At 37.1% G+C, this 66,971-nt stretch overlaps 2 long non-coding RNA genes across 2 annotated transcripts; one reads left to right on the top strand and one right to left on the bottom strand.

Annotated features, from left to right (window-relative positions):
• Positions 1-15,596: 15,596 nt before the first annotated feature.
• LOC140614081 (uncharacterized) lies at positions 15,597-32,449 on the bottom strand. Its single transcript, XR_012014973.1, has 4 exons — positions 32,130-32,449; positions 26,341-26,513; positions 24,100-24,184; positions 15,597-16,255 (listed from the first exon to the last, which is right to left on the bottom strand). It is a non-coding gene; the product is annotated as an uncharacterized lncRNA (long non-coding RNA).
• LOC140614082 (uncharacterized) lies at positions 17,181-53,700 on the top strand. Its single transcript, XR_012014974.1, has 4 exons — positions 17,181-17,293; positions 35,684-35,911; positions 40,109-40,190; positions 51,638-53,700. It is a non-coding gene; the product is annotated as an uncharacterized lncRNA (long non-coding RNA).
• Positions 53,701-66,971: the final 13,271 nt, after the last annotated feature.

Below are 66,971 nucleotides of genomic sequence, written 5' to 3'. Positions count from 1 at the left end.
AATACAGAAAGAGTTACAGCGAGTTTGTGAAAACAGCTTTACATGAGGGAATGATTATATTTTTAATCATCAACAAAGAACTAAACAAAGACTTGAGTTGTAGGAAAGCCACCACACATCACTAATTTGGTATCTATTTGCCAATCAATTATTTCCTAAAATGGAGAGGGGTCTTTAAGTTTTGTCATCTCCTTGACACTTCCTTCAACATGGGGAACTGTCTATCTTTATACTTATTCAAAATATACCACAAAGTTAATCATAGTCAAAGAATTCTGTGCCCAGCAATCAGATTTTGGAGACCCAGAGCACTCATAAAGTTTCTGTCCTTTGGATATGTAATAATATTAAGTTGGAACTACTTTTAGCTAAGGTCCCAAAACAATAGAAATAGCATTCTAAGCCAAAGTGTGAGACCTCCATGTAAGAGCCATACAAAGGAAGTGTTTGATGCCCAATTTTGCAATTCTTAGCTGACCACCCACCTTTATCCCATGAGAAAGGTGGAGAAGATAAGGAAAAAAAGAATCGATGAAAAAACAATATTTTGGAAAGAGTTTTTGGTGTGCTATGAATCCCACTCTGTGCTCAAGATGAAAACCATGAGGGTCAGGGGATGGATTTTGGGGGAAACCACTTGAAGAACTCAAGATGTGTCTTTTGAGCCTGGATGTCACAGTGACTTCATGTCTTCCTCACTCCTAAAATATCTAATATATGAAAGGCTGGTTAGTGGTAGAACGAAAAAACTTGGATATGGTGAAATCAGCCTGCATATACAGGTTTTGTGACTTACAACTGGCAAGTTTTCTATGAAAAGACAGAGAGCTGAAGTAGGGGTCATGTTAGATACCAACCAAGACGATTCTGCCAAAGGGACAAAAAAGATTTTAGCAGAAAGAGTTTGAAAGTGTACCATGGGAAGCCAAGAAGCCTAAGAGGTAGTCAGGGATCAGCTGGGAGGATGCATTTACTTGTGCTAAGGGGAACTGTGGCAGGGAGCTCCCTAGCGATGGGCTGTTTTTGTACGGGTTACCCCAAGTCACAGAGCCGGAGGCTGACTGGTAGCTTAGTTAAGAAAGCAAATGAAAACAGTGGGGAATGAGTGAGAAAGAACAACAAAGAGGGAAAGCCTATACAAGTATATTCTTGAGCTTAGCTGTGAGCAACTGGGATGCAAGACTGCCATGACCTCCTTGGGTACAATGCACATCAGAATTGTCTACAGGAAAAAGAGCATTTATCCATGGGACATAAATTCCTTCAGACTTACATGTGAGTTTCAGGTGGGTTCCCAGAAGTATTCTACATAGCAGCAGCAAAAAATCTTCAGCACAGAAAGAAAGAAATGCATGGTCTACCAGAGGTGAGATGGTACCAGGTCACCCCTTCACTTCGTGCTTGCCATAGCAATGACTGAAACACAAGGCACTTGAGTTAAGGTGTGAGGTAAGGAATGAGAAATGTCTGATACATAGGGTGTCTCCAAAGATTCTGAAAAAACATTAGTTGAAGAAGAGTTCAGTTTTAAATTTGACAAACTCAAAGACTATGGAAACTATTTTATCACAACAGTATTTATCAAGGTAGAAACTATCTGCTGCTTACCTCCCTACAATTCTGGTTTTTAATATTAGTCTTATTATTATACTAGACTGGAGATATTAATTACAAACCTGAGTCTGTATTTTGTAACTTGGAGAGACTGGGGGACATTTGATTATCTAAGATGACTAGAAGAATCCTAGGGCTTGCCCTAGATTTCACATAAGGGCAAGGCAAGAGCTTGGCCCTACAGAACACATTTAAAGGAACAGTAGATAAAGAGTAAAGTACCTTTAATGATTGAATATGCCTCTGTGGAATCTTTGCCCTTTTTGTGGAGGGTAAATGAGAGGAGGAACAAGAATCTTTCTTGTATTTCATGCAGTTGTTTCAGCATAGTGAACGTGGGATTTTCAACTGTATGGCTTCATATGTCTATGGACACCACCATTCCACTGCATAAAACCTTCCCATACAGCCTCCTGTAGCTCCAAGAGGTACAATTCCAGAGGCTCCTGTTCAACAGAGCAAAATATGAGGGGTGAAAATGTGAGGAACATTTGCCAGCAAGCCTCAAAGCTTTATCCCAACTGTGTCTTATATCACAGTTACTGCATTGACCATCAAATTCTGAGCCTTCATCCATCCATTTTCATACAGCTTCTCCTCCTTGTGTGGGGGAAAGAAAGTCTTAATCTGGCCCCATCTCACATACTTTTATCTTCCTTTCGAGTTCTTCCCATTGGTGCCATCTGAAACTCCAGAGGGGTCTAGGTAATGTTAAGCATTCTCCTTTCCTGACCATTCTTGAATTCCCCCTTTCTTTCACATCAAATTCACTGCTTTCTGTTATCTGTCAGCCACTTCCCTTAATTCATGGAGCACAGACAAGCCTCAACATACCCCATAACATCCATCATTTTTGGTGATTTCAATATGTAGGTAAATGAGCCTAGCTTCTCAGTTCCTTGACCTGAAGGAGGGAGGGAGAAGCCAATTCAGCAGAATGGCACTTAATGTTCAAGTAAGCAGGGAGAGAAAAAAAAAATATTCTTTGGATTTGGCAATGTAGAGCTTGTTGGTGATGTCTCAATATCAGTTTTTGGTGGAACTGAGGTGAAACGAAGCCACTTTGGAATGGATTCAAGAGCATCTAGGACAGAAAGAAGTATGGACAGTGTATTTAGAAAGCTTTTTGAGAACTTTTTCTATGAAGGAGTCTGAGAATTGGGATTGTGAAGGGGAATGTGGGGTCAAGAAAAAGTTTATTAAAGATGAGAGGTACTAGAGCTGATTGAAGTGATCCAGTAGAAACGAAAAGGTAGGTGATGCAGGAGGAATCAAAAGAGAGGAGAAGAGAGAGGATGGAGTCTGGAGAGATCAGTCTGTGGGGAAATAGAGGTCACTCTTCTACTATGGATCATGGGTGCAGTAATAGATGAGAACATTTTCCTCTCTGCTGACTTCTGTTTTGCAATGAAATATGAAGAATGCTCATCAATAATGGCAGCAGTTGAGCATCTGCCTTCGGCTCAGGGTGTGAACCCAGAGTCCCGGGATTGAGTCCCACATTGGGCTTCCCGCATGGAGCCTGCTTCTCCCTCTGCCTGTGTCTCTGCCTCTCTCTCTCTCTCTCTCTCTCTGTGTGTGTGTGTGTGTGTCTCATGAACAAATAAATAAAATCTTTTAAAGAATAATAATAATGGCAGAGGGATATGGGAAGTGTTGAGGAGAGAATATTTTTATCAGTTAAAGTTCAATTAAAGAAGCAGAACTATATGGGTTTACAAAATAAGGGATTCATTACCATGATTAGACTGTACACAATTGTGGGAGCTGGTGAAGTCCATGGAAGGCTGTAGTTCTGTATGTAGCATCAGACCTGGTATCATATTTTCTACTTGGGAAAGAAATTTAGAAACTAGACATGAAGTGGAAGACAGCAAGGACAAACTAGAATGCATGAACACAGGCCAGAACCCATAAGGACAAACTGGAATCCATGAAGAGAAATTGAAAAATTCATTTGTCCTCACCACCTCCAACCATCATGCTAAAGTGAGTTTAATAAGGAAACATAGCAGTATTGTTGTAAATGTCTATTTGATTTTGAGATCATTGATTTAAGTGAAATCAGTCAGTTTCCTAGACTTTTCTAGGAATATTTGTGAGTACAATGAAGATTAATTTTAATGCTGGACCATGGATTCTGAACAAAAAGGTAAGTGAAGATAAGGAAGAGAGGATTAACCAGAACTGGTGGGGTCAATCCATTGGAAGACTTAATGTGGCTAAAGAATTGCAGGAGATCACTTAGCCTAGGAACTAGCCTAGGTGAGTAGGAAAGATACAAGCCTAAGAACAGAGTAGTTCAGGTTCAGAGTTGGAGAAATTTTTAGTGATAAGAAGATACTATATGTGATGATGGCTGTGGTGGTGGAGAAAGTGTTGGATGAGGAGGAAGTTAAGGAACTGAGAAGCTAGGCTCATTTACCTACATATTGAAATCACCAAAAATGATGGATGTTATAGGGTATGTTGAGGCTTGTGTGTACTCCATGAATTAAGGGAAGTGGCTGAGACAGATAACAGAAAGCAGTGAATTTGATGTGAAAGAAAGGGGGAATTCAAGAATGGTCAGGAAAGGAGAATGCTTAACATTACCTAGACCCCTCTGGAGTTTCAGATGACACCAGTGGGAGGAACTTGAAAGGAAGAAAAAAGTATGTGAGATGGGGCCAGATTAAGACTTGCTTGCCCCCACACAGAAAATTTTTCTGTGACATCACACATGTTCTTGATTTTTCTCCCACCTCATGGACTGTTCCTTCTCTGTTTCATTTCTGGCTTCACACCTCTATTTTATCATCAACTGTTGGAATTCTATCGAGTTCACTCCTGGGCTCTCCTGTTGATTTGCACTCCATCCCTAGATGTCTCAACCACTGTCATGTTAATATGCTATCAACTCCCTGTTTTCCTCTTCTTATCAAAATTTTCTCTGCACTGAAGATCACATAGCCTAACTATTTGACAGTTTCCTTGGCTGTCTCATCAGAATCCTTGATCTTTCCCAAGTCATTCCTATCTCAATAATGATGTTAAAAGCCCATCTAATTACTAAAGCCAGAAATCTGGAAGCCATTATGAAATGTTATATACACTTTAAAATGTAAAGCAGATTATGTCATCCCCTTGCTAATACTGTTCGGTTGCTTCCCATTGATCCTAGAATAAAATCTAAGCTCTCATTGTGGCTAACAACATGTCACATGATTTGGCCTCTGCCTATATCCCCAGCTTCATCTTGGGTTCTCCTCCCAACAACATAGCTCTTCTGTTAGGTAGGAGAACGTACCTCCAGCTTAAGTATCACCTACTTAGAGAGAGTGTCCCTGATCATCTGTCCTCAATAAGTCCTGAATTTTCTTTATCATACTACCCTGCTAATTTCCTTCCTAGACTTATAAAGAATCTGTACTTATTTCATGTAAGTTTATTTTAAATTAATTTATTAACTTGTTTATTCTCAGTTTCATCCATTCGAATGTAAGCTTTATGAATACAGGGATTGTGCTGTAGCTATGCACTTTGTGTAGTGTTGGGCATCTAGTCCACACCCACTATAAATACTAAATTAAAGAATGGATGATGCCAGATGTCCTTCTTTGAGGGAGGCAATTGTGGAGAATAGTGGAGAATACTGAGATTTTTTCCCTCTACCTGCATTTTTCCCCCTAAAAGTTGGAAGACCTCTTACTATCACAGTCCACACGCTACCACAGATACTGGGGCACCTGTTGAGAGATAAGCTTACTCTTTTGAAATACATCATCTTCATGAAATTTTGTGTTTGTTTGTTTTAAATTTGGTAATTAACCTCATTTTTAATTTACCAAACAGAGTCAAAGTGCCTAATCATAGCTCTCCAGTTTGAGTCCTTGCAATCATTTTTTTTCAGCCAGCCAATGGTGCAGTCAATCCTATGCCTCAACTACTACATTTCAATCATTTCTCATCTTTAAAAACTGAAGGGAAAAAAATTAAAAAGAAAACTGAAGGAATAGTTTGTATGGCCTTAAATAGTTACAATAGATACAAAGTTTGGGTTATATTAATTATAGAGTTTAAATATCATCACCCATTCATGGGTTTCATCCAATTTGTCCCTTTTAAAAGATCAACAGATAATTTGTGATGCCTTTAGCAGACAAAATAAATATCATCAAATTTTATTTAATATATCATTAAAATATTGTCACTATCTCCTTCTCTAATAACTAAGAAATTCAGTTTGAGTTACCTTATTTTAGAAATAAATATTACCTCCTTTTAGCAAAGGAAACCTTCAGTCTGAAGAGTTTGTATACCTAAACTGATAATGCCTAACATGAATTGGTCATACAAAGAGGGGGCATTATGAGATATATATAGATCATATATATATATATATATATATATAGAGAGAGAGAGAGAGAGAGAGAGAGAGAGAGAGATTTATAGATATGTTTTTTTAGAAATCTAACTAAAAACACCTATTACTACTTGTATTATCATTCTAAAGGGAGACGGAGAACATACTAATGGAAAAGGAGAGAGTGGGAAAAATTGGGGACAAATCAGAGAAGAGAAATAGGAAAAGTCAAATAGGAAATTTTAAATTTGGGGAGAAAATGTTTTAACTCTTTGGCTTTAAAAATGCTAGAATTTTTCAGTTCAGTGATACTTGCAGCATTTGTGCCACATTAACATTGCTTTTTGAGTATATAAATTTATGTTAATTGCCAATATTTTTTAAAGTTTATTTATTTTTTTTTAGAGAGAGAGAGAGAGAGAGAGAGAGAGAGAGAGAATCCCAAGCAGGTTCCACACCCCATGCCCCATGCAGAACCTTGATACTGGACTCAATCCCAAGATCCTAGATCATGACCTGAGCTGAAATCAAGAGTCAGATGCTCAACCAACTGAGCCACCCAAATGGCCCTGTTAATTGCCAATTTTTAGAGTGGGATTTCAACTTCACCTTTTGGACTAGAGTTGACCTAATTAATACATTTTTCAGTAAATGTTAACCAAGAAAATGTTTACTTGAAATCCACTTGTGACAATAAATACATTCAAAATCACTTTTCATTTTAGTAGACTAACCCACTAAAATTAAATTAGTGGATAGTATAATAACATTCAGAAGTATACCAAATTTTACCAGGAGGCAGAAATCCTCTGAAAAATAACATTGTATTATCATTGTGAAGTGTCAAGTCAAATCAGATTTAGCTTTTTCCAGTTTTAAAAAAGAAGAGGAAGAATTATTAGTGGCAGCAGTAGTAATAAACCCGAATAGACAAAAAAAAAAATTGAAGAAACTGACCCCAAAATTATCTACATGAAAGTTTTCAGGTCTAATAATACAGGCAATTATGTCCAAGATTGTGTAAATGTTCCAGAACATGAGAAAAGTGGAACGTTTCCAAAATCACTTTAGAACACAGCAAAATTCTGTCACTAAAACTCAGATCTCTAACACCAAGATAATCAGCTCAACTTCACCAATAAAAATACTACAACCATGTCCCAAATAATAATAAAAAAAACACCTAAAACATACACAGCATTATCCCTCTAGTGAAAGGAATAATATTCCACAGACATAGTTTATTTCAGAAGTACAAAGATAATTCAATAAGAGGAATTTTATTAATGTGATACATAATGACAATAGACCAAAGAGAAAAAGATATTTCTCAACTTCCAAAAAACATTTGATCAAATTTATAGGTTCCTGGCAAAAGATGCACCGTAACCATAGAGAAAAAGATCTGTCAAAAAAATAGAGGTTTCACTGTACTTAAGTCTATACAACTAGACATTAAAAAGAAACAAAGGTAAGCTAAATTTGAATGTAGATAAAATCTAAAGCAAAGCCTAATTATATTCTGATGATATGAGATACATATAAAAAGAAATAAAACAGAAAGGTTGAAAATAAAGGGATACCCTATTAGTTGGGTTTTAAATTGACCACGTGTGGAGAAAATTTCATATTAAAAGGCTTTAAGCACATGGGTTTTATTTTCTCAGAAGGTTGGTACAAGGCTGCTCTAGCAGTTCCGTTGGTTTATCAAGGACACAGTTTCCTTCCATCTTGTTCTTGTCAATATGATTGGAGATGGCTGTTGGAACCCAGTCATTATGTTCACATTCCGGAAGCAGGAAGAACAAATATAGGAAATGGCAAGTCTCCACTCTTTAAAAACGAATTTGGGGAAACCACACATATTTCTCACACTTATATTACTTATATGCCATTAGCCATAACTTAGTCACTTGCCACAATTAGCTTCTTTCACTAAGAAGTGAAACCTGTCCCCTCCTTTAACTCAAGGCTGACCTTGTGGCTTGTTTTGGCCAATAGAATGCAGCTGATATATCATTATGTGATTTCTGAGACACTGTCTTAACATACCTTATAACTTGCATTTATGCCCTCCTGGAACCTTGTGACTGTTGTGCACTGAAGAAGCTTGATCTATTCTCACTGGAGGATAAGAGACCATGTAGGGTACTGAGGCCCTCCAGCTGACAACCAGCACAATTGCCAGACATGTGAGCTAGGCCATCTTGGATTTGCCAACTCTCCAGCTGATGCAGCCCAATGAATAAACCCAGACAAAGCTAGCGGTGGAACTAGTAAGCCAATCCACAGAATGAGAAATAACAAATCACAATTTTTTAAGACACTTGGTTTGGAGTGAATGGTTGCACAGCAATAGGTAACTGAAGCAAAAATCTATTTTCTAACATCATTTCTCTCCAGAAAAACCAGATGGATAAGGAAGTAAAGGTAAGATAGGGTTTTACTTCTCACTTCTCACTTTTGTATCATTTGTATGTATTACCTTTTTTTAAAATATATTTTATTTTGTTATTTTTGTTAATTGTTTTATCCTATGGGGATTTTTTAAATGAGATATAATTGACATAAAATATTCTATTAGTTTCAGGTGTACAGTATAGTGATTTGACATTTACATACATTGTGAAATGATCACCACAGTAAGTCTAGTTACCATCTGTCACTATACAAAGTCAACACAATATTATTAACTATATTTCCCATGCTGTACATTACATCAATAACCTTTATTTTAATAAAAAAATAATAAATTTTAATTTTGTAAAGCAACAAAAAGGAGATACAATTGTTCCCCTATGGAATTTAAAACATCATCTATCCCTTGCACTAGTGACAGTGTGGAAACAGAAATTTTTCAGGAAGATTTCTCAAATGAAATCTGGATCAAAAATCTTTAAAATGGGTGTGTCTTTTGATCCAGCAATTCCTTTTCAAGAAACTTACCTTCAAGAAATGACCTAAGCTCTGAGTAAGCATACCCAAATGTGCTCTAACATGTTTATAATAGCTAAAAATAAAGATTTTTAAGTCTAAATATTCAATAATAAATTATCTGATTGTTACTTCCATATAGTAGAATACAGCATTCTAAATCATATCATGTAACCTCATTTATTCATGAAAGAAAATACTTATATTATTAAATTTTAAAACATAATAAGCTGCTATGTACCATATAGCTACTTCACACAATCCCAGAGACTACAGACGGCTGAGTTTATGTGTTATGTAAAACATTTTGCTAGACTAATACCTGATGGGCATAGAAAGGGGTCATCCCTGGACATCTGAATTATGGCTGACTTTAATTTCCTTGGACTGTTATAGACCTTCTGGAAAACAAGTCACCAGTGCCTTTTAGACTTTCACAGATTTCTGCATCTAGAGTGAATTTTTCTATAATAAGAAAGATATGTTATATTGCAAATAGTAATAAAATATTTAATCCTATATATAAACTGTACCATTATAATGAAATTTAATTAGATGGGAAAATAATTTTTTTATACAACATCCTTTAAAACAATACCTATGACAGTTTTTTTTAATCAGAAAATTAATGGCATCCTGGAAGTCATGAACACATACATTCATGGCTTGGTGCATGGTTGTGTATTCATATCTATATCCATACATTTATACTACACACACACACTAAGCATATGTTGAATTTTTTATTTATAAAGAATTTATAAAATAATTTTGCTTCTACAGTCATTACTGAATCATGGTTCTTAGGTTTAAGCCATATATTAATTACTATAAGTCAAGAACAGGCGAAGGAATCCTTGGCAAGAAGAATTATGGGATTTTCTAACATCAATAAACATCTATCCAATAGCCATTCTCCCCCTTGTTTTAACTAACAAAATTCCAAGTCTGTTCAAATATTGGATAGCCTTCTGCTTCAGGAAAGGATGAACCCCAGTGCAGCCCCAGCCCCAAGAGGTGAACACTGATCTAAGACATCATGGTAATTTTATTCTTGTTTCCAGTTATTGGTTTAAGATGAACACTTGACAAAAATTCTGGCCAGAGAGATATGAATGAAATCTCCTAAAAGAGCTTCTGAGAAAGGTTTTCTTGTTCTTAAAATAGTCCCAGGGAAGGGCCATGCTCTCTTCCCCTCTTCTAGTCTTTGACATGCCTATCATGGTGGCAATCGTCTTGTAACCACATGAGGCATACCTGATATTTTGAGGATGAAGTACAGAAAGACAGAAGGAAGCTAGATCCTTGATGGCATTAGTGAGCCAAAGTATTATCCAGCCTGGAACTTTACTGCCTCTGGATTTCTTACTAATTGAAAGAATATTTTTTTTTCTTATTGTTCAGTCACTTTGGGTTGGGTCTTCAGTTACACATAGCTGAGAGCTCTCTGATACAGCCTTGAAGAATAACTATGCCTCACTTGACAACTTCCACTTTTCCCAAAGTCTCATTGCTATGTGAAGGCATTTGAATAAAATATACCTTTGTTAACTTTAATGGGGGAATATTATGCTGCATTTCATTTCAATCTAAGGTATCCAAATAATTTCATGGATTGAAAAAAATCATCAATCAAACAATGAAAAAAATCACATAAATAATAAAAAAGATGACACTAAACAAATATATTTTGTGCACAAACTGTAAGGTAATAAGGTTTATTGTAGTCATCAAAAGTAGTGATTAGTGGTAGTTATTGGAAAGGTATAAAACAGTGTTGCAGGCAGGGTCTCTTTCTAGGGAGCAAGATTCTGAAACAGAGATTAGCATGCCAAAAGTTTAAGGACAGATTCCAGGATCAATAAATTGTGGAAGGGAAGGAAAGAAAGTAAGATTAGACATAGTGGTCTCAAGTTCTTCAACCAATTTCACTGGGAGTTCTGGAGTTGGGATGGACCTCCTAAATTGCCCTCAATTGAGATGAAGGGGCTTGGATTTTATACCCTCACTTTGACCAGTCATTGGGGTGAGGCTGCCCGCCCCCTCCCAGGAATGTGGCAATAGCTTGGTCAAGGTACTTCAACTTCAACTAGGGCAATTTCCAGAGAAGATTGCGAGTTGAGGGCTGTCAGAAAATAATTCTTCAGCGCTACAGGGAAACCTATGCCGTGCATCACAGCATGCACTACAGAGGAGAGCCTTTTTTGGAAGGTGATGGAAAGTCATGAAACTGATTTGCATGCACACACTCAATATCAGAATCATGCAACCTTGTCTTTATCATTTTTTTCCTTTGAAAATTTGACCAAAAAAGAGTAAAGTTGAGCTTTGACACACATGGCTATAGGATCATAGGAAATGCTACATCTTTCTCCCTTTCACTTGCTTTGTACATACAACACAAAACTTAGGGGTTCATCCAAATATATCATGAAATTAAAATTTGTTCCACGTGTTATTCTTTTGACTGGAAACTTATGTTGAATGAATTAGTATGTTTTTGCCTGAAACAATAATGTCAAAACATCATTCCTAATAGCATGTTTAACTCATGGGTATGGGGGGTTAAAAGTTGATGCACACACACAAAATAGTTGTTTGAGAAATAGTCTTATCATAGTGAAAATTCATTAACTGGACAATTGTTATATGTAGTAAGTCTGTATATAACAATATATCCTAACTACACATCCACAAAATATGCCTTCCAATTTTAAGATAATTAAATTTTGTTAAATTTTCTCTAGCTATCCGTATATCATCATTTACCTCCTTGCTGATGGTGTTAAAAGTACAGAGTAGAACACTCCCTTGGAAATGGTCACTTTATTTGACCATTTAAAAAGTTGTCATTCTATGGGATTTTTAAGCAGCAAAGATACATTCAAATATAACATAATTAGATTTAATCTGTGACAAACCCAGTATCTTTAGATTACATTATCTTGATACTGAACATTGTAAACCCCATCCGCCCCCGCCAACCAATTATCTAAAAAGAGGACCACGCTAAGCCAACAGAAGCATAGAATTTTAAAAAGTCACCCATCTAGCCACATTCTCTTCTAGAATAGACTCGAGTTCTGGGTGACCCACTAACTATACCCAACATGCTTCCCAGAAGCAGAGCCCACTGGTGAACCACTCTCCTGGACATAGGACAGATGTCACTATCTCATGGACAAGGAAAAATTGAGCCAAGGGTATGAAGAACAGAGTCTAGACACAAGATTATTAAGAGAGAATATTGGAAAGAGAGAGTTTAAATGACAACCCTGTACCTAAAAGGTCCTGTCTCCCTTTCCCAAGATTTAGTCCAGCTCATTACAGAAGTGACCTTTGGTAACTAATTGGTATTGTAGAGCTTCTGAGCTGTGACCTAAAAAGGAGATGATGTAAAAGCCAAATAAATGACATAAAGAAATTCCCATCCTGGCCCTAGGGTTGTCTGGCGAGCTATTTCCATACTGTATGTACATAAACAGCTCTTCTTGGGTGGTGGTTTAATGTTGCTATACCTTCACTTGCAATTACACTGAATGGAGCCGCAACAAATCTTCGTAATGCCAATCTCATCTTTCCACCTCATTGACAGCTCAGGAAATGCATCTGAAATTCATAGTAGCCTCATAGCCTATGGCAAGAGAAATCCATGCTGCTAAAATTTTATTTTAGAATTCAAGCTGGTTTTCCTCAGTTTAGGATGCTCCATTTTTTAATCTTTTGCTGCCTACCACACTGTATCAAAATAACCAGCCAATATTGTTCAACTGTCAGGGGCCTCAGCTGCCTCTGAATTTTATCAGTACAAATAAATACTGGAACATGTTAAAAATAATCCCAATAGATGGGAGCTCATATTAATAGAATTAAATGCAGGAAAAAATGTGCATAAACTTTGACTTGACTGCCCCCCACCTTTTCTTTACTGACTTAAAAAAAAAAGGTTGAATAGATATTCAGACTGATTTAATGTTTAGGCTGATAGGGATGCTAGGCTGGGTCCCAAATTTGTGCAATGTTCAAAGGGAGAGAGATTTTAAAATCCTAGAAAAAGAGATATTTCCAAATTAATGGCATTGCCCGAATGCCTTGGCTCCCTGCACCCCACCAGGAAGGTTTATTATTTTCTGGTAAAATGTTGCTCGGATGGGGAGTGGTAGTCAGCGATGCGTCAGAGCTGCTCTTTGAACACATTAAAAAGCTGAATGCACAACAAAGAACAGATGTTCCAGCATGCCTTATTTATGCACCCATCAGCAATCTTCCAGTGACCACAAAACACAGCCTTTTTTTCCCTCCTCCTCCCCAGAATATTATTTTCTGATAAACTCACCCTCTTTATTAGTTGATTTTTTTTTTGACCCCAATTGAACTCCTGGGTAATTGTGTGTGTGTGTACAAGTGTGCATGTGTGGATGTGCGTGCCTGTGTGTGTGTGTGTGTGATTTGAAAGTCTGTCTCCATCAAAGCTGAATTCTATTGAACTGTGGAACAGGTGTGGATTCTGCAATTAGATCACATTTCAGAGAGAGAGACACTGAGGGTAATAATGGCGGTGAATTCTTCACAGTCGAATGCAGCGCCATAGCGACCAGCAACAATGAAGGAGAAGAGGTATTAGTATTGGGGTGATTATTTTTAGTTTATGGGATCATCTGATAGAATACAGCCATAAGGCACTGGGAACGTGTGTTTGGGGCTCACCAGCTGTAAGGCAAACTTGTTTTACTGGCACTTATCTGAAATGCCTCACTCACCCACCCTCTCTGCTTACAATTGGAATGGAAGTAGCGATTAGGAAGTGAGATATAATGCAGATTAAATGTTATGATGGACCAAGATCCTGTTGGGTTATTAAAACCCATTTGCTTTCACTGGTTTTAAAGGCATAGCACCTTTATTTAAACCTTCAGCCCTAGATCTCTGAGCTTTAAGAAGTGGGAGGCAGAGGAGTGGGGGTGGGGGTGGGGGGAGGTTAGGTGGAGAAAATAATTTAGGATGTAAAGAGAAGCAAGAATATTTCCTCTTCCTACACAAGAAAGCTGCATTTTTTCAGTGAGTGAATCTAATCTGTGACCTCAATTTGAGCTTCAGAAAAATCACAATACATTAATAGGAAAAAATACCCCCACAAATTGATTTAATAAACTAAAAAGAAATAGTGCAGGCAATTCTCACAATATTTGGTCAATTTTGGAACTTCTGATTGTAAGTGGTATTTCCTTAATATATTTTCCGTATTTTCTATAAGTGAGAAATATTTGGTACCAAACTCAGTGGTGTAAAATCAGCCCTTGGGAGAGTTCCAGCTGTTCCCTGAGGCTTCTCAGAATGGTGCTGTGGGCTGGCTGGCAGCAGCTGCTGTCCCTGAAAGAATAAAGGAAGCCAGACAACAGAGGGGAGGGGTTTGCACAAAACGAAGTCACGGGCATCCTATAGCCACATCAGGAATCTGAGCTCAGAAGTGGGGGAGCTTGATGAGATACAGATTCTCCTCTCTTATGGGTCTGGGAGCTTAGCATAAGAACCTTTGCTCTTTGTCCAGTGGTCTTGAACACTGGATGGCCAAGGTCAGAGATCAGCATCATAGGATCCTGGATCATAGCCAACACACTGCCAAGGGCAGATTTCTTTTTCTGGCACCAAAATGAGCTCTTTGGATGAAACACCTGAGGGATGAGAAATGGTTCTATTGTCCATAATGCTATCTCACATTGAGAAATCTGTTACCAGGACAGGAATTTTCTGTTTTGTCTAGGTGATGTAACTAAGATTCTTAGCAAACAAAAAACATATTTTCTGGCTAAGAAACAATAAAGCAAGAGTGACAGTGGACATATATACCATTTTTTAAAATGTGTTTTTTTCGGTTACTATACAGTTTATTAATTTTCCAGCCAGAGTTCTATTTAACATGTATTATTTCTCTATTTAGCAAAATAATTCCTATATTATTAATCATCTGAATTTAGTTACATGACCTTGTCGTTAGGTATATCACACCTGGCTGGTCTAGTTTTCTGTGAAATGAGGAGCAAAATTAAACGTTAGCAGTAGAACATCTTTTACAGATAAAATATTAGGTAAGGATTAGAACAGCTATATTCAAGAGTGGGAGTGGGACTCCCACTCAGCTCTCAGCCTTCTTTGCGGGGCTTGCGTTGCTTTTAGTAATATTTGGGATTACTCAGAACTAGGTATACAATGTCTGAACTAGATATTACTGAACCCTTCCCTTCTAAGGGAAAGTGTAATCCAATATGCCCATCTTCCCTGAAGTATCCCTAGGTGGGGAGGGAGCAGGTGAGGGCAAGCACTTCAGATGGTGGTGCATGTTCTACAAGCACTGGTTAATGGTCTCTGCTGTGAAGAGATTTTTGTCTCCACCGATATCAGGAAAACAATTTGACAGCCCTTCTTCACTACATTGTTTGAAGAGACTGACAGGCCCAGTTGTCCTGAAGACACAGACTTGTGTTTCATTTCTTTTTCTCCAACTAAAAGCAGAAAAGTAGTTTTCAGTGAGGTCTGACCTGTTTTGTCTTCTCCCTCACTTACCATCAATCACTTTAACAACCACACAGAGAGCCTAAGGATTGGGTGGAATTGTCCTATGGTGTTAATTTTAGAATATTTCTCTTTTTTTATTTTTTTAAGATTTTATTTATTTATTCATGAGAGACAGAGAGAGGGGGAGAGAGAGAGAGAGAGAGAGAGAGAGAGAGAGAGGCAGAGACACAGGCAGAGGGAGAAGCAGGCTCCATGCAGGGAGCCCGAAGTGGGACTCGATCCTGGGTCTCCAGGATCACGCCCTGGGCTGAAGGTGGTGCCAAACCGCTGAGCCACCCAGGCTGCCCAATTTTAGAATACTTCTCAATCAAACTCCAGACAACTCTGGTTCAACCATTCTGGGTCTCTTGGCCGATCATATTGAGTGTTTACCTTGAAATATCTGAATATACCTTCTTAGACTTCCTTTTCTTTTGCAAAGGACCCTTGGTAAAAACCAGAATGAAGCAGACAGGTCCTTCCCATATTGGCTCTGCAACAGTGTCCTTCTTGGCTGAAGCAACGGGAGAGAAATGGTGGCATCACTTATTGTTATTGACACAGTGATGCCTGTGTTAAAACGTCGATATTTTGCAGCAAATCTGTGTTGTAGTTTTAACATGCATTGATACCCCTTGCCATTTAGTCATCTGAGTGAACACTGACAAGAGGCATGGCAGCCCTGTGTTGGCAGAACGTGGGAGATACTGTGTGCACGCTGTGAAAATGAGGACGTCAGACCATAGACTTCTGATTGAAGGCTTGACATCACGGGACCAAGTGATCCAAACAAGATGTAAATCATAGCCTCTGAAATAGAAGAATTCATTAGCTCTCTGGTATTCAGTGTAGCAACAAATCAGTAATGGAATTAGCTTGGAATCATATATTCTTTGCCTGGGATTTGTAAGGCAACAAGAGGTTTGATAAGCAAAGAGATCTTTAAAAAAATTTTTTTTCTCTAAATTTTACTAAGCCTACTCACCCTTCCAAAGACCAGGCATAATGATAAAATAACATTCATATTATGCTTCCAATGCCAACCTGATGCATAATGTAGTAAATGGTTAGTTACAGGCAAATAACTTTCAAATGGATCAGAACTGGGATTTCCGAACATTGCTCTTGCCACTACACCTCACTCCCTTCAAGCCTGGGAAAGAACTTATGTTTCAACATGTTTTGTGTTAGGCTGAATACAATAAATCCAATGTAAATACAAGGTATTGATTAAATACAGAGTATCAATAGCATGTAATTAAAGTCTGACTCCAAATTCTTAACTTTCAAGCCATTTCATTCATACACATTGAGATGAAATCAACAAAACAAGTAGCCAAAGCATTTGGTCAAAAAGTAAAATTTTTTTCCTTGACTTGTAATGTGTTTAATAAATTATGTCAGTCATAATGACCATGACCACATGGGTCATGCTTTCAGGCAACCATCACTCCAACTTTTATTTCCCATCACTGAAAATATAGTTGCTAAGGAGCTATTTTTCTCCTAAAATATATGTACAGGAAAAGATGAGAAATTTCTATATTAATGACATGATAATGACATTGTGAAAATAAAATGGTGATGACATATCTACTGTGGGAATAATATGCCCTCAGGCTAACAAAAGCAGCTTACCTGTTTAACTTATTAGAATATTTTATAAACATATTTGAAATGAGCAACTCAGTTTATCCTGAAATAAAACAATGCTATATTTTCTTTTATGCATATGAAAAGAGAAGATGATAATTGCTCACCTACAACCCACCTAAGAAACCGATGGAAATACATTTATAATAAAATCAGAGCAATATCATTTCCAGTACCTGTATGACACTCATTCTGGTGAGTCATCCCCAAAGACTTTTTAAAAGAAAATAGAGTTCTGATTCTATGTTTGCCATTAATTTGTTACAGAGTTGGGCAACCACTTGGCTCCTCAGTTCCCTTCCATTAGAAAGAGTCAAGAGCAATTATTTGAGAGGAGTGTAAAGTGGATAGGTGTGAGTTAAAGAACTTCAGAATTGCAGAGATAAAAGGTTTTCCCTCATGGAATGCCATTATTATTAATATTATTGCCATCATCATTATTTATGCTCCCAGCACACGTATTGTGAAAATGTGTTATTCGCGAAACTGCTATGCCCTCACCATGTCATTTGCAAAATCACCATGTTCTTCTCACAGAAATGTCACTGAAATGTCATTTTTACAATAGCTGCATTATGAATCTGCTATAACTTGAATTGCTTTACAATGAAAATGCAATTTCTTAGCAATTAAAATTATTCCACCCACCCCAGTCAAATAATAGAAAATCGCCTCCCTGTCCAATGTTGCTTATGGTGCATTGCAGAACACTGCAAATTTAACAAAGTATGGCTTCTTACATGCCTAGGAAGTTCTATGTCTTAGCCACACCAGCAGTTGCATTGTATCACGTGTGATAATCTGCTAAACCTGATCTGAACTACTGTAGCATTATTACATAAACTCTTACAAGATGGGAGGATTACACTCACTCAGATTCTTTTTGAGTTTTCCCAGGACTCTAACTATATCTAAGTTTATAGGTATAACAGCACTAGATCAAGGTATGTGAGAAACTAATGTTAGTTTTCATTAAAGAGAAATTTCTTTATCAATACAACTCATTATCATTAGGTCTACTTAAATCCCTTTCTTGCATTAATTGAAAGTTTTCTTCTTAATAACTGCTTCTCAGAAATGGGTGATTTGACATATATTAATATCATCATTAATAAGAATGGAGCAACGTACAAAGAAGCATAATACAAGTCACTGGGCAGCTGCTCATAGAATGAAATTATTAATGGATATGGGGTCACATTTAAAGAGATTTTTTAAAGGCTTATGTATGAATTCACTTGTTTTTGTTACATAGAAACCCAAAATGCAACAGGCTAAAAATGTAGAACAATGGAGAATGTTCAAGATGAAAGTTTGGGCCCAGACCCTTAGAAATAAGAAAAAAATATGTATTTTTACAAATATACTTAACTAGACTGAAAAATAAAGAGCTGGGTCATGTGATAAGTATAAGCATAAATAGACAAGACAACATATTCCAAGTCAGCATGGAATTCTGGCTTCTCTCTGACCCTCCCTTAAGCTAAGCAGCATATGTGGTTGTCATATACCTTCAGACTAAAGCAGATGGTGTGGCTGTTTGGGCCAAAGAGACAGGACAATATTTCAAATAGCCAAAGAATAGGGAGAAGTGAGGAAGCTTCCACCCATGAAATATAAGTTATAGGTATATCTCATCTAGAAGCACATCCAACTCATACTTGAAGACCATAGAAAATATGCTTTTATATCAAGGCCAGGATCTCTACAAAAACAAAGATGTATTTTCAAACACAAATATAAGAAAGCAATCAAAAACTCACAAACATTAAGGAAATTCATCATCACAGAAGAGATGAATGAATTCTCTCAGAAGAGCAGAAGAATTAACTCTTGAGGAAATGAAGCTAACAAAGTGAGTGTACACACACAAAAGCTTCAAAATAAATATGTTGAATATCCTTGGAGAAATTCCCCAAAAAGTTACAAACATGAAAAATAAATAGCTCTAAAAACTAAAAACATTAATATCAAAATTAAAATATCAGTATATGAACTGAATAATAGTATTAATATAGATGAAAAGCAGGTTATGAGCAGTAAGACTAGAACTAGAGAAAGTACTGTGACTTCAGATTAAATATCTCACTGAGTGTGAAATAGGATAAATAACAGTAATTTTTAGAAATACTTAAAAAACAAGAGGAAGGGGATCTCTGGGTGGCTCAGTGGTTTAGCGCCTGCCTTTGGCCAAGTGCATGATCCTGGGGTCCCAGGATCGAGTCCCGTGTCGGGCTCCTTGCATAGAGCCTGCTTCTCCCTCTGCCTGTGTCTCTGCCTCTCTCTCTCCCTCTCCCTCTCTCTCTCTCTGTGTGTGTCTATCATGTATAATAAGTAAATAATTTAAAAAAAAACCCAAAAGGAAAACTTTAGAATATAAGAATAAAGCCTCTAGAGGGGATTTGGGAAGCTAAAAAGAGAAACAAAAATCAGATTAGAGTCTGAGTTCTCTTTGGCAAAAATAGATGCCAGAAGGTGAGTCAGGATTAAGGTTGTGAGAGAAATTTTTGTATACTTAAGTCCTATATCTTGCAAAACTAGCATTCAGTAACTTTATCATCTACAGACTACCTCAGGGAAAAAAAAAGTGTATTCTAGCAAAATGAAAAATGAATCAAAAAGGAGTAAATGGTATCAGCCATCAGAAATGGTAATGAGAAAAAAAAATCAATCATATTCCTATTTAAAAGGTGTTTTAATATACATGAAAAAATAATTATTAACAATCTGAAACTAATGTCCCAAGTGATCTCAACATGGGAGGGGTTGTAATAAGGAATCTGAATTTATTTTTGATATTTGTCCCACCACTTCCCCTTTCTGTTCTGCTCCACAACTGGGCAAACTGATAAGAAAGCTTAGATTATCTCTCCTTTGGTTTTGGCAGGAAATTTAAACCACACAAGCTACTGCAATGTGCAAGAACCCTTACTCAAGCTCCAACCCCTAGCCATGATAAAAGTCAAACCAATCTTTTTTCCTTGCTTTCTCAAGCTGTGTTTAAACCAGTTTGAGGGTCAACTTTGTTGTCCTAGAAAACTTTATTATATGAGAATAAGCCTTGTCATATCATCTTGATGGGTGTGTGGTGTCATCAGTCTTGATATCCAAAACAAAATTTTGGGTGGGAGATCCATGTCACCTCTACAGGGTGACCCCAATATGTGTAGAGAGAGAGAGATGGGAATAAATAAGATGAGGGAAAATGTATAGAAAACTGTTTAACTCTAGGGATTAATTTTTAAAGTCAACATACTTAAATTATAAATATTAAAAGTAAGTCCTAGAAAATAGAATATATAAATTCAAAACAATGAGAAAAAAGAAATAAAGAAATATTTACAGTTTGAAAGAGAAGAAGTAAAAAAGAAATGGCAAGAAAGAGTTACTTGGAAAAAGAAGAATTTTCATGAAGAAGTCCATAATGCAGTAAATGTATTAAAACCTCTATTCAATAAATGAATCAGAATTTCTAATAATAAATAATGACTCTTACTTTTGGGTAAAAAGAAAATCTGTCTTCCTGCTGACAGACACAAACAAGACCAAATAATTTTTAAATGGCTAAAGATAAGTAATAGAAATAGATATACCATGATAAATACTAGCAAGAAGAAATCAATGTGACAATATAAATACTAAATGAAATGCAAAAGCATTAAAGAGAATAAAGAGGATATTTTATTTGACAGGTAAAATATACCAAAAAAAAAAAAAAACAAAAAACCAAAAACAAAAATACAAAACAACAGAAACAAAAACCAACAACATCCCACAACAGTTGTAAATCTTGATGTAGATGATAACAAATCTTCACAATAAATTTCAAAGATAGTTTAACAAAGGAGTTAAGAGCAGAGACTGGAGTCAAACTGAGTTAAAATGCCAGCCCTACCATTTAGTAGATTGAGTTTTGGGCAAGTTATTTCAAATGTAGTGCATTTTTGTTATTGGAAAATGGGGATAATAATAGTACCACTTCAGAGTTATGTGAGGATTAAATGAATTAAAATATATTAAGTGGGTAGATAAATGCATAAACATAGCTATAATGTTCATTAAATAGTTATCAGAGATTACCCATTGGGAATGAAATAGGAAGGGTGAAGAACAGGGATACTTACTTTTCTTACCTTATATACATTTAAAATTTTAATTTAAAGAATCTTTATTCTAAAAATGTGTAGGAAGTAGTATATACATAAATTGGAGGAAAAGACCCAAAGTTCCACATATTTCTTTTTTAACCTCCTCTTGCTTCTCCTTATTCCCTGATAGGAGGTCCACCAGCCCTGGGTCAGTGAAAGAGAATTTGACTCTTCTAATGAATACATTCTCCTGCTTCCACCCGTCTAGTGAATAAACTCACTCTTTAAGCCATAAAATTTGAAGGACCTTTGGTCCTCCACTTATCTATATGGCTTAGGCAAAAGGGTTTTATATTTTGTTTGTTCATTTGTTTTGTTGTTTTAACCAAGTGCAATATACCATAAGGAAAAAAAGTACTTATTGTCTTTCTGTGTAAATGCTCCGGTTAAAAGTCCTTTTCCCCTATGTCACTCTACTGGTGGTGCTTTTGTAGTGATGGTCTCTAGATTTTGAGGAAAGAATGAGGTAAAATCAGTTATTTTACATGAAATGAAAAAAATCAATTTGGCATGAATCAAATGAATGTAAATCAAACATATTTCTTTAGAAGTAGGTAATATCTGTGGAATGACAGCAGAACTGAATGTGGAAGAAACTTCACTGAAAAATTGAAAATCCAAAAGAAATTCCTTGTATTTGTGGATGTATGAGAAGAGCAATTTAAGATTTCCATGCAAGCAAAAGTAACTGATCCAAAGTCAATAGAGGAGGGCTATCCAACAACCAAAGTTTTGGAAAATTTAAAGGCAGAAACAGAAAGAACTGTATAGGCTCCAAAAGTTTTATAAAGGAAGGTTTAAGATATTTAGAGATGGCAATCTGGCTAAAAGGGGAGGCCAAGAGATTTATCTTGAAGCTGTGTTTTCAGAGTATGCACATGGTTTTTAGTTAGATTTATGTTTATTTTTATTGGCTGAGGGGGTAGGTTTAGTGGTAGTGGTAGTAGTGGTGGTGGTGTGTGTGTATGTGCTTGGTAGGGGGAGGATGCAGTAGTGCTGCTTTTCTCAGCCAACCTTTGGCTTTGAAAAAAAGATGAAAGGTAGAGTAATGATAATATATTACTAACATAAATAGTTCTGCCATTTTTAATTATAAACTATGTCTAGAATGTAATAAAAAAGTTAAATGAGAAAGTCAAGTTACCATACATGCCTAAGTATAAGGTATTTTTTTCTCCAACACTTAAAGAAAAGGAATCACTTGATATTCAAGTGACAACAAAATCTCTCATGTTAGAAAGTTCTATCATTACTTATTGTGAATGACAAACTGCAATTTGTGAAAGGGCATCATCCAGAACCTGTATAAATCCAGGGAGAAGAGTTAGTTCAAGAAATAATGGTTTCCCTGGATGTATCTGCCAATTCCTGATGGCCTAGGGATGGTGTATATCATCTGGGACTTAAAGAGCCAAGCACATGGCAGAGAGAAGACAAAACCTGTAAACCACCACTTAAAAGTCCAGACCCCTGAAGTTCAAACTAGGAAAAACTGCCCCACAGAAGGAGGGCACCATGGGAGATTGTCAGTCTTGGCTTTGGATTTTTGCTAAACAGAAAAAGAAAAATGTCTCTTCTAAGAATTGTCAACTACAAGACTATATTTTTACATACTTGAGATAATTTTTAAAACTTTAAGCTGAAAATTTAAAGTTGTCCTTGATAAGTAATGTCTCTAAGCATCAAGCATAAGCAAACACAAATACTTCATGAAAAACATTAAAAAAACAGATGTCAAAAAATTCTTATATTCTAAGGAATGTAAATTGATAAGCAGATATCACAACACATGAGAAGGCAAAACACAATAAGTGGAAGTAAGTAGAAACAAAAAAAAGGTATAAACAGACACTCAAAGACTATAAATACTGGGGTTATCATCTGTGCAATATAAAATAAGTCTATTTTATATGTTTAGAGAAAATTTAAAGGTAACAAAAGTATAACAGAATAATAATGATTTCTCAAAAAATAACCAAGCTGATTTTTTTTCAAAAACCAAATATAGATCCTTGAAGTTAAAAATGTATTAATTGAAACTAAAAACTGGGCAGCCCTGGTGGCTCAGTGGTTTAGCGCCGCCTGCAGCCTAGGGTGTGATCCTGGAGACCCTGGATCAAGTCCCATGTCAGGCTCTCTACATGGTGCCTGCTTCTCCTTCTAAGGCCTGTGTCTCTGCCTCTTTCTCTCTCTCTGTGTTTCTATGAATAAATGAATAAAATTAAAAAAAAAAAAGAGGAACTAAAAACTGAGGAAAACAGTTAAACAGTGGATTAGATAGAGATGAGAGGAAAATTAATGAATTGTAGGGCAGTTTAGAAGATATCGTCCAGTGTGTTGCAGAGACAAAGTGAAGAATAAATGAAGAGAGTATCATGAAATCTAACTGGAGTTCTAAGGGGGAGCTAATATTGAAAATGAGGAGAGGCAGTCCTTCAAAGAATAATGGCAGAGCATTTTCTAGAATGGATGAAAGATGCCAGACTCAGACTTGAGAAGCTCCTAGACTCTCAGCAGAATAAATAAAAAGAAATATAGAAAAAAAAAAAAAAAAAAAAAAAAAGAAATATAGATTGAAAGTACAAAACACTAAAGATAAAGAAAAAGCAATAAAGTCAGCCAAATAAATTTTATAGAAATACGGTAACTAGAATAACAAATGACTTCTCAACGGTGACAGTGGAAGAAAATTAAAGTAGAAAGATATCTTTAAAGTACTGGATGTAAATCAACTGTTGATTCAAAACTGTATATCAAGTTAAATTGAGCTTCAAAAGCAACAGTAAAATGAAGACATTTTCAGATGTTAAAAAAATGAGAAAAACTTAAGTGTACAATGTAATGAAGTCTCACCATTGTAATTCAATTATCCATGTCTTTTTGTGGACGTTTATTCTTTATCAGCTCACGTGAAACATTTGCAAAAAATGATTATTTGCTGCAAAATAAGATTCAACAATATTCAATGAATCAATACCAAACACAAATATTTTCTGAATAACAAAATATAAACCAATAAGGAAAATAATTTAAAATCATATACATTTGTACATTTAAATACATTTCTAAATAATTAATGGATTAAAGGAGAAACCATAATGGCAATTAGGAAGAAAAAGAAGATTTTTTAAATTGAATGTGATACTGTGACATGCAGCTACAATAGCACTTAGAGGAAAATTTATAGGCTTAAAGTCGTGTATTAGTAAAAATAAAAAAAGACAAGACATTCAACTTAAGATATAAGGAAAGAATGACAGAATTGATTTTAAAAAGGAAATTGTAATAAGCACAAAAATTAGTGAAATATAAAGTAAAGATACACTACAAAAGAACAATATATCCAAAGTTGGCTTTTTGGAAAGACTAAAAAGTGACAGGCTTCTAGCAAGATTAATTAAGAGAAAGTAATAAAAAGCAAAATTAAGTACTATTAGCAGTAAAAAATGATCATAATCGTTACAGAGATTACATCTTATATAAAGGAACGTAAAGAAAATGTTTTGAAAATACATGTAAAATTTAAATAAACTGAATAAATTCTATACACACACCCACATGTAAAACTAAACAAAACTGACATCAATGTTCTTTCTGGAGGCATGCTTTGTCTCAAAACTTCTCTGCCCAACTTGCAAGTTTATTAGGTATATTTCTGCTTTTCAAGTTATTGCAGAAGCAAAATGGAAAATGAGAATCGAGAAACTCCAGGAGCTGAAGGGTTGAAACTTACAACTATTGCTCATCTCCTGTTAGAAATTTGTACACAATCCCGGGGCTAAGATTGTGACCACTAAAATACAGTCTGGAAGAAATCACCAAATAAAAATCCTGATTGTTACACCTTTGTTAAGTCCTCTGAGTGGATCAAGATGGCTCCCTATAAATCCTCTTCAATTAGACAGAATGGTTCAGGGACTAAGACTAAGCCAAGAATCCTGATAAGCTCAAAGGACCATAATTCTGTTTAGAGGGAGTTCTCACAAAGAAAATAGGATGCCTCATTTTATACAGTGAAGGGAATCATTTTTAAAAATTTTTTGAAAGAATTTTGTTTCAAAATGCTGCAGCATGAATTAAGAGACTGTGTTCAACAGTGCTAGGCTGCAAACATTTTATAGGCAAGCACTAGACTGAGAAAGCTCCTCTTCAGACATGGCTGAGGAAAACCAGGAGGACGGATGATCCAAAGAGTTCAAATAAGAGCCAAAGTGGAACAGTGGATTGGGGCTGCTCCCAGGAACCAAGACCACAATCTAATCAAGAAATGCTTCTCACCTCCAGAATAGCAGAGCTCACTGCATTTTCCCAGAGGAATTTCAGAATTTCTATGGACTAGTAAAAATGATGAACTTCCAATTCTTCCTCTTTCCAATGAGGGTATTTATTAGATTCTAGTTACTCTGTTCCACATTATAGATGGTGCAAGGGAGATGCACGTAAGATGTGTGTTTTTGTACTTAGGTCCCAGAAGTAAGAGACATGAGTCTAGACATGATGCCAATCACTAGATCCTAGTCATAGAACCTAATGCCATAATTAAATGAGATTTCTCAATGTCTTACTGAGTGTATTTTACTTGTAGAAGGAAGAAAATTTTTGTTACCAAAAGTGTTGAATATAATAGGCTGTTATTAACAATTACCCATTCCCATTCTCTCATTGTCAAACTTCTCTAAGGAATATAGTCTCACTTCATTGACACTGACTTGTCCATGTGACTTGCTTTAGCCCATAAGAAATGAGAAAATATGACATTTGTCACATTTGGTTTGACTCATGCCTCTAATGATCCTACCCTCAGTTGTGAACATAGCACATGCCAAATATGAGTTGCTTTCTCAGCCTCATTTCTAGATTGAAAGGGAAGTTGGAACAGTGACCAACTGAACCAACCAAGATAATCAAAATTACAATATAGCAGGTAACAGGAGCAAAAAATAAATGATATTTAAGCCATTGAAATCATGGAGTTATTACTACAGCAATAGCTGATACTTGCCAACTTGTGTTATGAGACTAATATAAACTTATTATCAAACACCAAGAAAGAAAAAGAAAAAAAAAACAAGAAAATATATAGGTTTGGGGTACCTGGGTGGCTCAGTTTGTTGAGTCAGACTCCTGATTTTGGCTCAGGTCATGATCCCAGGATTCTGAGATAGAGCTCTGTGGGCTCTGTGCTGAGCAGGGAATCTGCTGTGGATTCTCTTTCCTTCTCCTTCTCCCTCTGCCCATCTTCCTGCTCATGCTTGCTGTCTCTGCGTCTTTCTCAAATAAATAAATAAGTCGTTAGAAATTTAAAAGAAGAAAATATATAGGTCATCTCATTCATAAACATATATTAAAAATTCTAAACAAATCTTGTCAAACTGAATCTAGCATTGCATAAAAGAGATTAGAATAGCCAATGACTAACACAAATTTATTCCAGGAATCCCAGTTTGACTCAACAGGAGAAAATGTATTCATATAACTTATTATGTTAAAAGAGTTTAAAAAATCATATGATCACCATAGATGTAGAAAAGGGATTCAATAAAATTCAACCTTCATTTATAATAGTAATTTTAAGAAGCCTCTCAGGAAAGACAACTACCCTAAATTTGATAAAACATGTCTATGACAGACATATAGCAAACATCCGCCCAGCATCAAAATTTCTTTTGAGGGATCCCTGGGTGGTGCAGCGGTTTGGCGCCTGCCTTTGGCCCAGGGCGCGATCCTGGAGACCCGGGATCGAATCCCACGTCGGGCTCCCGGTGCATGGAGCCTGCTTCTCCCTCTGCCTGTGTCTCTGCCTCTCTCTCTCTCTGTAACTATCATAAATAAATTAAAAAAAATAATAAAAAATAAAATAAATTAAAAAACAAAACAAAAAAAAATTTCTTTTGATGTCAGGTAAAATACATTGGTTGGGTGATCTAGTAGATTGCATACAAAAACTTTTTAATTAAAAAAATAAGAATTGGAAATAAACAAAAATATCCTATTTCATAGGTATTATGACAAACAGCCATTTGAGAAAAGTGAAAAATATTGTGTTTCTAATTTTTACCTATTTTTTCATATATTGTATATTGTCTAAGTCTATACACATTAGAAATGTAAGGGATCTTCAGGTAATATATTCGATCTTAAAAGAGGATTAAGCAAGTTTGCTAAATATAAGATTAACAAAAGCCAGTTGCAGTACTTTTTATACCAGTAACAAATAGAAAACATAACTTAAAAAATACAATTTAGAAGATCAACAAAAACATAAGATATTCAGAAATATATCCAACAGAGTATGTGTAAGATTATTATGTGGACAGTTTTAAAATTTGAAAGCCATAAAGGAGATCAGATAAATGGAAGAACCAATCATGTTCATCAATAGGAAGATAATATTTTAAAGATGATAACTGTCCCCAAATTAATCTCTAGATAAAATACAGTTCCAATTGGAATCCCAGGAGGATTTTTATGAAACTTCTAAAATTTATAAGGAATGGGAAATGGCCCCAAATAATCAAGACACTACTAAAAATACTAACCCTGTCAGACAGCAAGACTATTTAGAGAGTTCTAGTAATGAAGACAAGGTGGTGTTGGTGAAGGGATAGATAGAAAACTGAAGAATACAAAGCCTACAAATTCTACTGCATTAAAATTAAGAATAAACACCTAACTGGGGGTTGCTAGGCCTGGGGGTGGGAGAATAGGGAGCAACTGCTTAAGGGGTGCGGGGTTTCCTTTGGGTATGATGAAACTTCTAGACCCAGACAAAGGTGGTGGTTGCACAACATGGTGAATGTACTAAATGTCACTGAATTGTTAATTTTAAAATGGTTACCCTTGTGTTATGTAAAATCTACCTCAATTAAAAAATATAATAATAGTAACACCAAAAAGGGAATTTGTTTGATAAGAAATATGTTAGTGTATAAAGGTAACTCACAAGCTGAGTAAAATATTGCAACACAAATAAACTGACAAAGAATTCAATTCCAAAATATATAATGTCCTCATATAAACATGTTTTTACAAAAGAAAAATCATGCCTTTCCCATAAACATGCAAAAAATTACCAATATCCTTTATAATGAGGAAAACCTAATATAAAATCTCAAGGAGATAGCATTTCACACCCATCAGATTAACAATAACAATAGTAATAATAATAATCACATAATAGAATAAAGTCTCACAATACCAAATTTTAGCCAGAACATGAAGCAATATTATACCTTTTACACTACTGGTTGGATTACAAAATGCTGCAACTACTTTGGAAACTTACTTGGAATTGCCTCTAAAACTTCAAATTTTTTTTTCCTGTGACCCAATTATTGCACTCATAGGTAAACACCAGAGAAACTTACACATGTGCCCCAGCTGACATTGTTTGTAATAAAGGAAAAAACTAGAAACCACTCTAAATGCTCTTCAATAGTAGAATGTGTAAGCAAACTGCACACTCAGAGCATAGTGAAATATATAATAGTGAACATGAATGAACTTTGCCTATACATATTAATGTGAATGAGTCTCAAAATTCAATGTCAAACAGGGATGCCTGGGTAGCTCAGTGGTTGAGTGTCTGCCTTTGGCTCAGAGTGTGATCCCGGGGTCCTGAGATGGAGTCCCACATCAGGCTCCCTGCAAGGAGTCTGCTTCTCCCTCTGCCTGTGTCTCTGCCTCTCTCTTTGTGTCTCTCATGAATGAATGAATGAAATCATAGAAAAAAGAAATTCAGTGTCAAACAAAAGAGCAAGCAGTAGAAAAATTTTACTTTGCAGGAATCCATTTAAGTAAATATTAAAATTGCAAATTAAAAATCATAAATTAGGAATACATACGTTGTAGTATTTTGTTTTATTTAAGATTTTATTTTTTAAGTACTCTCTATACCCAACATAGGGCTCAAAGTCACCACCCTTAGATCAAGATTTACATGCTCTACTGACTGAGCCAGCCAAGTGATCCATATAATAATATTTTAAAGAAAAGTGAGAGACTGATTAACAGAAAACTCAGGATAGTGATTACTTTTATAGGGAAGAAAAGGAGATCCATATAAGAAAAGCACATAGGAGGTTCAAAGGCACTGTAATCGTCCAGTTTTTATGCTGGCCAGTGCAAGTTTGTTTTCTTATTACTTATTAACATTCTTTAAAATATGCTTATACATTTTACATGTATATGCTATATATATGTTATATCTCATAATTTTTATTTATTTTTTATTTTTTTATATCGCATAATTTTTAAAAAAGCAAAAAGGAAAAACTTGTGGAGATCACAATTATATTCCAATTGGACAAATGAGTAAAGGCAACCCATAATGTGATGTGAATAGGTATTTGTAGTTTGGGAATAAAAGAATAAAAACACAATATTATGGCATTTTATATGGATTTCAAAAATGCTTATCCATCTCTGTGGAGGAGTCCCAGGTATGCCACAGTTTCTGAAAGTAAAACTACTACTGTATTCTTTAGGATTCTTTTGGTTGTGAATGAGAGAAACCTAAAAAACCTAACTATCTTCAGCAGCAGAGTAAAATTTATTGGAAGATTCATGGGGCCCTGAGAAAAGTAGGAGTGCAGCTAGCCTCAGAGAGCACACTTCTACCATAAAGCAACAAGTTACATTTCACTTTTTTGCTTAAGATAGGTTTTTTAGGTTTTTAAGCATACAACGAAAGGAGTCCTAAATAATACAGTTAGTAATTTTACTTTGAACGACTCTTTCCCCATCTTTTCCCTCTGTTTAACTCCATGGGTTAGCTTTCTTCTTTTATATCAATGCCTATAAGACAAGAAATATTATTGATGACTACTCCAGGGCTTATTATTTCCAAGCTTCACCACAGAGAAATGCTTGGAAACACTTCCCCTGGCAACCAAGTTTTCAAATCTCAGAGAAAGGTTCTGAATGGCCCAGCCTAAGTCAGATGCCCATCACCTGGCTAATCAGCTATAAGCAGAGGGATAGCATCTGTAAGATGGTGACACCAAGTCAAGTCCTATTGCTTGAATGAGAGGAAGATTTCTTCTTATCCCTCCGTACTCAGCTTAAATACCACCTTCCCAGAAATGTCTCTACTAACTACACTGTCTACAGTGGGTGCCCTCCTCTTATCCTCTCTCATAGCACCCTGTTCTTTTTGTAGCACTTACCATAATACATAGCTACTTTAGTTTTATTTGTTTATCTGACACGGTAGGCAAAACAATGCCCTCCCCCAAAGATGTCCATGTCCTAATCCTCAGAACCTGTGAATAAATTTCCTTACATGACAAAAAGAAACGGTGTAGATATAATTAAGGCTACTGGACCTTGAGATGGGGAGATTATCCTGGTGAGTCCAATCTAATCACATAAATCTTAAAAGCCAAGAACCCTTCCCAGCTGTGGTCACAGAGAGATATGATGACAAAGGAAAGGTCAAAGGAATGTGACATGAGCAGGCTCTGATGTTGTTGGCTTTGATGATAGAGGAGGGGAGGCCATGAGTCAAGGATTACAGGTGGCCTCTAGAAGCTGGAAAAAGTAAGGAAAGGAATTCTCTCCTATAGCCTCCAGAAAGAAATCCACTTTGATTTTAGCCTCAGTGAGACCTGTGTTGGACTTCTGACCTACGGAATTGCAAGATCAAAAACTTGTACAGTTTTAAGTCACTAAATTTGTGGTGATTTGTTACAACAGCAATAAGCAACTAATATCTCTGACCATTGTCTTTTACTAGAATGTAATCTTCAAGAAAGAGGGAATGTTTCTATCTTTTTCACTATCTCTCCATGCACAGTAACTAGCACATTTTTGTTGAATGAATAAATAGATTAATTAAATGAATGAACTAAGAAATTTGTGACTCATATTCAAAAGTTCATCTCACTGTCTATATATGAAGTATTTATCTTCTCTCTATGGGAGTCACAAATGTGGAGAATCAAATAGAAATTGAAGCTGGTGATCTCCAGTTTCTCTCTATGGGTCAGAAGGGAAAACTTTGGCTGAGAAAATGTGAAAAATGAGCCCTTTTCTGCAAAGAGAGAAGAATTATGCCAAGCCAAGAGAACAATCAAAGATGCTAGCAAATCATAGAGCTGGGACAGCACTTTGAGCCTTCAGATGAGATGTGTTTTCAGTCAGCTGACATTTCCTATTCAATTTCCAGAAAGTTCCCACTGTCACAAGCCTGGTAAAATACTGGGTCATCCACATCAACTCCAAAATGGTCTCTTTTCTGGTGCAGTCACATTTTATGATTTACACCCAATAATGGAAACTAGTAACTTTTCCAGAAGAAAAATGATGGCATGTTCTGAGGAATGTATCCTTTTTCAGGCAATTTTTTTTTTTTTTGAAGAGGAAGTTCAGTTTACTGATCAGATAATTCACTCCGTCTCTATGGGTTCAGCAATAGAGTACCTTTAGTGCTCAGAACAAGCTAGTTAAAACTGGCAGCCCTTTTCACCTGGAATAATAAAGTAATTGTGCCACAAAATGAGCAGGCCACTGTAAGAAAAGGGTTAAAGCAATAGCATCTGATACAGACTAAGAACCATTGAAATACAATAAAGTGTATGCAGCAAAACAAGTTGTTGGAAGGCTAAAAGAATGGGTCTTGACTATTTTTATATAAAACTTTCGTTTCTATCCCATATCCTTAACACTCACATATACATGTGAGTATATACATACACATACATATATATACACACACATACATATATATATGAACACACACTCACATATATATATTCATATATATGTATATGTCAGCAGTAGCTGACATATAATTTTTTACTCAAAAACATGTACATATGGAATGGCTTTGCATGGTGGTCCAGCCAACTTATGAAGCTCCAGGCAGAGAAAACATGGCTTACCCCAGAGTTTAGGAGTGCCCACTGGCAGTAAATCATTATTCCCATCTGCGGATGAACTCCACATCTGAATTACCCTTACTCTCACTTTCTTCCTCCCTTTCCTTCCACCAAATATTCTTAGATCCCTGAATTTCCATCTCTCTTCGTGGTAACTGTGGAGGAAATGATTTTGGACGGAATTAAGTGGGCACAGGTGGTATATAGTACATACTAGCTCCCAGCATAACATCTGCTTCAGATTCTTCAAAGCTTCTTATTTTTACAACAGTCCTCTTTGTCTGTTTTCTCTTTTTTTGTAGTTCTGTTGGGTTGTTTTTTTTCTTCCTATTTCAAGTCCCTGGAAGAAAGAGGAAACGGGGGTGGAGGACAGAGAAATTTCCATATGCTTCATCAGATGATAGCATGTAGTTATGTCTGTTGATCTATGATGGCTCACACTTTCTAGACCAGCACTGTCCAACGGAGCTTTCTGCAAAGATGGAAATGTTCTGTGTCCTCACTAGGTCTTTCTACCAGCTTCATCGATCTACTGAGCACTTAAAGTATAGCTAGTCTAATGACTCATTGAATTTTTAATTGTGTTTAATTTTAAGCCATTTAAATTTAGCTATCTGTAGCTAGTAGCCACCATATGGGGCAGTGCAGTTCTCAACACTTGAGCATTAAGAATTCTAGTTCACTTTTTTCTATACCTTATACTTTATACATTACACTTGATTTACTGAAGATAAGACCCTTGAAGGTTAAAGTTTGCATCTCACACATTAACATGTTCTTAAGCATAACCACTCTATCTTTCTCTTTCTTAAGTTCATTCATACCTGTTTCCTTGATTACTCTCATTCTCTTCTCAGACATATCTAATCACTTATGCACACCCCAGAACACTAGACACCATGAAGAAAGAAGTGTCTACTATTGCTATGTATATTTGCTTCTGAAAAAAAATGTGAGAGAAAAGGGGGAAATGTATGATGGCCAATCTCATAACATTTTTCAAAAATAAATATTAGGGCAAGTTTATAAATACAGTGCAATATGTACATGCAAAACCATGAGTTGCAGCTCATGATAGAGTACATTTGCAATGACAATGCTTTGTCCAGAGTGAAACATGTGATGAAGTGTTATCATTAACAAAAGAAGGAAAAGCAAAACAGAATTGGAGCCTTTTGTTAGATGTAGACCTTAAAGTAACTCTGGAGTTGTGTGAAATGCTTTTTTTTTTTTTTTCCATCAAGGGATATTTTTCTTTTATTGTTGGTCAAGTGAATGTTTAATAAATAACTTGCTTTTATTCCTAAGTGGTAGGCTGGACTGTGTAACTAATAAAGCCTATTGTTTGACAGTCCTGCCGACTGTCTTTCTATCATAGAAATAAAGATGGTTACATGCTGTTTTGAATCCAACCAGATCCAAAACCTCCCATCAGAAGTTAAGATTTGGTTTCTAAATTTAGTATCTGTAGTTTCTCAAATGTGACTGCTAACAAGAAGAATTTCATTACAACAAATTCCTTAGGAGAACTAGTATGCTGTTCTAGCAGTCCCTTCTTACTGAATGCTGCCTCCACCAGCAAAGACCAACATGATGGGTTTTTCCATGATCCTTCAAAGTTGAGCTATGGCTCTGACATCCTTTTAGTAATATTTTGGTTCCCTAGGAATCAGATCTGAAATAGGATTGGTGTACTTGGTTTATTTCAGAAGTATAGTCACACTTGTATATCAATAGGCAGGTAATACAGGGAAGGAAAGGTAACCAATGGGGAGTGTGTTATTAAGCCAGCTACTATCACGAGTGACTGGAGTTTAATCCCAGGAATTAAATGGGATACAGTGTAAAATATTGGATAAGGGACAAAGGCATTGGGATACTTACACTTCTATAGCCATTAGACATTGGTTAAGGAATGCGCAGAGAATATGTTAATTCCATACACATCAGTTGTGTGATGTTGGTTCTTTCCACCCAAGGGCAATCCTCTGACAAATATGCAGGTGCCGGACTTACAAGCCAGCCTGGCATGCATCAGTAGGGTGGATGGTTGTGAGGGCATATGGGCAGAGTTTTGACAGAACCTGTTATGTAAATATTATATGAGATGGAATCCTTCTTAAAGAATAACAATTTTAAATAGTTCATTTTAGTTATTCCAAAGATTACATTTTCTAGCTGAAAGAAGGACTAGTCTAGAATTTGATTGTGCCTCCATATTTGGTTCAAGATTTAATGATTTTCAATAAAGACCTCCCTATACTTCCTTTTTTATAAAAAAAAAAAAGATTTTATTTACTTATTCATGAGAGACACAGAGAGAGAGGCAGAGACATAGGCAGAGAGAAAAGCAAATTCCATGCAGGGAGCCCAATGTGGGACTCGATCCCAAGGTTCCAGGATCATGCCCTGGGCCGAAGGCAGGCACTTAACTGCTAACGTATGTTGACTTAGTATACTGAAAACATGAAATTATTAAACAGTAAAACCCCATAGCTTCACTGAGACACATGCAAAATTATAATAGAATGTACTTGTCATAGATCATACTCAACAAAGTTGTTTCTCTCTCAATGAAAATCAGGATTTTATGTAACATCCAACATAAGCAACATGAAGCAGACCACCCAAGCCCTATCAATGAAGATGATACAAATTTGGTGAGGAGTACCCATGATGAAGTACGGGGAAAGGGAGATACCATGAAGACCACTCACAGAACCACAGAGCAGAAGAGAGAAGTGTGATCAGGAATCACAAAGCAGAACCAAAATGAAGATCCACCAGACAAATTCAAGCATTCGACTGGGCCCAGGCACTGCTAGAGGCATGGTCAGCCAAGGAAGAAGCCAGAGTGAAGATCTTCCCAGAAAGCAAAAAAGGCAAAGAGGAATAAAGGAAGGGAAGAGAACTAGGAGGGGTGAAAAGTGGTTCAGGGTCTCATCTGGGAATGCTAGTGACCTTTGGGGGCTCATGTGACCTTGGCAAATCCTTCTAGCCAGAAATATTTCTTCGTAGAACTCTACAAGAAAAAGAACACATTAAAGCACACATGGAAACAGCACCCTAAATAACAAGGCTCATTACACTTTGTATTCCCTAGAGCTGGCACATGACCTATTGTATCTTTGGGATTATGCTCATTTGATTAGTAATTGTTAAGTATTTATTGACAAAAACAACCCATATTCATTGTAGAAAGTCTTGCACATGCAGGGGGAAAAATCAAATTTTTTTAAAGTTTGAAATGAAAATCTACCTCCCCAGAAATGTTTATATGTATTCTATAGTTTTAACAAAATATTACAACATAATATATAATGTGTCATTTATAATTTTTTAACTTAATACTTCAGAGAACTATTATTCTACCTAAATACACTTCATCCCTTCATGAAAATACTTCTGAGAACATAATATTTTTGAAGGTAAAAATGTCACTACCACCACTACATCATACCCAAAACATATGAAAGAACAAAACGTTAGTTTCTGTTAGGATTGTCACTTCCTAACACATCAGGGTGACTATACTGATCACACTGTTGATGTTTCAGTGTCCCAACAGGAAACAGATTACACAAATGAGAACACTTTGAAGAGTGTCTGGAAAAAGGTGTGGGGAAACTGAAAGTACCTAGGAAGTAAGAACAACAGGGCTACTACCACCCCCAGACCTGAAGAGCAGAAGAGGAGCAGTCACCAGAAGGTGGAAGGAGAATCGTATGCAGAGGGCCACGTTGACAGGAGCTGTGATCTGGGTCAAAGGAGAGAGCCAACCTAAGGTAACTCTGCTGGGAGGGACTTGGGAAGGAATATTGACCAATCTTACTCTTCACCTCCTCTGGCCTTCTGCCAGTGTTCTCCCTCCCTTGCTAAATCCAGCCATCATGGAGGTCTTTTGATGGAGTCCAAATGGGCCAGCTGTCTGTGGCAGAAAGCAAGGCAGAGAAATGTAAAGAGTGGATATTATCAAGAAGTAGCCCCTGGTTCAGAGTTCTAGTTTAATTTTGATTTCCTTTTCTTCCTGGCAGTCAATATATAAATTTGATATCAGAGAAAAATGTTTCAGGACAGGCATTAGAAACAATCCTCAGATAAAGCTTAAGTCGTTGTAGAATAAAGAAAACACCACCTTGCCCTATTTCCATTTACTCTGTCTGCCTAATTATTTTCTACCTCCTACTTTATGGTATTCTATCAAGTTTTCTTTAGAGTCAACAGCTGACATAGGTGTCAAATTTTTAGTTAAGTCTTAATATGATGGCAAAGTGTACATAGCAGATATAAAACAGTATCTCTGCAGCAGCGTGGCTGAGAATAACTTTGACCTCACTTAACCAGGTCACTTTTCAGGGAGAATAAAAGATAACTCCCTCTAGTCTAGGTCACAGTGACCTTGATAAGTTCCCAGGTCAAAATGGCTTCCAATTGTTCTTTGTACCAACCTGAACTGACCAGCTACATTGCTTTTCTAACTGGAAGCTTTTTTGAAAAGGCCACAAAGATTAAACTCCTTACCTAATCATGAGAATTCTCAACTGTTGGCATTTTATGTTGCAAAAAGATAGATTAAAGTCTTAATATTCTGTTGGATTACATAACCCATTGCATTATGACAAAATATATGAGTTAGTGGGTTTGACCTGACAGAAATGCCCTTATATAATAGCACATTTTATGTAGGGTCATATAAATGAGAAGAGATACTTTGTAATAAAAATAAACATAATATTCACTATTGTTAACAATCTCAGAAAAATTGGCATTTGCTTTTTATGGCATTTGTTCAATATTCCTTCAACTGACAGAGGGTTTTACTCTCCCCAGAGGAAATAGAAGTGAAATCGTCCTGGGGAAATAGTGTGTTTATTGTGGGTAGGTGCCTCTATTTTCTTAGCATAGTGAAATGCTGTGACAAATTTCCTTCTGAAAGAGAAAACTGACATTATGTAGACAAAACCCAGGTAACTATAACTGTAAATCATCCCTCCTTAGATATTAAGGTGCTATTCGTGGGTTATTCAAAACGTGAGCTTACAGAGTTATTTTTAAGAAACCAATTTTATTACAAGGTAAGAAATCATTGTAGGTATTTAAACAACTAATCAATACTTTTCAACATTATCCCCTCACCAATTCAAGCATCACTCTTAGTTTGGGACAAGCTTTCTGCCCGTGATTGAATAAAATAATGGCTCCTGAGCACTCATAGGCTTCTGTTCATGTAGCATCAGAACTGCCCGAAAACTTTGTCTCCTGTTTCGCCACCCTTTGTATACCTTCTAAAGAGTTCAACAAATTGTCAATAAGCTTTATTTTCTGAGTTAATTTTTTTATGGCACACACTTTGTCCATAGAGGTGGGGGAGTGGGGGAACACATGTTTAGGATTGTGGCCATTTTAAACTAAGGGGATGCCAAATCACAAACAGTCTTGCAGCTGATCCACTTTGCAATGTTGTCACACATGCCTAACAAAATATTGTACTACCGACACAATCGTTGTATTCTGCACTGATAATTAACCTTGTAGAGTTATTTTAAACAAGCCTCATGCATATGTCATAAAGCAAATGACAAATTAAATGTTCAGATATGATTACGAAAGCTATTTTCCGTTTGGATTTAATTCTGTTCCTGCCGAAGCTCCTGTTAAGTCGCATTTTATAGATCCATGATGCTGGAAAGAACTTTAAAGACCCCACATACTCTACATTTTTGTTTTTGTTCTGTGTTTTGGGGTGAGGTCCAGGGCAGTGGTATGATTTGCCCAAGGTCACACAGCTAGTTTGTGATGGAATCAATAATAGATTCTCCTGACCTTGTGGTTAATACTCATTGCTCTAGTCTTCGTCTTGGTGGATTAAACATATGGCCCAGTGTGGGGAAAGGAAATATTTGGCCTTATGGATTAGAAACAAACTTGTGTATTTGCCTCTGAAAAATGTCCAAGATTCACTCCTATTCTCCTCTTTGCCTTTTCATTAACTCCCTCATTAGCCCAACTTTGTCCAGGAACCTTATCAATTTTCCAAATTCATTAAAACCTCAAGATTCCATTTACCTGAACAAATACCATTTGGCTTGGTCCATGCACTTCAATACCATCGCTTGTGCTGTCTCAGTCATTTGTTTTCTAGCACCTGAGGCTGAGGTGATAAAAATATAGCTTCTCCTTGGAAAAGGGCACGTGATAGACTATTATACCTCTAATGCTTCCAGTCAAGGAGCTGGATACACATAGGCTGAATATCATGGTCATATACATATGTAGGGAAATAGCTAAATGAAAACAGACTGGAAAAACAGAGACTTCTGTTTTCATTAAACTTGCCACCTATTCATTTTTAGGACCTAGAACCATATTTATCAGGGTTGACGTATGTGCCCACATCATCTTCACTTCGGCCCTAATATCTCACTCCACAATTAGTGTATCTGTGGCAAAGATGATTTGATAATGCCCAAATGTTCATCTACTGTCATTGGCTTTCATTTTCCTCTTCATGTTCTAAAATTCAGGGGTTTAACCCCAAACTACAAATCATCAATGATTAATTTAATCCTTCTTTGTTCCAATCTCACACTGCAACTTCTCCTAATCCTGAAATGCCACTTGAAGTGGAAAAAAATTATAATCAGTGTGTATTTTATGTGTTATTATGTGTTTGTGACATAAAGGATACTGGGAGATAGATAAGAACAAATTTGGAGTGATCACAATGATTGTTTCTAATCTTTTTTTTTAAGATTTATTTATTTATTCATGAGAGACACACACAGAGAGAGAGGCAGAGACACAGGCAGAGGGTGAAGCAGGCTCCTTATACAGCTCGTTGTAGGTGAAATTGAATGTCTATTAATGGGCTATAAAATAAATACTCACTTTTTTCCCTGACCACAAATGACCACATCTAAGCCATATATGTACATCACAGAGTGGGTGGAAAGATACACAAATCAGCTCACAAATGGAGAGGAACCACTTGACAGAAGTAGAGAGACAAATTTTATTTCTCTTTCTTTATAATTTGGGACAGTAGCTCACAATTCCCTTGACTTTACTTCTGTGACTTCTAAGTACATTTGGTACACATGCACATACATCTACACATTCCCTCAACTGTCCACACAGTCTCTGAAATGATAGCACTTAAAGGAAGAATCTCTTTTATTTGTTATTTTCAGCTTTTCTGTGATATTTCTATTTTATAATTAATATCCATGTGACCAGGAGGACTGTAAGGGTGATAGCATTGTAGGCAGATGCTGTCACTATATGACCTCGACATTCATATCTACACACCAAAGGCTGTTTATTGCAAACACTTGTGACTCTCTGCCTGGGCTCTTTTATGGACACGGAGCCATACTCAGTCCATTTTCAGGTCAAACCAGAAATGTCGGAGAATTAATACCCTTGGAAGCAGCCTTCAACCAATCACAGATGAGGATTTAGAGGACAACTACTTCAGCTTCTTCAGCCCTCAGCTGAGATAACTCTGAAGCATGTCCTACAGTGTCTCCCTTGGTTCTCCAGTAGGACTGAGCTCCAGTTGACCAACACAGTAAACTTAATAACCCATCCTTATTGGGTTTCTTTCCTTTCCTGTTTCCCTTCTTTACAACCTTATCAGTGTTTACTGTAATCAGCTTCCAAATAAACTACTTACACTTGGGCAGCACCAGTGGCTCAGCAGTTGAGCATCTGCCTTCGGCTCAGGGCATGATCCCGGATAGAGATCGGGTCCCACATCAGGCTCCCTGCATGGAGCCTGCTTCTCCCTCTGCCTGTGTCTCTGCCTCTCTCTTTCTCTGTGTCTCTCATGAATAAATCAATAAAATCTTAAAAAAAAAAAAAAAACTACTTACACTTGACTTCTTGTCTCAGGGCTGGCTTTTGGAAAAATGTAGACTGAAGCAGGTATAGTGGTTGAAAAGTATGGCTCTGTATTAACCTGGACTTCATTCCAATCCTAGGTTTACCAATTCCTAACTGTACAATCAGGATCAAGTTAACTAAAACTCCCTGAACTTCAGTTTCCTGGTCTTTGAAATAAGAGTAAGTGTAATAAAGTTATTAACAAGGTTAGTTGAAGTAATATAAATGTTTATCACAGTAAATGGTACATAGCATTTATGTTAACTGTTTATTCCAGTCATCCACTGCTGTGTAACAAATTAGCCAACACTTAGCAACCTAAAAGAGCCATGTTTCTGTGGAAATGACTTTTCTGGGTGGCTCTCTCTTGGAATCTGTTGTGCAGTTATAGCTGGATGAAGGCCAAGAGTCATCATTTGAAGGCTCAATCAAGTTGGACATCCCACATGGCTCATTCACAAGGCAGACAGTGCACTGAAAGCTGGTACTGTTGATCAGAGCACCCATGCCTGGCATTTTCATATGATTTGGGCTTCTCACAACACGATGGTTAGGCTCTGAAAGGGAGCATCCCAAAAGTGAAGGTTACCAGAGACTCAGGTATAAACTCCTTACCTTTCTTGACTTAGTTTCAGAAGTCATACCTCTTCACTCACACCATATTTTATTGGTTACAACTAATACTTGAAAGCCAGTCTAGATACAAGGAAAGTGGAATTGGACCTCAGTTTTTCATGGGAAAAGTGTCCAAAACTTTAACTCTGTATTATTATTATTATTATCACTTATCATGATCACTTGCTTCTGGCTGTGAAAATTCACCAAATATTTGCTGGACTAATTAATACAATTACATACACATCACCCCATTATCACTTTCATTCAGCCAATTGCCAAGTCTTTTCTATTCTATCCACAGTCATCCTTCATAACATATAAAGCATTTTAGGTCTGTTCCAATTTTCTCCCTTATTATTGACCCAACCTTTGTGATTTGTGCCTGCATTATCTTTCACTTGCACTTTTGTGATAGTATTCTGATCTCCAGCCTCTTCTTTGTCCTATTCATCTTATACTTTACCGCCAGATTAATATCCCTAGGGTTCAACCTTAATTGGGTTTAAATTCTGCTCACAATTCAATGCTCTCTGATTGTCGACTTAATAGAATCCAAATTTTTGGAATTCAATATGAAGCAGTGTAAAATATGGAAAAGTTAAGGCTAAAAATAATACTGAATATTACATTAGAACAGACATTATTCTAATTGTTTTATATATTTATTTGCTTAATCCTTACAAAAATTTTATGAAGATACTATTATTATGTCATTTTACACTAAGGATCAACAGCTACTTGATATTCAAACAGATCATTCCATCCACCCCTGCTTTCTCCCCATATCCTCACCAAACATAGAGAAATGCTGAATAAGCAATAGTATGTTCTAAATATAATAGCCAAATGTAAGTAAGAAAAAGAGACCACCAAGGCATTAGACAAAGAAGGACTTGAAAGTCTAAATACCTAGTCAGTGCCATGGCAGCCCTATCATTTGGTGATAGAATGTGTGGCCTTGAACTCACAAAAAGAATGGTTTCCCTGAGGAAAAAAAGAGATTAGAAAATCTGTTTGCTGACCCAGAAAGAATTTAGTACCTACTCAGAGATCTTGGTGGGAAAAAGTACTTCAATGAAAACTTAAGACCTCAAACCTATGCCAATGCAGGTAGAGGGTATACATTTAGACATAATAAATGGTGACGAAAAGCCTAATGTAAGCAATCAATAAGGATAATTGTCCTAAAATGGCGATGGCTTTGGCCCTGAATATCTGAGCCCCTGACGGAAGAAAGAAAAAGCCACTCCAGTCTGCTTGAGATTCTCCTCTCTCCCTCTTTCTGCCCTTCCCCCACTCTTTCTCTTTTCCTCTTTGTTTCTTCCTTTCTCCCTCTCTATCAAATAAATAAATAAATCTTTAAAAAATGTGGTGCCTTGGTGGCTCAGTCAGTTGAGCATCCAACTCTTGGTTTCAGCTTAGGTCATGATATTATGGTCATAAGATTGAGCCCCACATCAGGCTCTATGCTCAGCTGAGTCTGTTTGAGATTTTGTTTCTCTTCTTCTCCCTCTGCCCCTCCCCTGCCTGATTTCTCTCTCTCTGAAATAAATACATCTTAAAAAAAAAAAAAAAGAAAACCACTCTTCAGGGACATTTATATAAAAGCACATGAAACTCTCACAAAGGGAAAAATGTCTCTGCTAAAGGGAAACTCATAATTTAAAAATTCAAACATTTTGAGGAAGCAATTCACCATTAGAAAGATTCAGAAGGTACAGCAAATAGGTATGACAAAAAAAAAAAAAGAGCCAAAAGCAACTTTAAAAATAAGAATACTTAAAAGAACTAAGAATTAAAGCATAAATATACACCATAACAAAAGGCCATGATTCTTTTCCAAAATTAGCACATATAAAAAATAATCTAATAAAACATTTAGAAATTAAAATTATAGGGCAGCCTGGGTGGCTCAGCAGTTTAGTGCCACCTTCAGCCCAGGGTGTGATCCTGGAGACCCCGGATTGAGTCTGGCTCCCTGCATGGAGCCTGCTTTGCCCTCTGCCTGTGTTCTGCCTTTTTCTCTCTCTGTGTATCTCATGAATGAATAGGTAAATAAAATCTTTTTAAAAAAAAATAAAAATTACAGTCAGTGAGATTAAAACTCAGAGAATAAGCTAGATAACAGAATAGATACGACTGAAGAAAGAGTTGGTGACTGAATAAAATGAAGAAATTATTGAGAATAAAACACAGAGTAATAAGGAAATGTAAACTATCAGGAAGACTTTATGAGACTTGTAGACTAGAAAAAAATGCAATGTAACTCTAATAGAATCTTCAAAAAAAGAAATAAAGAAAATGAGGAAAAGATAATATTTAAAGAAAAAAATGGATGAAGTTTTCCAGTATTGAAGAAAGATACTAGTTTAAGACTGGAGAAGTCCTCTGTTCTTCAAAACAGCATGAGTATAAAATACATTTAGTCTTGGACAATACTTTGAAATGCTACTGTAGAAAGAAAACATTTTTAAAAGAAACAACAGGACTTCTGCTTCCACCCGTGATGGAGTAAGCTTTTTATCACCTTTGTTTACTGTCTAGTAGCACTTTTTGGACTATGGTGCAAGCTGGAGAAGCTCAAGCAGAGAACTGAAGTCTCCTTAGCTAAGCCATTGAAGATTAGAATAAAGGCTACTGAGGCAACTAGAATATGCAGAGAAAAGTACCAGAAAAGAATAATTACAAAGAGAAATGACTCTAGGACTTAGATAGAAGTTCCTTTGAACCTTTGGTCAAACATTAAGTTTCTCATGTGCAAAATGAAACTCCAAAAGACTGGGCAAAGAACTATTTAGAAAAAATTAATAATCTAGAAGATTCTGGAGACTGCACAGGGCTTGGAAATGCTTTGGTTCCAACCAGTAAGGGTGAAGATACTGAAATGAACATCCTACAAACTCATAAAGACCACACCTTGGGAATAGAGTGAACTTAACCCTGGAGGACAGTCTACTCTAAACCCTCAGAACAAACTTTAAATAGATCAAGATGAACTGTGCGTAAATTAACTACTTCCCAGAAAGAAAAAAAATCACAATATTCTTCAAAGAAAATGACAAAATCTAAACATTCAAATGTTGAATTGACAATGTACAGCATGCCATCAAAAATCACAAGCCATTTGAAATTAAACAAAACAACACTTGACTCATAATTGGAAGAAATTTTGGTCATATACAGACTCAAGTGAAAGGAATGATGGAATTTCAAATAGCTAGTAAAAACTTTCAAATAGCTAGCATAAATATATTCAGGAATTTAAAGGAAAATATAAAAGAGTGAGGAAACAAGTGGAAAATTTCAACAGAAAATTTTAAACTATGAAAACAACTAGCTGAAATGACTATTGCTTTAATAAAGTGATCACATATTGCCTGTCCACAATAATACAGATTAAAAGATAATAAAATAATAATTCCAAATAATAATTCCAAAGTGCTGAGGAAAAACAACTAACAACTTAGAATTCTATTTCCAAATAAAGTATTGTTAAAGCTTGAGAGCAAACTGAATATATTTGCAGAAAATAAAAGACAAGAAAGTTTATATTGTAAAAATACATATTAAAGACTTCAGATCCTCAGTATAAGCACTACTGAAGGATCTGCCTCAGCAAGAAAATAAATTAAACTCAGAAGAAACAGTGGAACACAGGACGTAGTGGAAAACAAATAAATAATTACATGTGGGTAAGTATAAGTAAGCATTGGCTGTAAGAAGAGCAACAATAAAATGAAAAATATTTGTAGCAATAGCAATAATAGTTTAAGTGTACAACTAAAATATTAGAAGACAGACAATATTTTGGAAGGTGAGAATATGACTTTAAAAATTTTAAGGGTTTAAAAAATAAATAAAAATAAAAATTTAAAGGATTTTAAAATTCTTGTAAGTTCATTGTTTAGGAAAAGGACAGAGATATTAACTTCAGACTTTAACAATAAATTATCATTGAAGTATAAATTTCAACCTTTTTAAAGTCAATTTTTCATTTAAAAACATAAAGATAGATTCTAAAAAATAAAATGTTAGTGAAATGACAGGACACCTGCACCCCAATGTTCATAGCAGCAATGTCCACAATAGTCAAACTGTAGAAGAAGCTGAGATGTCCTTCCACAGGTGAATGGATACAGAAGATGTGAGACACATCTTCACACACACACACATACACACACACACACAAAATGGAATATTACTTAGCTATCAGAAAGGATGAATATATACCATTTACATTGGCATGGATGGAACTGGAGGGTATTACACTGAGTGAAATAAGTCAATCAGAGAAAGACAATTACATGGTTTCATTCATATGTGGAATATAAGAAATAGTGAAAGAGACCGTAAGAGAAGGGGGATGGAAACTGAATGAAGAAAAATTAGAGGGGAAGACAAACTATGAGAGATTCTTAATTCTGGGAAACAAACTGAGGGTTGCTGACGGAGAGGGTGTGGGGAGTGGGGTAATTGGGTGACAGGTACTAAGGAGGGCATGTGATGTGATATGCACTGGGTGTTATACTATATGTTGGAAAATTGAATTTAAATAAAAACACTTGGATATTATTTAAAAAATAAAACAAAATTTCAAACAGATAAGGAAAATTTTGACAATTAAGGTAGGAAAGATGATAAGGGTTGGGAGAGAAGTAGAAGTGATACAGGGTAACTTTAAAATGAAAAATAGAAGTAGAAATATGCCCAAGCATATAAGTAAACTTTAAGAAATGTAAATGAACAATAAAGAAAAAATATTCTCATATATTGTTTATGAGAGATATACATAAAATATAATAATACTGTAAAATTGTAAATATCAGAGAAGAAAAAGATATATCAGAAAAACATTGACCAAAATAAGCTACTACAACAATGAATATGAGACAAAATAGATTTCAAAACCTAGAGCATTATTGGATTTAAAGAGTAATTACTTAATATTAAAAAAAGTTCACCCAGAAAGATATGTTTATCCTGATTTTCAACATATGCAAGCAAAAATAGAATGAATTCTAAGAAATTCACAAATCTGTAAATATAGATAGAGATTTTTACACACCTCTTTCAGAAACTGATAGGTCAGCCAGAGAAGTTAAGAAAATTGCCAAGTCCAAAACCTGACTTCATTCCATTGATGTGCTTTGTCCCTCCCATCTCTGGATGTTCAAATCTCAAAAAGACTTTGAGTTCCAGTTTAATTATGTCTTTTGTACCCCTTTCCCTCTTGTCTTTCCCATAGACAGGAGGCATCCTGCTGGTACTCATATTAACTAGTGGTTAATAATGTTATAAATATTTTATATGTTAATCCTCATAACTCTATGAGGCAAGTACTATTACTACCTCCATTCTACAGATGAGTAAAGTCACATAACAAAAAAAGAAAAAAAGAAAAAAAGCTCTTTACTCCACTCATCCAAAGCTTTACCAATACCTTTCTAGTAGCATGTCCCTTTCTGTTTGACTCCACTGTTACCCATACTGCGTGTCTTATCTTTCTGATTGAGTTGAAGCTTTTTAACAGGGACATGCTTTAGGTATTTTTGTAATTCCCAACTCCCAGTCCCTGTACCCCATTGTCTCACAAGATTCTTTGCCCACAATAGGTGCCTAAAAATATTTTTTGAATGGATCGTTGCTTTGTGTTGTTAGGTTTAATTTGTCATGGTTTCTGAAGGAAAGGTAAATATAGTTATGAAGTTGGCACAAACCTATTCTGGCAGAGTAGATGTGGAAAGTAAACAATCTTTACTCATGTTTAGCCACCATAAAATGTATTAGGCCACTTACCAGATATGATGACTTACTAAAAAATTCACACAGCAGGTAAAGCAGGCATGGTTCCTGCTTTCCAGAAGTCTGTAGTTCAGAAACAATGTAGTGAATAAAAGATGGGAGACTTGAATGGCCACACTCTACTCTGACTGTGGACGATTTCATTTCTTGAGTGAATACTTAGATGCCTTAACTCATTTAAACCTTACAACAACCTTATGAGTTAGGTATTCTTGCTTCCCACATTTACACATGAGGAAAACCAAGAACAGACAATTAAGTAACTTGCTAAAATCACGAAGACAGTAATTGTGGGAGGTAGGATTTGAACCCTAGCAATCTAGCACCAGAAACTGCACTCTTACACTCTACCATCTCTAACAGGACAATATGGTTATGTTGATGTCAAATTATTAATTTAGAAAGCAAAGTCACAGCCATGCAAGATTCCTGCTCCCTCACCACCACAAACAGCTGCAATGTTTGTCACCAAAAGCTTTCCTCCAAGGAGAGTTATAAGCATTTGCCAGAGAGGAAATATATTATGGGCCATGTGGTAGATTCTAGTACTGATGCAATCTTTCCCATCAGAGGCAGAATATATTTCCCTTACCCCCATCATTTATGTCAGTTTTGGCCAAGTGATTTGCTTTGGCTAATGGAATGCAAGTAGACATAACAATATGCCAATTCCAAGTTTACCCCTTTGGATGTTTCATGTGTTTCCACTAATCTTTCTTGCATATGAAACATCGCCATGAGAAGACATGCCTTGGGTAGCCAGTGATCCAAGGAACATTATAGACTCTTGGAACAGAAATGGGTCCAATCTACAACATGGAGCCAAGCATAAATGAGCCAAGCCCCAACTGGCCAAATGCTCACTGACCCACAGACACTAGAATAAATGATTTTAAGCAACTGAGCTAAAGTGATTTGTTACACAGCATTATTGTAACAATAGCTAACTGATACAGGCTGACACCAGGGGTTATAGAACTTACTTTAGCTCAATGACTATTGCCTTACTCCTTTTCTAACAATAGAAATGGCTGGGACAAGTGGGTGTGGGGTCCAATTAGAAGAATAAATGTCAAAATTAAAAAAGATACATTTGGGAGTTTTTCATTTTCTGCCATGTTGGCATTTTACTCACATATAAAAGTCCCTGAAATATCGCTTGTTGGCTGTGCTGTCATGATCCGTTCTATAGACATTTTGATGCACTTTATTACAAACTTTAAAATCATATTAGCAGCTGTTATTTTATATCACAATGGATTAATAAGATGCATTTTCACAAATAAGACACATTTTAGATAGTTTTGAAAAAATTTCAGTGTGAAAATCTTGTGCCAGGATTCCACATTTTAAATGACACATTTCCAAATAGCCTAAAGTGAAAACGCTCAAGTAATATGCCTATTTGTACTGTGCTTGAAACTATCAGCTCCCCCAACAACCCAGGAAACAAGTAACCTTCCTACATATTGTGTTGTTTTCTATTGTAGCATATGAAATTCAGGGAAAATATATTTCTTGGTTCTTGTTTCAGGGGAGTGCAGTGAGTAGCACTGAAAAAAATATAAGCAAAATAAATATTTTTTTCAGGTTTCCATTGCAATACTTGAATAATGTATATGAGAATTATCAGAAAAGCATTGATTCCCCTTCATATATTAGAATAATGGAATGTTCTATTGCCTTTTCATGTGGAATAATTAGGAAAGATAAGGATTTTTTTTTTTCTTGGAGGCAATCCTGCTTCCTATGGTGTTGCTAAGGAATAAGGAGTTTTCCTTCCAACTGATCTTAAAAGAGATATCTAAGATCTATATCGCCTGTTTATGGATTACAGCTAACTTTACAGTCGTGCGTAAACTGTACATTTGAGTGCAGTAAGACACGTCCCCTGTCTCACAATAAAAATATTATGGAACATTATATTTCCATACAGTAATGGTACTCTTATTTTACTAGGAGAAAGGTACAGTACTAATTTAATTGACTAACATAAAAGTCTCTCAAGTAAGATCAATACTTTATTTTCTCAACAGTTTTCATAAACGAGGATTTAATTCATCCTGTATTCCTTAGCCTTTGAGACAGAGATAAGGGGCAGGTCTGCTGACCATCCTGCTCTCTGTGGCACACACAAAACCTTTGGAGCAGCTTCATACTGTAAGCAACAGATCTCAACCTGGCTGCACATTAGAATCACCAGGGAAGCTTTGAAAAGACACCGATGCCCAAGCTCCTCCTCAGATCAATTAAATCAGAATCTCTGGGGTGGGTTTGGGATATTATTATGTTTTTAAAACTCCCAAAGTGATTCAAATGTGCCATCAGATTTTCCATCCATTGACTCAGACTCTAAATTTTAGGGGGCAGGACACAAGCTAAGATCTCGGATAGATGGTCTTACTTGGTGCCTACCCTGCATACCTGTTCTGGTTGTTAAGGGCAGAAATTCCCCACTCGGTGCCCACATTAAGCAGGGTTTTGTTTTTCTTTTTTGTTGTTGTTGCTGTTTGTTTGTTTGTTTGTTTGTTTGTTTGTTTTTTGGTGGTGGTATCTTTTTCCCCTCTGTACACTGTGGATCTTTATTGCCGTTGCTTCAATGCTTTTGAGTGCAGATCTCCCATTGACATCAGTGGGGGTGCTGCTCCTGGAATGAGTTTGGAATGCACAATTGAGAGCTCTTTGGTGCCATCAGAGAGAAAATTTTGCCCTGAGCTTTTTATACATGCCAGGATTTAGGTTTCTTTCTTCCTTTACTTTATTTTAATCTTGCATTCTCACATCTGTGCCTTGTGATTGTGAATTTTGACTTTGGAGTTGCTCCTTTACTTTCTCTAAACTTTGCACATGTTGTTCTTGTCTCTCTAGTTCTCGGAGAGGTCCTCTCAGGAGTGGTTTTTCCTCTGAGTCAGTAGATAGGAAGAAAGAAGTTGGTCCAGTTTCACTCCTGACCAGAGTCAGATCTTGGGCCAATGAGTCTCATGTTCCTGCTCAGTGTAATGAGCATACTGAATGAGAGAAATTTTTCAGTTCCTTTTGATAAAGAGACTAAATCTGGGCAGAGCCCTTTGAGTCTAATGACATTGGGTATATGATGTGTCATTGTCTATGGGGAAAACATTGTTTCATGAACTTTTTAGTAGAGGAGGGGGAAGCAGGGCACAGTTTTCTCGAAATTTCTCTAGATTTCTATGCAGAAACATCCATGGAAGTCCACTCCACAAGAGTCATAGTTCTGCATTCTTCCAACCTAACAACAGTGACACTACCCTATATTAACCAAGGTGGCAAAATGGATAATGGTGCTCTTTCTCCAGGGGCAACACCAGAATTCTATCATGTTACACTACACGATATGAAAACATATGGCTGAAATGATGGATCCACTCTTACAATATAAGGTCCAAATCTGGCAATCCAGGAGGGGACGGGCACCAATCCAGCTGCACAAATGGCTTTGAGTGTATGAGATCATGCAGTCTCTCAACTGGTCTGTAAAGTACTTATGATGGCATTAGGTTATATAGCATGGCACCAGTCCAGCCACTTTCTCAGGAAAAAGTAAAAGACAATTTTTGATGGCGAATATTTGGTTTTCATCACCCCCACTTTCCTTGGATAACTATTTTTTTGAATCCTTTAACCCAGAAAAATCCAGAAATTCATGATAGTTTTCATTATCATAAATCCAAATTGCTGATTTTTTTCTTTCTTAGAGGAAAATGGATGTTTTCATTTCGAATCACATTGCCCAGTTGATACTTTGCTCCAAACTCTTGTCATCAGAACTGATGGCAGATCAAGATGGGATCAAGCCCAGTGATGGGATCCCATAACACCTGCCAGAAGACTTTACTATGTGCAATGATTTTTTCCCCTCTCTTGGTGTAGTCATCTGGGGGGCTTGTGGTAAGACACTTGAAGAGATGGGAAAGCAGAACTCAGAACTTAGTTGAATACCTGTGTCTATTATCTTCAGGTGGGAATCATACATTAATAACGTTTGGTGTATTTCCTCCAAAAGAAATCTTGGAAAATGATTAGCATTAAAAGATTAATACAAGGCCTCCCTATTTTATTTATTATTTTTTACCTGCAACTAAAGGGGAAGAGGCTGTGTGACCAATTTCTTTGGGTTAGTAAATGCTGGACTTAGGCAGAAAATTGGTGAAGAATATTTCTGATAATAAAAGAAAAGGGAGCCAAATTGCTGGTGGTTTCTTATCTTCCATTCTGTAGTTCAGTGTTATTTGAAATAGAGAAAGATCTTTGAAAATTTGTGGATTTTTGCTATGAATTATTTAGCAAAACAAAGCAAAAAGACAGGTCCATTTCCTTTCATAAATTTGACGTATCCCTGCTCCCACGGCAAAAATGATCAAGCATTGTTAGAAATCCCGAAATGGGAAAATTTTAAATTCACATTTACATTTGGCCATAAAATTTTCTCATTGTCTCATTGGTTTTTGAAAATGGAAAGACAATAATAAAAGGTATGGAGAAAGAACCAACTTAAAAGAAATATATGGGGAATTTACCTCCAGGGTTACATTTTTTAAAAGGGCTTCAAAACAGGTATATGGCTTGTGAGTGAATATGCTACTGCACATTTTGGTGTGAGGAAAAGAGCAAGGCATGTACCTCAGAGGCAGCTCCTCCACTCAGTACACAGAACTATGCATAAACAGGGTATAAGAGGTTGTGAATGGTGAGAACCTGGACAAAGAGTTCACAGGGAGGTATCTAAGCCTACAGCAAATTCCCACAATATGCGGTGCTTGGCAGAGGCTGAACAGAGACATTTAAGTGGAGAGTGAGGGGTAAAAGTACAGCTACTTTTATACTGAAATAAATCAGATCCATTATGTAGGTGATCTGAACACTAATGCAAAAATGAGTCTGTGAGGGGCCCCTGAAACATTTACCCAAATGTTGCCTTCATCAGTGGCTTTCGTATCAACATGCTCAATGGGTTTAGAAGTCACATGATAAAAGAGAGGGAAAGAAGGAGGGGGAAATGAACATGAAGGAAGACACAAGCTCAAGTATAGATAGTACATAATTAAGAATAATAAATAATAAATACCCAAGAATGATAAGGTGAATATCTGAATAATGGGACAAAGAGACAAACTAAAGTAGTCCCTAACTTACAAATTGGTTAAGTGCCCAAATGGTCCCCAAGTCATATTCTGCTCTCTCTTCAGGTTACTTACATCAGGACTCCTCAAACTTTCCTACTGGCAAAGGAGAATGGATACTCTCCCTGGAGGCTCTGGTGGCATAGCCTGGAGCAATTCTATAAATCTGTTGTTTTATCTTCAAAAAGATTGAGAATTTTGTATTCTAATCCCCATTTTACCCATACTTATGAGTACATGTTTCCTTCAAGTCTAGATAGGTCAATATTTCCCATTAAGGATGCAGTTTGGCACATCCCTTAGTACACACTATTCCAGAGCACACATAGTCCAATTTGGAGAGGCAGTGATAAGAAAAGAAGAAATGAATTCTACTAGCAATGTTCATTGACCTACCCAGAGGACTGAATAAAAGAGACACCAACATCTTTGAGGAGCAAAGAACCCTGGGCTTCTATGAACATTTCATCACAGCTTCTGGGCCACCATAAGTATGACCCTGATGTGTTAAAGCAAACTGGTACAGGGAAAGGAAGACCATGAGAGTAGATCTAAGCACAGCAATGATGGGGTGAAATAGGGACAGATTACATTAACAGTCTGTATTTTAGATGGAATGCTTTCTCCCAATCTCCATTCTCAATACCACTCATTCTCACCCAAGACTTAGAAAACTCTAGTCTGCATCAGAATCACTTGAAGATCTTGTCAAATACAGATTCATAGGCCCCATTCCCAGGGTTTCTGGTACAGCAGGCATGGAATAAGACCAGAGACTCTGCATTGGACAGCATGTTCCCAGTGATGCTGATGCCACTGTCCTGTGGTCTACACTTGAAGAAGTGCTGATTTAAGCCATTCTTTGTTAACTGCCTCGGGAAAGGAATACACAAGGGAAATTTGAGAAGTAACTCTAAGAGCTGAATTTGAAACCTTAGGGTTTGGAGGAAATAAAGGGGCCACTTAACATAGACAAAGATTTGGAAAAATACTTGAAGGGACTCGAAGCAAGTCTTCCTTCTCTGGGGGGAATTGATTAGAGCTTAAAAGTTGATGAGGCCCCTGGGAAAAATGAGCCTGGATTCTAACACCCCTACCATGGAGTCTGGGTGTGGATATGGGGGGAAAACAGTTGATGGGATGTGACAGCATAGGGAACCGATGCCTCAGCCCCAAATAAAGACCTGAGAAGGTAGGAAGACCTGAGAAGATAGGGGTACATGGTGTTCCTGAGCCAGGAGTTGGCAAACTCTTTTTTAAAGGTTCAAATAGTAAATATTTTAGCCTTTGCATGCCATATGGACTCCACCACGACTACTCAGCTCTGCCATCAGCACAAAAGTAGCCACAGACAATGCATAAAAATGAATGTGGCTATGTTCCAATAAAACTTTATTTACACAAATAGGCAACAATACAGATTTGGCCTATGGGCTGAAATTTGGCACCTCTGGTCTAAGATGACAGAGCTTCAGATAGCCCGCAAGGGCTTCCTACATCCTAGCCTGTTCCAGGAGACCCAGAATCACACATGTGCTGGAGAGCAGCATGGCAGTTGGAGAGGATCTTGAGCAGCTTCTCTGAGATTCCAGAATCCAGCATGGGGAGAAGAGTGACTGAGGTAACCCCTGGCCACAAAGGAGCCTTGCCAAGGTGGAAAGATGCTAGTTCTTTATTTCCCACAGTGTTGCAGGACCAGGTAAGCTCCCAGGACAGTTACAACCCTCAGCAAAGGAGAGAAGGGGAAAGTGACTTCAAATTTATTATGTTTTCTTACCCTGCCAGAATGGAGACTCAAAATAGAAATCGATTTACTTTTAAAAGCCAGATTTATGTCCTATTCTTATGTTTGCAGGAATGAGCTATTTTACTTTTTTGTTAATTGGAAATGTTTTCTTTGAAATCTGCTGCACATTTTACACTTAGAGTACGTCACTAGCCACATTTCAAGTGCTCAATAACCACATGTGGCTAGAAGATACTATATTGGACCGTGCAGCTTTAGACACCAAGATCTTCCCTCCTTCCCCTCCTCAGAGCCATCAGACAAGCCCACCAGGCCTGCCTTGACTGGCCTTCAAATGAGTTAGAAAGATGGTTGTTATACAGAGAGCATACAGACTCCCAGCTGCTAGAGGTCTGAGAGGAGGATGAAGAAAAGAATTTTAAAAACCCCTCTTTCCAGGAGGTTTACAAGGAGGACAAAAGACCCTGTGGACAATCATTTGCATGGGAATTTGAATAATTAAAGTTAATATCTAGGTCTGTGTATATGGCCATTCTAGAAATACCTGCACCAGGGTTAATTTAAAAATCTAAAAGTAGCAACATTTCCCAACCATTACTCACTTCTAATAATTTTCAAGTAAAAGATGAATAGAGTAGTAAATCAATGTTATTAAAATAATTTACAATTCATCAAGATTAATAAGCAAATAGAATAATTTGATATTCACACATTTCTAAGAGAAATACCCATAATTTATATCTACATCACAGTGCATAGTTTATAATTCAATTACTGTCTATGGAGAAAACTTGGAGGTTGGATGGTTCACCCAGACATTAGTGTATTAGGTTAAATAATGGGATAGCTCGTAATGTAGAATGCATTGAGAGTTCTGCCGTATTTTGAATGATTTCACAAAGTCTTTGTGCTTCATCTCTAGCCCAGTGGGGTGGAAAGTTTAAGTAACATTCAGATATTAGATCCCTAGAATCTTACAAAACAAGCTAAATCTGGAAATATATAATCTAAGGTGCACTAAAGAGCCCCATTGTGTAGTTCTCCAGAACTGGGGGGACACTGCTGGTAACACTGCACCCTGAAGATAGCAGAACATTGCAGTTAGTACAGATAGTTACAGTTAGTACAGATTACTGCCTTTTAACTCATACCAAAAGAGGGAACGTATTGTTCATTGATTTTTGGGGAGATATGAAAATGATATTTTTAAAATCAGGTGAAAATATGCTGCTTAACATTTTAAGAAATTAAGTTCACAAGGTGACAATACTTTATCATGGGTTTCTGTTTGGGCAACATCTTGCCCGTCTCTCTTTATCAGTCTGGTCCTATAGAATACTGTGTGTGGCATTCATCACTTAACATTCTTTAGGAGCTACATTTGTAACATAAAAACAAACAGGTGAAAGTAACTTAAATAACACTTTATTTTCCTCAGTGTACAAAAAAAAGTCATTATTTCAACATATAAAATATTATTAATGAGATATTTTACATTCACATTTTCTATAGTAAGTCTTTGAAACCTAGAACATATCTCACTTACATTTGGAACATTTCAAGTGCCCCATAGCTACAGGTGGCTAGTGACTGCCATACTGGACAGCACTGCCTCTGACACCCTGTGATCACCAGAGAGTAATGAGAACAAGACCTGCTTTCTGCCAGACATGGCCAGAGCTCTCTTCCCCTTCAACCAGCACAAAGCTGCTTCACAAACTGATTTCAGTGCAGTCAGCAAATTTCACTGAATGGAGACTCTTACTATCACTGAATTAGACATGTGACATATGTGAAGACCCTGATTATTTCTACCCACAAAATAGGAATAATGCCTTGCTGTTAATGACAGCTAAGTGTCAAACAGCAAACCTTCAGCATGACACCTCCAGCTGATCACATGTTCTTTATCTCTTTTTTTTTAAAGGAAATTGAAATCTTTAAAAGCTTTCTTGAAATCACATTCTTTTGATTCTTAGATTTGATAAATAGCATATGTGTTGGGAGGTGGGAAGCAGAGGAGGAGAGATTCATGTTTTTACAGCTGATGTGTTGCCGAGGAAAAACTCCTAGAGAAAAATAGTGGGACGGTGGAGAAAGAGGAGTATCTTCCTGCAGTCCTATCTTGCCTAACTTGCTGGAGCCTTCCCCCTGTGTAAATATTCTGGCTAAAGTGATAGATATCCCCTCAGGTCACAAACTGCCAAATAGGATGATGACACTGACAGATGTGATTGAAATCTACTTTGAAAAATGTAAAATAAAAATATGGATTAGCCAGCATGTTAAGGGCTGTTTTCTTGTCCTTTCCCTTGGGGGAGGGGAGGTTACTCTCCCAAGGCAGCAGGCAGCTGGGCTTTGAAATGCTCACAATTCACAAGGTATGATTCTTAAAATGACTCCCATCAATGTATTCACAGCAAAAACAGTGACTTGCCAGGTTTTCTGAGAATTTCAAGGGAGTCAGTGTGTCTTTCTCTTCCTTCACAAAGAGAACAAAAGGTGCAAGCCATTTGGGCTAGCCTGTCTGGTTTTGAACCATACTGATTGATAATCTCACAAAACATCCCCAGAGGAAGTCAAGCGCATGGGTGTGTCTATACAACCTGAGCCAAAATGGACCAGACCGAAAATGTTTTGCCACCTGAACGAGCTGCTGGGCTGCCAAATTGGCTAGAGAAGGCACAGCCAGGACCAGTGGGAAGAGGCTGCTGGAAGTAATTTCCAGTTCATTATTTGGAAAGGGCTTCTAAAAACCAAGAGTCTCACCATGTATGGATTCTGGGAGAAGAGAGTTTTAAATCAACGGGTCCATCCAAGCAGAGATCAGTGGTCACTTCTCAGGCAAGCAACATTTGGGAAACTCCATATTCTGCAGTTCATTCCATCAATATTCATAGATATTCATTGAAAACTTCTATGTGCCCAGCACCGGGGTCACAGAAATAAAAAAGGTATGGTCTTCCTCCTCAAATAACTCTGAAGTTCATGATTCTATCCATGATTGGTGTCTAAAATCACAAGGTTAAATCTCAAATTGGGTGGATATGAAAGACTTTGGCCCCTTCTGGGCCCAGCACTCATCATAAGGCAACATACCCCAAACAGGCAAGGTAATGGATCAAAGCACAAGCAATAATACATGCCTTGGGATATGCCAGCCTGCCTAGGATCTTTCCCTTGCCTCAGTTTATCTTTCAAGTGCCAGGTAGGGCCCGACCTCCCTCAGAGTTCCTTCTTTGACAACCCAGTGAGCTCTCTCTTCTTGGCAATCCTCTCTCACATACAATCAACATCATTACATTCTAGTAATTTCATGCATGTTTGTCCTCTTAATAAGATTATAAAGTTCTTAGAATTCAGGAGCAAGCATAGTCTGTAGTTTCTGTATCTTTAAGTATGGCAGCTTGAGGTTTTTTGTATGAATGGTGAAAAAATATTTACTGAATGAGTTGAAAATTTAAGAGCATTAAGAATATTGACAAATCAAGTGTATTAAATAAATGACATCAAACAAGAAAATTACTTCCTGGTGTTTAGAAAACTAGAGTATATATGGGCAGACATGGGGGAGGACACAGAAATGCAGGGATCCATGCTATAGGAATTCAAATACTTGTTGAATTACTAAACCAGTTAATATTTGAAATTCAATATATACATAAGTTAATTGCCATTAGGAATTTTGGGTTTTGGTTGCATATGCTTAATATATAGGGTTAATATATAGGGTTTTACTGGATAATTTGATTTAGAAAACCTTGTCCCAATTATGTTCTCTTTCCTAACAGAGTTGTTCCCATTGTTTTTTATTGATTTAGATATAAAATTAACTCAAAACTCTCTTCACAGTGTCTAAGTGTTTCTTTCAGGTAACGTTTTTCAAAAACATGGGCCAATCCAACCCCAATGCAAAGACCACCCAAAGCTTTCTCTTTGAAAAAGGCTTAGCCCCTCGCAGTCCCAACTGAGAGTTACCTTCAACTGATATATTTCAATCTGCCCTGACTTTCTACAAATTCAATGCATGGTATAATTTCCATTAAAAAAAAAAAAAAAGAAACCTCATGAAAAATGTTATGTTTCATTTTATATGTGTAGGAAAGACACTAAAGGTTGATTACTATTGCATTTTAGCTCCTAGAGAAGCACAGTATGATTTGTCTAGAAATGTTTTAAAGAACTAAGGATTTTTAAAACATTCTTCTCATTTAAAAATATAATGATTGGGGTCAAGTTATTTGTTTGTGCTATAGAAGATGGAGATGAAGAAATGTAGTCAACTAAAACTCCCAAATCTGAGTGTAGTAATTTTCTCTGTCTGATGAAGACCAGTTCAGAGCAAATTTCAAGTAACATAGTGAACAGAAATAACATCTACTTCCTTTTATTTATCTTCTTTCCTTATGGAGGTATTCATGTCAATTATGTAAAAGAAACTTGGGAAAAGGAAACAGATGAGTAGATCATGAGTAGCCAAGTATCAAGTTACCGGTTAGGCATCTATAAGAACCTTCCTAAAATGGCTGAGAGGAAGGTAAGGAAATGACCACATCCATGGCCAGTCTCACCTCTCAAAATGTAAGCCTCAGGAGGAAAAAATGTAGACAATAGATCCAGCTTTGCAAGCTTGGGGTACTGAGGTTAGGCTTATTTAATATTCATATTACAAGGCTTTTGGGTCTCAGTGTGCCTATCAGGAGAATATTTCTTCCATATTCAGGCTATACCACCTTGGAACTCTCTGAGACCTCCAGGAATATTTACACAGCCCAGTGGTCCATGTCCTGATTATTATCTTCATCTGAGAAGAAAAGCTAAAATCTTGCTCAGTCACCCCCAAAGAGCCCAGTCCCCTTTAGCTCTTGTTCTTCACACTCAGTGTTTACCTTACCTCCAGCTAGACAATCTGCAGTGATCTCAACAGACATTGCCTCTGACACCTGGAGATCAGCAGCCCCTGAATAAAGGAGCCTTAGTGACCTGGGAGCTTTGTGACCATCACTGGCCTAGCAGCTCTTTCTCAAGGTTCAAGGGATGTGAGGTTGAAAATCTCTATCCTGTGAGATCAGTCATGCCATCTTATGCCTAGGCTCCTTTGTTAAAGCCCTTTAGTCATACACCTCTTTCTGTTTACACACACACAAATACACACACACACACACACACACACACACAAAGCATGGCCCCTTTTGTTGAGGCATTATCATCATCATCATATTTATTGAATAATTACTTTACTATGTTAAAGGTTTCACTGTTAATAAGTCATATAATTTTCAAACAATGCTTTGTAGTGAATTCTACTATCCACTCCATTTTATAGATGACAAAACCAAGGTACACAAAGGGTAAACAATTTTCCCAGTGTCACACATCTGGGAAGTATACAGCTAGGGCCTGAACCAAATGGTCTGACTCTAGAATCCATGCTTTGGATGGATTCTGTGCCCGATACTACCTAACAATACTGACTTCGACACCCCAACCAGAGAGAGGAAGAAGCTACAAAACCCACAAAACCCATGGTGACCTAGTGACACACTCTAGGTAATGGAGAGATGGTGAGAAATCAGTTCCTGCAGCATTCATGTGAATTACCTCTGTAATAGGCAACATTTAGTGACTTGGTCTGTGTTTGGGGCAAAGGTCTGGCAAAGAATATTCAGAGGACTCTGCTTCTCTAGAATCTCTCTGGATGAGCTCCAGTGAGCTTGGTGTCCCAAGCCACAGAAATGTTTCTCATCCATTCTCCACACTAGCAGTCAGCGCTGCCTCCTTTCTGAGTCTTCTCTTGCCTTTGCAAAGGAGCCGGCTCTGGCTTTACATTTCCAGCTAAGAGCCTGCTCTCATTTTAGCCTGATGCTAAACATCTTCTATATCTAGTATTTATTCATCAGATGTAAGACCGCTTGAAACCATTCTGGGCAAACTGTGGGAGTCCGGAGCATGGTTGAAGACCGTATTGAATATAACAATGAATCATTTCTACAATACCTACTGGTTACAGAGAGTGTATTTTTGGGTTGAAGCTTGTGTGTTTTCTGTGCCATCTTGTAATTAAAGTGAAAAGTAAATATCCAGTTCCAAAGTGTGAATGGACTAAAAGTTATTGTAATGTTTCCCCAGAAGACAAAGGGAGTACTAGAACTACCCTGTTTCCATCCCCTCCTTCCCTCCAAAGAGAACAGGATATGCCATTTTGTAAGAAACCATCTGATTCATCTTGAACCTCAGTGAATCCAAAGTTTAATTCTTGGTGACATTTCTGATGGTGCATCATATTTTTGTAAAAATAAAATCCCTTTGATTAAAATTTCACACCTAGCTGAGGACCATGAAACACTGATTACCTGGTCCAGTCCTAGTCTGGCATTGCCAAAAGGTTTATAAACCTCAGCACAACTTGAGGGGAACTTGGCCTAGGCTTCAAGTTAATGGAATCAGTCAGAGCCCAAGGCATTTGCCAGGTGGCCTGTTCCCCGGCCTGTGTCAGCAGCTCTAAATTAGGCACATGCTCTTTAAACCCAGCCATGAAAATGATTGGCCAATAGAGCCAGAGCCCAAAGGAAATGCAAGCAGGCTGACCGTGACTGAGACCAAGGGCATGCAAGAAGTTCAGTGTTCCTCTCGTTTGTCATCCTCCATGGGTCTGAGGGCAGAAAGCAAAGCTTATTTTCTGAAAGCAGATGCTCAAGTTCCAGGGACATTGAAAGAAATAGAAAGGATTGCAAATGCCCAGATTTGCAAATGTTGGTGTTATGGTGTAGAGGCAAGGGCAATCTTCAGTCTAATGATATTACAAAAGTGTTCGTAAAGCCTCAGGCTTAAACATCTCTAGTGCCATAACTAGCTGCTGCTTTAAAAAGGACATTAGGTTTACATTTGCATCTCTGAGATAAAGATTTTATGTCAGCAGTTCAGCCCTCTGGACAGCATAAAATCATAAGAAATGACGTCTGGGTTATACCAGTTGTCCACAAGTCCAGGGTTTGGTCTTTGATGACAGTCTGCGATGTGGGCCCTGTGTGACCTCACCCACCAAGGTTAGGGGAGATGTGTTTAAAACATTGTCTGTTAAGTTTAAACCCTTCTTAAAGTCATTCATGTTCTCAACTTGTATAACCTTTGGTATGCTATCTACATGTTATATAAAATAGTATTTTCTCATGTGTATTCTTGAACACTTGCTGGTTTCAAGGAGGTTCATTAGTTCTCTAATTACTAAAGTTGGTGAACGAGTTCTATGATCACCTCTTTTGATTAGATAGATTTTAATCATAGCCAAGCTCAGACTCTGGTGGCAAGGTGGAAGATGAATTGATGCGTGTCAAGACTAAAAGCAGGAGACCAGGAAAGATAACCTAGAAACAGCTCAGGAAAAGAATGGAGACAAGCTGAACTGGAGGAGTAGCAAGAGGGTGGGAGAAGAGGGGGTGAGGCAAGTGATATTAGAGCCCCCAAATCATCACAATTCATCTTATAACCTCAGAGTTAGAGTCAAAATGTTCTGAGACCCTTTAGAACTATTTAGAGCTCCCTAGGAGAAATAATGAGTGTTGAGAAAGAAGTAATGAGAGGAAGCAATGGGTGGAATCTGGGGCAGAAGGCCTGTTAGGAAAAAATCTAGAATGTAGCAAAGTCATTTAAAAGAATGCAGTAGGAGAGCACACCAAATGGAAGGGGTTCATTTAAAAATATTTGGAAGATTTTGATCAGAACAAAAGATACAGCAAAAAGAGGGATAGAGGCAGTATAGACCAAAAGGCATGAAATGGTAGAGAGGACGGAGGGTCGAGGCTAGACCAATTTTGGAAAATAAGCACTAGATGCTATAGCAAGGCACTGACGGGGGCCCTGAGAATTAGGGACACATAAGACCACCTGACAGATGCATGGAGGTGTGACCCACACAAATCCCAGAAAGGAACAGAAGAAGCAAAAAAAAAAAAAAAAAAAAAAAAAAAAAGCAACTGATGACTTTAAAATTAGAAAAACTAAATTTGGGCTTATTATGCCCAAGAGGAATATAGCCTGATGCACAATTTATGCAAATTGATAAAGCTGATTACACAAATTAGCCAAGGCTTTGGCTTGTTTTTTCTCTGGTCAATAGATCCCCCCCCCCTTTTTTTTTTCAAATTCAGTCTATCACTATTGGCGTTTCCAACAAACCCTCTTGTTAGTTGTGATGGCCAATTACTTGAAAACACTAAGTGCAAATAATTTCTTATTTCAAGCTCTAGGCCTGAACTTGTAGGATGCTGACAGAGCAGAATAGATTAGAATGGTTGGTTTTCCTATGGTAGTGACATAGTTCATTTAACACATGCATGACCATCCCTAACGACATGTTCCATTGAGATAATCCTTACCCAAACCCCACTCAAATTTCACTGCACAGCATGAAGCACATTATTTGTGAAATATTATTAATATGCATCTCAGCCAATCCTCAGAGCCACCGTAGGAAGTGGAATCTATCATCATCATCCAGATGAGGGAAACTGAGTTACAGTGATAAATAAATAGTGACAAATAACCTTCCCGAGAGCACAGAATCAATAGGCAGTGGAAACAGGACTCAAATCCGAGTCAAATAAGGCTTACCACTTAAAGTAGTCCCCTCAGCTCAGGGAGTAGAGCCCACAAAGCTGAATTTTCTGGTTTAAGTGTTCATCCTTGTGTGGGAGGTTTTTGAGAGTAAAAGCACACTGCAGGGTGGAAAGGAGGGCTCCCTGCAAGGTTCCTGGCAGGGGTAGTGTGGGGTAGTAGTTAGGACCACAGGGTTAGAAGTTCTTCCACTTTGCAGCTATATCCATCTACACCTAGTAATGTGGAGTTACTGCCTGTAAACCTCGATATTCTCTTCCATACAATGAGGATACTATATTGCAGTCAGTAAACCATCACTGCTAGGACAGTCTTAGTGACAGACAGAGCAGTATGCTATTTAACAGAACACTCCTGTGGCACTGATGTAGCAGTCACCAGTCTGTGAGGTAAGTAGTATCACCAGCTCTGATGTACAGGGTGAGGGGAAGGGGAAGGGGAAGGGAGGCTACAGAGCCGGAGAAGGGGGAGCGGGACTCACCCTCCATCGGCAGGGACTATGCTCAGCGCTCCGCTCCCCCATCACAGCCTCCAACTACAGATCTCCGCTCTCTCTTCCCTGCTTTGTCTGGTTTCCACGTGAACTTAAGTGACTACTGGATGCCAATCTATTCTCCAGAAAAGCACAGCCAAATGCAAATAAAATAGAAGGCACATTGTCAATGATCACGATTCTAGCAACAAACAGAAACATGTGCTTGAAGAGACTTAAGGAGATAAACATCCCCAAATAGAGAGCCCTGATCTCCCGTGACTCATTTTATTCAACTTTCGTCTCTTACATTTAGCGTTCTCTTTGATGAGGCATACCATGTCTCATGAATGAAAAAGGATAAAGTAACAAGGAAAGGAAATCTTGTCTGAAAAAAGAGAGCTCTGTTTTGTTCAAGACCTGCCTGCATGCTAGCTGTGGGCTTTGATGGCTTAATAGGACCTCCCCACAGCCAAAGGACAGCCAAAGGACAAAGGAGCTGTCCGTCAATGTACCAGAACTAGTATTGCCACCAAGGTACAGATTTAATTTCTCCTGTTTGGTGACATGTGACTGATGATGAGGTCACCGGGGCAAGGCAGAAAAGTTCGGAGAAAAAACGAAAACCCCAGGTTTTAGCAAGAGATTTAAATAAGAATGAGCTTCCTTGTTAGTGGGTTTTTCTTCACTAAGCATTCTCAAGTCATTTATTAAAGCATTTTTAGAAATCCACCTAGTAAATAGAGATCACTTATTGCACCTCCCTGTCACTGTTCTTAGTAGTGGCAATTTGTCCAAGGAAACAATTGGCAACATTTGGGACATATTGTTAGATCAGAGAAAACATGAGAAAAATATAATACTGCCTATGTGAAATATAAAGAGGAATCATTGAAAATCACTGTAGTAAGAGAAGTAAAGAAAACTCTCAAGAGAAAAGCAAAAGCCTTGATAAGAATTTATGTCCATGCAATGAGAGAAGAGCTGAGATAAGTAGAAGTAGAAACAAAATTATAGCTTTGGCAAAAAAGTAAAGCCCAGGAACTGTATGTTAATATTATAAGGACAATGGCTTTACTTCCTCTTAACTATTGGGCGGGAACAATATAACACTTGGAGTAACTTTGAGATCTCAAAGAGTTCGTAAGAAAGGCAACTCAAACTATGAGGAGTTGTAAATCCTAAATTACTAAGGTGGAAAATTAGTTGAAAAATTGATCAGCAGTTCACTGGGATATTTGCTCACCCTTAGCAGTTCACTGGGTAAGTATAGAAAAGGACATAAATTCCAGGTATCACCAAGAGAACAGATCCACAAATGCAAGAATTGTCTCACTCACCTTCTTGCTAAGCATTTCCCGGCCTTCCCCCACCCCCACCCCCGCCCATACTATACTGCCAAATTTAAAATCCTATAAAAAGTTTGTCCCTCCAAGCTTTAGAGAAAGATGGTAGGCCAGGCAATCCTGGGAGATTATCTCAAGATTTCTCCTGAAATTTCAAAGGTGGATCCACTGAAACAAATCACCAGCGTGGCATTTGGAAGGCTCTTTCTGTTCATTTTCTTTCCCCATACTTTCCAGTTTTTAGTACCCACACCACTCTCAGTAAAGCGACAGGGACTTCCATATCACTGAATCCAGCGGGCTCTTTTCTTCAGTAATAATCAACAATGTGGACCCTTGGAAGCATCACTTCCCTTGAATTCCATGACAACATGCTCTCCTGATTTTCTTCCTAGCTATCTAGACACTTCTCAATGATATCTTCCAATCTTCTTTTGTCCAAATGTGTGTTTCAGAGGTTCTGAAGAGTTGTTTCTAGAGCTGTTTGCCATCTCACTCCCAGTTTTCTTCCTGGGGGAATCTACTGATATTCATGGTTTCAGTTATTCTCTACAGACCTGTGACTCTAACTTCTATCTCTAGCCCAGATGTCTTCCAGTCTCTGCTGTGACATCTCAAAGCACTCATTATAAGCATGTCTGAGGCAAAACTCATGGTCTGATCCCTCATCCTTAACCTTGTTCCCATATTTCTGATCTCAGGCAGTAACATCTCCATCTAGATAGCTGCACAGACTATAAACATGCCTCTTCCTTGTTATCCATCTACTTTTTCTAAATGTTACTGTGGTTTTTCTCTTCTCTGTCCCCACTGCCACAACCCTCATCTTAGCTTCTTTCACATCTCACCTGGCATATCTTCCTCACTGATCACCCCATATGGTCCCTTACCCACCTCTCATTCATTCTACCCTAGCAGCCAGGGCTATTTTATGCAGATGAAATCAGATGTCTACCCTTTTACTGAAAGTTCTTTAAACATTTTCATGTCTCTGAGGAAAACATGCCAGTCTCTAACATGGTCTATATACAAAGGCCTGCAAAATCAGGACAGGTATCACCTTTACTACATTCCCCTTGACCTCTTGACTTCTTGCTTTAACCATGCTTGCCTTTTTCTTGACCTGGTCAACTCCTGAAAATGTTTGCCTTTTCTCACGTCCTCCAAAGTGTATGCTCCTACTTGCCTCGGGGGCTTTGTGCATGCCTTGGCCTTTTTACCTACTTATTCTTCAGAGATCAATGCCACGTTTTATCCTCAGTGGAGTCTGTGACCTCTCCTCCAATTCTCCTTCTGGATGATTATGTAGCCCCTGAACTTCTTTTTCCTCAGGGCTAAGGGTGAACAGTAAGTCTGGTTTCAAATGTAGCCTTTAATTTACACCAGATACCATTCTGATTGATTCACCCCGTTGCTGTAGTATGCACTGAGGTAAATAGGCCCGTGTATCAATTGAAAGAGGTAAACTGCAAATTCTAGATAGAATAAAAATCTGAATATGAAAAATAGCACATCAACATTTAGAAGAAAATATGAGAGCATTTAGTTGCAATGTGGTATAAGGGGTATTTCTTTAAGCAGAATGAAAAATACAAAAAAAAAAAAAAGAATGAAAAATACATGAATCCTAAAGGAAAAAATCCATATGTTTTTACTATGTTAAAAGTTGTTAAATGCTGCCCAATGAAAGTCATTATATACAAAACAAACAAAAAGCAATGGACTGTTAACACACACATACAAACACACACATGATCTAAATAGGAAAGCATCAGTATTTAAAATATACGAAAACACTTTCATAAATCAATAAGAAAAACACAAACAAGTCAATTGAAAAATGGACCGAGAACATCAATAGGAAACTCATGAGAAGAAATCTAAATGGTTAGTAAAAAGAGGAGGATCTAGTCACTCTCATTAAAATGAAGTGTTCACTTCTCCCATCTATTGGCAGAATTTTTTACAAAACATTTATTTATTTATTTATTTATTTATTTATTTATTTATTTATTTATTTATTTGAGAGAGAGAGAGAGTACAAGTAGTGGGAGCACAGAGTAAGAAGCAGACTTCCCCCTGAGAAGGGAGCCTGACATGGGGCTCACAGGGCTCAATCCGAGTACCCTGGGATTGGGATCATGACCTGAGCCAAAGGCAGACACTTAACCGACTGAGCCAAGGCACCCCTATCAGCAGAATTTTTAAGTCTGACTTTACCAGGTGTTGACCAGATAATGGAAAATACAAACTATCCCAAACCACAAATGGAGGTATAAATCTATTGAATCACTTTGGAGATTAGTCTAGCAATGATTATCTGCAATCTGGAAATTGTAGATTCTTGAAATCAATTGCAAATGTGCAGAACAAAAAGTTCATGGAATCATTGTTTCTAAAACTTAAAGGTAAATAATCTAAAATGTCTATCATTAAAGTACAAGCTTATTAAGTTAGAATATATGTATATAACAAAGTACGATACAGCAGTTAAAATACAATAATACCTATAATATGTATGAATATGGGTAAATCAATGGAAAACATAATGTGGGGTAGAAAATAGAAACTGCAGTTTCATATTTATGCAAAATACTATATCATATGATAAATATATAATGTCTGATTTAAATAGAACTCATGGATGTGAAAAATAAACATAGCATCCATGGTTGTGCTGCCTCTGAGATTAAGGAAGATTACAATGTCCTAGTACATAAAAAAGACTCAACTGAACCTGTTTTGCCTTCATTCTTTCATCAAATGGAAAAGATCTGAAGCAAAGGTAACAGGTCATTAAAATATGTTAGTCCCATAAGGTGATATGGTGATACTTAAAGTATTGTTCTCTATAGTTTTCTATATTTTAAAAATATTTGATTCTATTGTTCAAGGAGGCACTTATCAGGTACCAATTGTATACTCAGTACAGTGCCAAATAAAGAACAAATAAAAAAAAAGAAAGAAGGCAGGCAAGAAGGACGGAAGGAAGCAAGGAAGGAAGGGAGGACAGACAAACATAGTTTCAGGTCCCTGTCCCCAGGAGTGTCCTGCAAGGTTACAAAGGATGATACCTGTGCATAAAGAGCTCCATCGTCAACAGAAACAAAAATGAAAACCCAGTCCTCATCTTCAAAGAACACTCACTCCAGGGGGAAAAAATGACTTGGTGGTGTGTCTATGTGACAGGTGCCCAAAAACTTCCATTCCTAGTAAACCAGG

Source organism: Canis lupus, chromosome 22 (genome assembly GCF_048164855.1).
Source record: "Canis lupus baileyi chromosome 22, mCanLup2.hap1, whole genome shotgun sequence".
Taxonomy (NCBI): Eukaryota; Metazoa; Chordata; class Mammalia; order Carnivora; family Canidae; genus Canis; species Canis lupus.
Note: the sequence above shows the minus strand (reverse complement) of the source record. Positions and strands in the feature narration are given on the sequence as shown.